At 39.2% G+C, this 72,089-nt stretch overlaps 2 protein-coding genes and 1 non-coding gene across 6 annotated transcripts in view; 2 read left to right on the top strand and 1 right to left on the bottom strand.

Moving 5' to 3' along the window:
* LOC108291182 (microsomal triglyceride transfer protein) overlaps positions 1-2,225 on the top strand; it is a 48,694-nt gene extending 46,469 nt beyond the window's left edge. For both annotated transcript variants that reach the window (XM_017511369.2, XM_037732382.1), the window contains one exon: positions 890-2,225. In XM_017511369.2, the coding sequence (XP_017366858.1) occupies positions 890-1,061 (172 nt within the window). In that variant the 3' untranslated portion in view covers positions 1,062-2,225. The remainder of the gene's footprint in view (positions 1-889) is intronic.
* Positions 2,226-13,562: 11,337 nt separating this feature from the next.
* On the bottom strand, positions 13,563-36,223 carry CUNH4orf54 (chromosome unknown C4orf54 homolog). Of its 3 annotated transcripts, XM_037732388.1 has the most exons (4): positions 35,800-36,223; positions 34,322-34,461; positions 27,535-33,002; positions 13,563-18,465 (listed from the first exon to the last, which is right to left on the bottom strand). In XM_037732388.1, the coding sequence occupies exon 3, from the start codon at positions 32,969-32,971 to the stop codon at positions 27,572-27,574; it is 5,400 nt and encodes a 1,799-aa protein (XP_037588316.1). In that variant the 5' UTR covers positions 32,972-33,002; positions 34,322-34,461; positions 35,800-36,223; the 3' UTR covers positions 13,563-18,465; positions 27,535-27,571. The 3 variants fall into 3 exon arrangements, with proteins under 3 accessions (XP_037588316.1, XP_017366856.1, XP_017366855.1); XM_017511367.2 differs by lacking the exon at positions 34,322-34,461; XM_017511366.2 differs by lacking the exons at positions 34,322-34,461; positions 35,800-36,223 and adding an exon at positions 33,843-34,118.
* Positions 36,224-56,055: 19,832 nt separating this feature from the next.
* Positions 56,056-56,166, top strand: LOC119468554. Its single transcript, XR_005197245.1, has one exon. It is a non-coding gene; the product is annotated as a U6 spliceosomal RNA (small nuclear RNA).
* Positions 56,167-72,089: the final 15,923 nt, after the last annotated feature.

The following is a 72,089-nucleotide window of genomic DNA, read 5'->3' as shown; positions in this document are numbered from 1 at the left end:
CATTGATGCTGTGTTATTTGAATTTTGTAACCATTATTTGTAACAGTACCATCACATAGAGCTAGAATGCTTTGGGTCTAAGTAGCACTGTTTCTTTCATAGTAGTTGACATACACTAACCATAAGGATCATTTCTATACTTAAAGCAGCAAGCCACATCTTACATCATCTCCTTTGATATGTAGGCCAGAATTGAGTACCTTCATTATTTTACTGACATTTCATGATTCATATTAAAAAATACATCTATTACATCAATGATATAAATGAAAATATGAGTAGATTTCATTTTCACAGAATGAAAGATTGTGCATTATATTTAAACTATTAAGCTGTCACTAGCTTACATTAACGCATATCTAGAATAAACCTCCACAAATGCATTTAAAAAAAAAACAACAACGTTCTAATGGTTGAAATGCAGCGACCATCAACCCACCCACATGACTAATTGGTTTGGTTCCACATTTCACTTGGGCCAGAGCTCTTGGAATGTTTCTCTGTCGGCATTCTCTGCTTAAATCCCGTTGGACTTGCTTGTTACTCAAAAGGAGAGTTCTCCCAGGTGGGGCTTCTGGAATGAAGAGTGAGATACAGCATGGCCTGCAAAGCTTAGCATTATTTCCAAAAAGCTGAAAGGAATTTAGTCTTTCATTCTAGAAAAATGTCTGGCAGGGCCCCCATATCCCAGGCATTTGAAGTGTTTCTGTTAATATAAAAAGAAACGAGAAGAAAATCACCCATTCATGGAGTAGCCTCTGACACTTATATCGTTTCTCAAATTGCTTTGAAACAGAAACTTCAAGTATACACTGAGTAACTTGGCTGGAGAGGTGTAGGGTGACTTAACTGTGTGCGTAATTTTGTTATTGTTGCTCTTGTTGTATAGGCAATTTGAGAAAAAGTATGAAAGGCTGTCCACAGGCAGAGGTTATGTCTCTCAGAGAAGAAAGGAAAGCCTGTTATCAGGATGTGAATTCCCACTCCATCAAGAGAACTCAGACATGTGCAAAGTGGTGTTTGCCCCTCAGCCAGATAGTACTTCCAGCGGATGGTTTTGAAACTGGCCTGTAATATTTTACTTGAATTTGTCTCCCCGAAAGGGATACGATGTGACATGACTAAGTACTTGCTCTCTGAGAGCACAGCGTTTACATGTTTACCTGTATTTAAGATTTTTGTAAAAAGCTACAAAAAACTGCAGTTTGATCAAATTGGGGTATATGCAGTATGCTACCCACAGTGTCATTTTGAGTCATCATGTGACACTTTCAACAACGTTCTTAGTTTTCTTATACCTCTCAAATCCCATTTGGTACAGTGAGAATAGTTATTCTATTCTCTAAGAGGAAACTAGTGTTTGTTAAAAACAAAAACAAAACAACACAAGAAGAACCCAATTTTGTTTCAACAGTTGTTGGATCAATATATATGATGCCCTTGGTAGGGCTTCCTTAAGCATGACAGGAAAACCAAACAGGTTGCCTAATCAGAAAATAAAAGAAAAGAAAAGAAACAAACCATTTTTTTTCTTCCTTTTTGGAGTTGGGGGCCCAGGGAGAAGGGATAAGACTTTTGAAACACTTTTGTTAGCCAACTTCAAGAGTTAATATTTATGTTTCTGTTATTGTTAGTTTTATTAAGCCTTAAGATAGAAGGCACATAGAATTAACATCTCATCTTTCTGCTGACCATGTAGTGAGGTTACTCCAAAGACATTCAGATCTCTACCTCCAACCCTACAAAAATATTAGACAGCACAGAGGAATCAGAAAAATTAATTTCAGAAACTCCATTTGATTTTTCTTTTGCTGTGTCTTTCTGAGACTGTAATGTGGTACACTGTCCTGTAAGGGACATCCTCATATATTAATCATTTTATCTCTGCCTCACCTTTTTGGGGGTGAGAGTTCTGGTTCATTTAACTGTAATCTGCACAATAGCCAGGATGACTAAGAGAACATTGCTTCAAGAAACTGTGGATCTGGATTTCCAAAATATGAAATCAAGAAAAGAACATCTTTATTTGTATGAATTAAAAGAGCCATGTTGAACATTCACAAATATTTATTAATAAACAGAAATGGTGATAAACCCAAAACAAATAACAGGTGCTCATTTTCCACTTAACACACACATGTGAAATGAAGAGTTTAGCTAGCCCACTATTGGTTGTAATTTGAAAATGAAATGTGATAAAATAAATATGTAGAAATCATAATGAATTCCTTTTGTCTTTCATTGCTTCCAACGCTGTATTTCTCATTCCTGCCACTTTCTGAGCCTAGACACATACACAGCAGAGCCTCTGCAGCAATGTAGGGCAGGCCAGGTTCTCTAGATGGGAGCCCAGACCCTTTTGGAAAGTGGGCCACTGAGAATATCAGCAGCCAGAACCTCTTAAGGACCTGTGAGCTTGAAAACATGCTATAACCCCAATTTTCATAAAACTCTGGACTGGCCTCTTTACTGTTATGTTACTAAAAAGGAAGAAAGGAATCAAAACTAAAATGGTGGGTGGTACATGGTAGGTGGTAGCATCAGCTTTGGGGAAACCACTCTGTAAAGATGCTGATGCCACAGTAAAGTGAGTTGGTCTAGGGTACTAAGCTGTGCACACAGGCACTTTAGCACTGTGAGGTTTAACAAATCACAGCTGCCTCTGTGAAATGTAATCATTTACTTAACAGTGATGACTGTGGTGCCCTGAATGTTAGTGTTTTGCTATTTCCCAATTGTCTACTGGGCTGCTGAGCCAAGGCTCTGCCCACCCAGTAGAGAACGGACATTCCTGAGCAACTCTAACGTGCTCCAAAGAAACAAGAAAACAACAGCATAGGACAGTAACTCCTTTGTAGATAAACAAGATAGAAAACGAAGAGGGGGAGAGTGATAGTCCCTGTTTGGAAATAAGATATTGGAGCCAGAAAAATAACTTTCAACCTCATTTGCAGTCCTCAAATTCTGACCACTTCTCCCTTACAAATGTTAGCATCCAGATGCACTTTGTCTTCTGAAAAAACGTCTGTTTGGGAATTGTATAGTCCCCTAATGTGAATTTCCAGTCCTCTCTGCAGTCACCTCTTTCCTACAAGCCTTAAGATGATCCTGGCTTCTTTTCTCCTGTGAAGTATTATTGTCATTCCCTGGCTCATGTTGCAGTTCTGCCTGTGACAAGTTGCTCCCTGCTTCTCTGAACTGATCACCTTCAAGTAAGTGTTAAAGCTAACACTTACTGAGTGCTTATTATATGCAAGGTATTTTAAAACATTTTTCATACATTAATCTTCACAACAACTATATTTAATAGGTAGCATTATTTCTGAATTATAGATCAGCAGTAAGAGACGTATATGAGCCACATAAGTAATTTGGAATTTCTAGTAGCCACATTAAATATGTAAACAAAAACAGGTGAAATAAACTGTAGTTATATATTTTATTTAACCCAATATATCCAAAGTATTATAGTATCAACATGTAAGTAACAAAAAAATTATTAATGGAATGTTTTACTTTTGTGGGGAGGATTAGGTCTTCAAAATGTGGTATATGTCTTATATACAAAGCACATCTCAGTTTGGATGAGCCATATTTCAAGTGTTCAACAGATGCATGTGGCTCGCGGCTGCTGTATTGAATAATACAATATTGGACACACAAGACATTAAATTCGCCCCACAGAAGATACTTTCTGACTTAAAAAGTGAAAGAATGAGGACTCAAGTATAATTAGTTTCACCTCAGAACCTGCTCTGTGAACCCACTATAGAATATTTCCTACATACTTTCGGTTTTAAAGATTTGCTGCTAAAAGAATGCAGACAGTAGGTTATGAAAATGACAAAGCCCACCATAATCAACTGTGGAACGCTTTTATCATTCCAGAAAGAAATCTGTACCCATTAGCTATTACCTCTAATGTACCCATCTCCCAGCCCTGGGAAATCACTAGCCTACTTTCTGTCTCTATAGATTCATTCTGGACATTTCATATAAATGCAATCATATATACTATGTGGTCTTTTGTGACTGGCTTCTTTTACTTAGCATTGTGTTTTCAAGTTTCATACGTGCTGTAGCATGTATGGACACGTTATCGTTTTTTATGCTCAAATAATATTGCACTACACTGATATGCCATGTGTTTATCCATTCATTAGTTAATGGACATTTGGTTTATTTCCACCTTCTGAATATTATGAATAATTCTGCTATAAACATTTGTGTACAGATTTTTTAGTTGGCGTATGTTTTCATTTATGTATACCTAGCAGTAGAATTGATGGATCAAATGGTAACTCTATATTTAACTTTTTGAGAACTGCCAGAATTTTCTCCAATGTTACTGAACCATTTTACATTCCCACCAGCAATGTAAGGGTTCTGATATTTCCACATTTTCATCAACACTTATTAATATCCTTCTTTTTGATTACAGTCATCCTAGTGGGTATGAAGTTTTCAATATATTTTGAATAAATAAAAAATGTATCTGGCTGAGTGCGGCAGCCCACACCTGTAATCCCAGCACTTTGGGAGGCCAAAGTGAGATGATTGCTTGAGGCCAGGAGTTTGAGATCAGTCTGAGCAATATAGAGAGACCCTCATCTCTACAAAAAATTTTTAAAAATTAGCTGGGTGTGGTGGCACATGCCTGTAGTTCCAGTTACTCAGGGGCTGAGGTGGGAGAATCGCTTCAGCACAGGATGTTGAGTCTGCAGTGATTCATGATGGTGCCAATGCACTCCAGCCTGGATGATGGAGCAAGACCCTGTCTCAAAAAAAAAAAAAAATTAAAAACTTTATATTTTAGCTCTTAAATTCGTCCATTATGGTTAATTTTTTATACAGTATGAAGTAGGGGGTCAAAATTTATTTATTTATTTGTATATGGATTTCCCATCATTATTTGTTGAAAAAACAATTCTGTCCCTATTGAATTATTTTGGTATCCACAAACATGAAGGCTCATTTCTGGATTGTTAGTTTTATTCTATTAATCTCTATGTTGATCTTTATGCCAGTATCACGCTGCCTTGATTACTGTTGCTTTGTAGTACGTTTTGTACTTGCAAGTGTGAGTCCACATATTTTGTTATTTTTAAAGATTGTTTTGGTTATTCTGAGTCCCTGAAATTTCCATATGAATTTTAGGAACAGCCTGTCAATTTCTACAAAACCTTAGCTTGGATTCAAATAGAAATTGTGTTGAACCTGGGCATCAAAAATTAATTATATTGTCTCCAGGTCCATGAACATAAAACATCTTTTCACTTAAGCACATCCTGAATTTCTTTTAACAGTGTTTTGTAATTTTCAGAGTATAAGCTTTGCACTTCTTTTGTTAAATTTATTTCAATATTTTATTCTTTTTGATGCTATTTTGAATAAATTTTTGATTGCTTGTGGCAAGTATATAAAAATACAGTTTATTTTTGCATAATATATTGCTCATATACAAAATAAATTATGTTGCAACCCTACTGACTTCATTTATTCATTCTAATATCTTTTGGTAGTAGATTCCTTAGAATTTCCTATATAAAGAATAATGTCATTTGTGAATAGATATAGTTTTACTTCTTGCTTTCCCATATGAATGATTTTATTTTTATTTTCTTGACTAATTGTCCTGGCAAGAACCTCCAGCACAATCTTCAATAGAAGTGGTGAAAGTGAACATAGCAAAGATGATAATGCTGGTGAAAAGGGTGGTGGTGGTGACAGCAGTGACAAATACTAATAACCACGGGACATGAAAGGATGGCCCAAATCATTTGGCAGTAGCTCTAGTTCTATTTTCAGTAAGTAATATACAGTTGTTCCTCGGTATCTTTGGGGGATTGGTTTCAGGGCCCCTGTAGTTACTAAACTCTGTGGATGCTCAATTCCTTATAATAAAATGGCATAATGTTTGTATATAACTTACGCATATGCTCTCATATACTTTAAAGCACCGCTAGATTACTTATTAATACCTGATACAATATCTAAACATCACTTCATTCACATAGATTCAACTTAGTAGTCGGGTGTGGGGCAAATTCAAGGTTTCCTTTTTGAAACGTCATAAAACTTTTTTCTGTGTATTTTTGATTCTTGGTTAGTTGAATCTATCCACAGATGCAGAACTCATGAATATGAAGTATTGTGAGTTTTGCTGTGCTTGAAAACTAATAAAAACTTATTTGAACGTTTAAAACACTTCCAGGATTGTCTAGGTGCCCGACTAGACAGAGAAGAGATACACAGGCACCTATCCCAGCATTAAGAATATGTTTGAGATTCAGATTGGTTGAGGTTTCAGTATTCCTTGTCAACTTATTCCTCACCCAGAAGGAAGTAGGGAGAGAAAGGAAATAGGACAGGGAGGCCTGGCTTAGAAATCCAGTTTGACTACCTGCTGGATCTTACACGGGAGTCTCTTCTCTCTAACTCTCCAGAATTGGTGCACAATGGCATGAAAACCTTTTTCATGTGGCATCCAGGAAGGTGGGAGGCAGGGGATTACAGCAGTGAGGAGATTTGGAGTAAGATATTCTTGCATATGTGAAATTTCACCTCTTCTTACTAATGCTAGATAAACCTTCAAACCTCTCAGCTTCCACATTGGGAAAATGAGCAGCATCTCATAGGTCGTTGTGAGGATGAAGTAAGGTAATGTGCAAGTTCCTGGTATATAACAAGCACTTTTCACGTGCAGTCTTATACAATTTCTGAATAAAGCAACATTTTATGTTCTGACTCAACTGAGTGAAACTATTTTCTGGACTTTCATGCATGAACATTATAAGTTTTGGAACAGCTACCAGCTTTGTTTGTTTATTTATCATGAAAACACTACTTGCACATTACAAAAATTATTCTTCCATTTTATAAAAACATGACTTTCAGCCACTTCTCTGCATACCTAAATTGACCTCAGATTTCCTGATCCTTCCTTTACCAAATATTTTTTGCCTTTGTCTTCTGTAAATATGATAATTACCAAGAAGAAAGGATAAGTCTTTTCACTAGGGGTCATGGAATGAATCTAAAATTTATCCACAAAACATGAAAGTTCTAGTCGAAAGTTTTTGGAGAAAATAGAGAACTCTATATCATAAGTGAAATGGATAGGATTTTCAAGAGGAAAGAAAATATCAGAAGACCTCACCCCAGCTCAGTCATTCTCCTTTAGGACTTGAGCAGATTGTCATATGTATGTTTAAACTTCTACCTACGTTCAGTCATCATCTTCCTTAACATCAGTTTCTCCTTCCATGTCAAGGCCCTGGTAAGAAATAGTGCCGTTACATGAAACTGAAACTGGGTAATTTGAGGAGAGCTCAATAAACTCTATAAAGATGTGGGCAGGATATAGAAAAGCCACAAGGAATGATGCAGCTCCCTGAGGCTCCTAACAACAGGGATCCTGAAAGGTTAAGAGAGGGAGTGATTATTGGCACCCAGAAAGCTTTGTGGAGCTGTGACCTTGGGTAGAGGGATACAGCCACTGTCACCATCTCCACTAGGTGGAAACTAGGGAAACTCTGTCTTCACTTTCTTTCATCTCTCTGTCTTTTGTTGATGGTACCTCTTAGCTGAACCAGCCGGAGCCAGAGAGCAAGAGTGCCCTATTAATCCAAACTATACACAAAGGAGGTAGAAATAGTCAAGAGCAGTTTGGAGGGGAAAATGGAAGAAATCTGGCCAAGCTTACATGATGAGTCCTTTTCTACAACTTGTTATTTAATCATTTGTCTTATGCAACATAGATCATTTATTAGAATCAAGAAATGTACTAAATTTTCAGAAAAAAGCAAGATATGCTGCTTTATCCCAAGAAACTTAGTGAAGTGAGGGAAGCAACACACCTAAAAATAATTTAGTACAATGATATAAGCGTTGTAAAAGAAACATATTCAAAACCCTAGTGGAGCATAAAGGGAGAAAAGATAAAGAAAATGTCATCGAGGAGGTGATATTTGATTTAGGCTACATGGTTCCTTTAACTCAATCCCAGCTGCTACTTAACCAGCTGCTACTTTCCTTTAACTGTGTATCAGCTTCCCTTACTGTCCATAACATCTAAGACCCCAGCATAGAGTCAGGTCTGTTGATCTTCTGCTTGAGTGTGTGGAGAAATAATCTGCAGTCTCATAGAGCCTGCCGTAAAAATTGCAATTCTATTTGATGAGAGTAGAAAAGAATATAAATATTTATATTGACAGAAATTTCACTGTTTGAGGTATATTAGCTAACCATTTACCTCCTATCTTGGCCTGTCTTGGGATTCTAGTTAGTCTAGAATGACGTTAGTAATCCTTTGCTACCTTCTTATTCATAAAAGCTTAATTTATTCATAGTTAACTGGAATATGATATAAATGTGTAAACTGTTTTCACCCTTCTATTTTTTATAGAAAAATTCCATAATCTTCTAGGATTACATGTAAAAGTGTGGACATTCTCTTTCCAGAACAGGCTTTAGTTATAAATTACCTAATTTCCTTTGTTAGTAAGAATAAGTCACTGTCATTAGGTTTGGCAGTATCGATCTTTTTAAAATACTTCTTCCATTCAATTTACCTGAAGATTAACCATGTAAACAGTCATAGAGTAAAATTTCAGGATGCAATGAATCTGTCAAATTGCCAAGATATACCCAGAAATGCTTAAACGTAGAGATGCTCTCATAGATTCCTTAAATGGTGAAACTCCATCTCTACTCAAAATAAAAAAATTAGCAGGGTGTGGTGGTGGACACCTGTAATCTCAGCTACTCGGGAGGCTGAGACAGGAGAATCACTTGAGCCCAAGAGGCAGAGGTTGGAGTGAGCCAAGATCATGCCACTGCATTCTAGCCTAGGCAACAGACTAAGAGAAGAAGAAGCAGACATTCGCTCTTTAATGAGATCTGAAGAAGTTATGGTAGATACAAAGCACCTGTTAGATGAGCAGACAATTCCCAAGAATTAACATTACTTAACATGCCTAACTAAAGTTTTCTCTCTCTTTATAATTTAACAAACATTTTGGATTACACTTGTCAAGTGCGGTGTGCTGCTGTAGGCCCTTTATAGGCATTAAATCAATTCCTTCTCATAACAACTCTATCAAGTAGGAACTATTATTATACACTCCTTATTTAGGAAGAATCAAAACACAGAGAGATTCAGTGACTTGTCCAATGTTTCTCAGCTGGTGGAAGGCAGAGTCTGGATTTAACTCTGGAGGATTTAACCCTAGAAGAGTCTCAGTCTAGAGTTCAAGCATGTAACCATTGTGTGATGCTACCTATGGCAAGATCCAGTCTGAACTCCTAAGACTAGAATTCAATTCTCTCCTCACATTCAGGTTCCACACTTCATTCTAGCCTCCTATGCGTGACTCTTCATGAATATCACATTTCCTACCCCTGAAACATGCACTGTCCCAAGCAGATCTTACCCTTAGCTGCTGGTTTCTTTGTTCTTGCCTTCCCTCTTCCCTTCTGCCCAAACAAATCTTAGCAAGCCCAGCTCCTATTACATTTCCTGCACATAGAATCTGCCAGCTATGGAGACACCTGCTTCTCATGTACGCTTATTAAATATACCACCCAACCGGAAATTAACCAAACCAACTTGGGTGACTGCCTTTCTCTGTTGCCTTATGTCATTATTATTTAGAATTTTTATTTTAAAATTACTTATGTAAATATCTTTCTAAATAAAGTGCAATCTTCTCAAACTCAGCATTATGTACATAGCTTCAATATCCTCCATGCACTGTATAGTCTGTGTTCAATGACTACTGAGCTATTCTCTATGAATATTAAGGGCATCCATAACTTAAATTGCTCTTCAGAATGGTCAAGATGCCATTTGAAGTGGGCAGATTTCTGTTAGAGTCTCCATAGCAAAGCAATTTACTCTCCCCTCATGCCCTGGTGCTCTGACACTTTCCTCAAAAGAAGAAAAAGCTAAAGCGTCAAAAAATAAAGGCCAGATTGAATTTATCAAAATGGAAAGAAAAGAATATTTTAAGAATTGTCTTTATAAAATATTTACCAAAACCATGAGAGCAGAGTTTTCTACTCAGGAATATTAGTCTTGCTGCTGTCCAGGAAGATGACCAAACTGTGTTGCCAGGGCACAGTGTTCCAGAGCAGTGGTTTTCAAATTTGCATGAGAACCACCAGGAGAGCTTGTTAAAATACAGATTGTAGCTTCTCACCACTCACTGTCAATTTCTGATTTAACAAATGTAAGGTGGTCTAAGGATTTGCATTGAAAACAGGTGAAGTTTCCCATGTCGTTGATATGGGGACCACACTTTAAGAGCCCTGTGCTAGAGAAACTTGACCCAGGAAAGAAGGAAAACAATTACAATCATAAGACTATGTAAGACCATTAGTCCATTACTCTTTCCTGATGTTTGTAAAGTAGCAAGGGAGGGAAGTGTGAAAGTAAAAGTTTATATAATGATTTTTGCAGTGAAATATGTATTTCTGCAAATCACAAGGAGCTGCTCAATCTTCCACCTTCAAGATAATTTTAAATAAGTGAAGTGCTAAAATATGAGGTTTCTAAATGGAGAGTTTGCATGGCAGCTCTCATTAGAATAGAATATTTGTAAGGAACTGGTGACTTAGATGTGTTTAGGGATGATGGAATTGGGAGATGGCAGGAAGCAGACATCTCAAAATCTCATGGGTTAAAATTTCTAAGAATGCTCATGCCCTTTTGTTCAGTAATTCTACTTAGAGGACTTTACCTTATGAAAATAGTCAGAGATGCTTACAAAGATTTATGTTCAAAAATGTTTACTGCAGCATCGTTTTCATAGCTCCAAACTATAAATACTTTAAATAGGAGATTGATTAAGCATACTATAATATAGCCATATGAGTAAAAATATACAGTAGTTAAAATTATTCCTCTAAAAATATTAGAAGATAAAGAGATAGAATATTGGTATAAGAAAAATGGATGTGCTGTGGTCAAGAATAGGCTAAGGCAGACACCCAGTCCAACATGACTCAGCAAGTTTGGAGCACAGGTTCACAACTCTGCTCATTATGTAACCATGCCACATGAGGGACATTAGGTGATCACCCATGTGAGTTCACACTTGGCTCGGAGCCACTATTATTTGTAGAAGGTAGAAGGTATAATTATCCTGCTAACGCTGTACATATGGCTCCTGCCCAGACTCACTTGTGCCCAGAGAGAGAGTAATACCATGCTGAAACTGTCTACGTTTCCTTGAGTGTTTTTCCAGCTACCTGCCACTCACCCACTGACTCCCCTCAGACCTCAGAACCTGACAATTGGTAAATGAAGAGGCACAATACTATAGAGCAAAATTGTAGACAACAAAATAGCATGAAAAGTATCAAATACACTTTAAAATATTTATTTTCTAGAGGCAGTTTGTGCAGTGGGTCTCTGAGTAAAAATTTTTCCCCTGCTTTTTAACTTTTAAATATTGTAATTTTTAAAACTGTTTTCAATGAATGTATATTATATTTGTAAATATAATGCATACAAGGAATCCCAATAGATGGTTGAGTATTTTTAAGTACCCTGTGTAACAGTGAATTTGAAGTTTTCAGAAGCAGAAGTGCTATAATGGAGAGGTGTATCATAGCAGTTAATGCTTCTTGAATGCTAACTATAGGCTAGCAGTAATACATATTATCTCATAATTCTCTCATTATAGTAATAAATGTCATAAATGTTATGTTATATTGAAATATTATGCTGGTGTATATTATACATATACACACACACTATAGTATTTTATATACTATTAATAATAGTACTATTACTAAACATACTTCACAGAGATGATATTGATCTAAGAATTGACTTTAGAATTCCTTTAAAAAAAGTAACTGTTTAAAAACACCCTTTAATGAGCATGGTGGTTTTAAAACATGTCCCTTAATTCTTTGGCACTCCACCCATTGAGAGGTAGTATTTATGTTCCTGTCCATTGAATCTGGGTTCTGTGATTTCTTGTCAAATAGAGATGATGAAAGTGATGCGGTCAGTTTCTGAAATAGGTCTTAAGAAACCGGCACTGTCTGACTCCTGTCTCTTGAAATAGTTGCTGTTGAAACCCAACCACCATGTTTTGAGGAAGCCCAAGCAACAAGATGCCCAAATGAAGAGGAATCAAGATGCCTTTCTCTTAGACCTAGCTAAGCTTCCAGCTGACAGCTAGCATCAACTTGCCAGTCATGTAAGTGTGCCATCTTGGAAGTGGATTCTCCCATTCCTAGACTGATGCTGTGTGAATCACAGCCAGACCTGCCATGCTGAGTCCTGCCTGAATTGCAGATTCACAAGCTGAACAAATGATTTTTGTTGTTTTAGCCACTAAGTTTTGAGGTAGAATGTTTCTCAGCAAAACGTAACTAGAACAATGGGCATGCCTGTTTATGAAAGTAAGATCTTCTGGACATAGTGTAATGGGTCCGCATTTGTAGGGCTTCATTAGAAAGGTAAATTGCTTTATACAAGAATTGACAGGAACTTGGAGGATTGGGAGAGGACTCTAGCAATTAGGAGTATCTGGAACACAAATGAACTCAACAACCAGTGAAAGTGATCTTGTGCCAGAGGTGGCATGGGGTTACTTAAGAATAGGAATGCCAGGTGTATGCTAATGCAGCTGTCTGCCATATGATGAACCACCTGCTGGTCTCCATCAAGTTACGTAAACCTTCAGCCAAATCCTGTCACACATACCATCCCTGTGTTTGGAATACTCAGGATTGGGTGAGTGTGCTGCAATTAAGGCTGGCAGGGCAATGCGATGCAGAGAAAAATGGTACGTACTTACGCAAAGTGGAGACTGTAGTTTGAGAATTCATTAGAAAAAGGAGCTGGAAGCCAGAGGTGACTCAGGAACATATAAGACCTCAAACTGTCCTTAATTTCCTTTCTTGCTCTATATTCCCCAACCACTAGACAGACGTGAGGAACCCTGGATGTCTTTCTTTGTGGAATATGGGTTCAAGTGCTTTGAAGCCTTAATCTTAAGACTTATAGTGATCTCAGTTGACTAGCAGATTATTTAAGGGCCATGTTAACAGCATTAATCTTCCCTGTGCAGTAGGTTTCCAAAATGTATGTCTATTGATACGTAGTTTTGAGAGGAATGACCACATTACTTTCGGGGGCATCAGTGTGGGCTCTCAGGGACACATATCATCTGTGTTGCTTTTTGGTGTCAATGGAGTGTCAGACACCTTGACAGGTGCTCCTCACAATGCTACTTAATGAGGCAAGCGCAGGTCAGACTCCTTAGGTTGGCCAAAATACTCTGAGTACAGGAAATAAAATACTCTGGGTACAGGCAGAAATCAATACCAGACTTCTGACCTCCAGAGCTATAGGATCATAAATTTATATTGTCTTAAGCCACTAAACTTGTGGTCATTTGTTGCCACAGCACTCAAAAATGAGTAGTATCTGGATGTGAAATACTAATAGAGTATTTTAATTAAATGAAGGATTTAAGCTAGAGAAAATAAAACTATCCATAGCTTGCTGTATGAGTTAAAATAAAGACAAACAAAGCATGTTTTCTTTGAAATTACTTTTACTTGGGAAAAAAAAATAAAACATTTTTTTCGAAAACAGTCAAAATAAGAGACCATTACACGAGACTGCACAATCATTTACAAATGCTGGCAATTAAAGGTAGGTTGACTAGTCTCACAGAATCCTTGTCTAAATAGTTTATTCCATATGCAATCCACTGAAAATGTGATTCTCAGCGCTGTTGAGATTCAAAGTCCTCTTGACTGGATTCAAAGTCTCCTTGGCCAAGCTCATTGCATTCTACAATTGAATCACATCAGACTTCAGGTAGAACCTTTTCCACCAAGATTCCTATATTGAGAGCAGTTTAAAATTTCATATTCTTCCCATTTACCATCAGCTTCTTTCATAGTCAGGGGTACAACATTATCCAATGTCCTTCCCCATTAATTACACAATTTACTCTCCTCTGTTCCAACGTAACTTCTACATCGTTCACATTCTTTTCAACCACTGCTGTCTTTACTATACAAAAGTATGATTTATGTGTAAATACAGAAACACACATCTTCAAAATGGGTAAAAAAAGAAAGGATCACCTGCTATGGATACAGGTACGGTAGGTTATTCAGGGAGCCCTGGGAAGGACTTTTTGCTATTAACAGTAGCTGTAAAAAGCAATTATGAAACTTAAAAAAAGAAAAAGAAATCAAATTAGATGTGTGTGTTTTATTCTGCACCATTATGAATTAAATAGGAATAAATCTAACAACGTGCTCTAGTTGCAACACGAAACACTGAATGTTAACAGCTTACAAACGCTGCTCTGAACATTCCGTTCTCCTCTGAGACACAGGACATACAAAGGAGTTCAATTTTCAGACTCTTCCACCGGGCCTAGTACTCACACGTGCCACAAAAGGACATGTTTCTTTCCCGAGAGGACCAGAGTCCACAGTTCTGATTAGATTCAAGCTTAAGGCACCAATTAGCAATTGCTACATGCTTTATTAATGATTTTATGCACCTGTGAGGTCTACTTAGGACCCAGAAGTTAGTTAAGAATATATAAGCAGTGTATTGATAATATATATCTTATTTCTATATATATCCTTAAAATTATGTGAAAGCCTAACATATTTTGTGAATTTGATTTTTATAAGCAGTTTTCTCAAACAAACTTACACAAAAAATTCCCCCCTCAACAGTACTGGTAAAATACAGGGCACCTTTTTCTTTCAAGTATTTGGGTGAAATAGCATACCCTGAGAATTTGGGGTGCAAACCTACACCTTGTAAACTGTAGAATGAAACTCCTCAAGCACCACATAAGAAAATGCATACCATGATAGTTTTTAAACACAAAGACTATTATTGAAAGTTGTTTTCCCATGCACATATACATACTTATCATGAGATTATAGTCAATCCACTTAGGAATCAAGTGTCCTGTCCTGCAGTCCAAAGTATTATTACAGGTAACATGAGCATTCAATATGTAGCAAACACAGACTTTGATTTCCATGAAGTATGAAAACAATTAAAATGTATCTTTTTAAGAGGCGAGGATGATAATGTCAAATTTGAAAGTAAGAAAAGGGAATTTATATCACCAGATAGTTCCAGTGATATAAGGATGTATTAGAAATGCGTGTCAATAGTTGAGATGTGTTACAAAGGTGTAAAGTGTAACTTGTTTTAGCTTATTTACTCCATGATAAACGGACATGTAGAGAGCCTATCTGCTATGTCATTACCTGCATATCTGGGCCTTCCCTTAATCCTGAGGGCAATTTCAGTGAGTACTTTAAAAAAATATACATTCTGGTGAATTAAATTTTTATATGGTTATAAATGTGTTTAGTTTTCCAGAAACAATTGAAATGGGGCATATTTCAAATATTTTATCAAGAAGTACAACGTGGTTCTTCTGGAAAACTGCGTCACACATATAACCCTAAGAGGATATTATGAAAGCCAGACTCTGCAATTCTGATTAGATTCAAGCTCAAGGCACTATTTAGGAAATGTTTTACTAATGGTTTTATAGCAATAAAACATAAAAGGGAAGTTCAGTAGCTAAAGGGACATTATTAGGGTAACAGTTTTTTGGGTCAGAAGGCTTAATAGACTCTTGTTTGATTCCACTTAGTTGTAAAAGGAAGGGCATATCACTTCATTCAAATATTCATGCAGCCTCAAGAAATGACAAAACAGTGAAAATGAAGATTGAGATTTACCTCATGCCCATGAAAATATTTTTCCCTATCGCTTGAGGTAGTGAATGGCCTAGCAGCTTTGTATGATTTGGTGAAATAGAGAACTATAAAATTATCAATAGATAACATATTAATAGAACATTATTTAAAAGCTGCATTTTTTAACCACTTGGGCATCACTGTGTCCTCGGCAACTTCTTAAAAGGTGGAGTCTCTTGTATAGAACAAACAAATGAAAACCTTTTTCTTTCTTTCCTTAGTTTGCGTCCTAATTTACCTCAATGTGAGAACTTAAAACTCAAATCTGCTGGTGATAGACACTGATACATAGCTTATGCGTCCCAAACCCTCAACTCTGCCACATTTTCTAGGGAAAGAGTTGTCTCTCTTTTTGAAGAGTTGGCGAGCATGGCCACTGGGTTTTCCTGAAAATCACATGTGGCTTTAAACCATTCTTAACAATTTTGGTACGATCCACCCAAATCCTATACAGGTCTCACCAGGTATATTCAAATACTGAAGGTTTCTTGGTGCTGCTTTCAATAAAATAAGTGTAAGATTTCTGAAAGGGATTCTACTTTCTTGGGTCAATATTACATTACCTCATCCTCAGCCAATCTCTCCTGAAAACGAGGAAGCTTTGATGCTGTAAGATTTGTTCCCCAGTGGAGAAAAGTGAGTTCTAGGGGGAACTGATTGATGTCCCTAGGTAAGAAGACCTCTATGATAAAGAAATATCTTTTTCTTGAATTTGGCACAAGGGCATCTTTTTTATACACAGAGGCTATGTTTCATATGTTTCATATTTCATGTCTCATAAAGTCTATAGTTTCATTTCATAGCTCATCAGCACAACAAGCAATTGAATTGTGAGCTATTTCTGCCTCAAATCTTTCCCTATACCCAAGAGCACTTTTTTCAGAGTAAGATCCCTTAAAGGAAGTCCCTGGAAGTGAAATTAAGTTTTTTTCAAGAGTCTAAGAAGGAAAGCATAACTACAAAGTGACAAGATTATATAAATCGTACAAAACTCAGCCTTGTAGTTTTTTACTCACACTTTTCTGATTAGATTCAAGCTCAAGGCACTATTTAGGAAATGTTTTACTAGTGGTTTTATGGTAATAAAACATAAAAGGGAAGTTCAGTAGCTAAAGAGACATTATTAGGATAATAGTTTTATGGGTCAGGTTTCATAGACTCTTGATTGATTCCACTTGAGTTGTAAAAGACAGAGTATATCACTTCATTCAAATATTCGTGCAACCTCCAGAAATGACAAAAGAATAAAAATGAAGAGTGAGATTTACCTCATGCCTGTGAGGTGAATAAGTGCTAATAATTAATGATTTTATGCGACTCATGACAAATGAAGAAATTTTAAGCAGAAACCAAATATTGCCGATGATTAAAATAACAATAGGGCATTTAAGAAATTACCAGAATACTTTATCTTTAAACAAATTGGTAAATAAATGGAGATTCTTAAAAGAAAAAAAAAAAAGCCTGGGAAAAACCTTCAAAGTATTCCTTTAAAAAATAAAACATTAGAAACATAAGAAATGTTTTAATGTAACATTTGCCAAGTATATATCGACACACTTATTATGACAAGCTAAATATCTGTTCAATCAAGTCTTCAAGACTCACTGTGAACACTCACTCAGACAGCCTTCAGAATTGGGTTACAACTGAGACAGTACTAAATGTCGATAAAAGATTCCATGATTTGGATTCTTGACATCTCTTCAAATCTGCGTCATGGGGAACAAGTGCTATAACTCTAGGTTACTGCTATGGGACAGTGAGGCTAGGGTTGGAGTGAATCAGAGCCACTGAATTAGTGCCATATTCTTCTCTAGTATCCCAAACGGATCACTCTTCAGACTCCGAACAATCCATGAGAGACAGGAGTATGCAACTATGGAGGGAATTACTGAAGAAAAGAAAAATGCTATACACCCACAAAAATAATTCGATTCTTAAAGGAAAATAGATATTTTATATCTTTCTGAAACTAGGTACTTAATTTTAAATGCAATCATTGGCTCTCCAGTATTTCAAGCCATTCTATTTTAAGGCAACAAATAGTGTCATGACATTGTACAAATGGGAAAAATAAAGCACAAACATTAAAACCACCATTTTTCACAATCACATTTGAAATCATGCCAAACCCAATAAAAGAACACATAGAGCATAACCAAGAGAATGAATAGGCTTGGCTGGTATATGATTCAAAGAGCAGACCATCATATTGAAAACTTAAATATGTATTACAACTCAGCCAGCTAGTCTTGATATTCCAAGAATCTGTAAAGAGATTCGTAATTCAAATTACTGATTTGCTGGCTTGGTTTACAACAGAGCCAATCCCATTCTGTTGCATGTTTTGACTGATTGATGGGAACAAAGGAATTGTTTGCCTAGTCATAAGTGCAGTGGGGAAGGAGGTGAATAGAAAGCTTATATCCTGTGTTGAAGTATAAAAAGAAATAATCGTAAAGGGAAAAAAATGCAATCATTCAATCAACTTAACAAAATTAAAATAAAAACTGCCTTAAGAGAGTTGTTCAGGAAGACATAGAAACTTACACACTTGGCTTATAAGAAGCAAAAATTAAGAATAACACATGTCGAAGAAGTTTTTCAGATGAATTAACTCTTAGTGCTATCACAACGCAAATTCTGGATTAAAGAAGAATAGTCCATCTTTTTGTCTTGCTCCTATAAAATAAAAAAATAGTCAAGGAAAAGATTGCTAGTTCTAAAAGCAAATTTCACTTTTATGAAGCAAGAAAATTTTTAAATACATTTTATTTAAGTATTTGGCTAATTTCAATGTTAATAATGAAGTTAACATTTTTAAATGTGCTTGGCAAATGTGCTTATGAACTTACTAAACATTATACCAACTTTGACAAATTGCCCCAAATGGAACTTGAATCAAATCTAATCAACTCTTCAAAACTGATTTTAAAGCTAAATGTTCAATTTCATTGAAATCATTCATAGCAAAGATAACATAATATAATAGATATGTTTCTAATATTAGCATGCAGAAATATTTAAGCTAAATGGAAACATCTGAAGTTTAGTTATCAATCTAATTAAATGAGTAAACTCTATACTGAGAATTCTTGTAAAGCAAATGACTAGTACCTAAATTATGTGGAAATTCACATAGTATGCTTTGTTCAAAATGAGGTGTACTGGTTAGAATCTAATTTAGTTAAATCCACTCTAGAACAGTATTGGTATGTTCAAAAGCTTACTGAAAGTTAGCCATTTTGTCTACCTCCATGTAAGTTCTAGTATATCTACTAGAACTTTGCCTGAGTAAAGTTCTTAGGCAAAGTTGGTATTTTTAACATTTGGGAGTTGATATTTGAACACAATATTATGAAGACAGAAATAAAGTGGCCTACAGGTAATATTTGTTAGGGATTAAGAAGACTCATATGAAAAATAACCTCCAAGAGATATCAAATAACAGCTAGCTAGGCAATCGTATGTACTCAGAGTAGCAAGGCAAGGGACATTTTAATTCTATCATCTAGAAACAAACCTGTTTAAATATGTGTTTAAAAAAGAAGTCTATAAGAATAATTATGTTTTTAAGCTCATATGTATATACTTCATGTTTATTTTATTCTCTTGTATTTTATATTGAGGAATAACCTTCAAGATAAAAGTGACTGTTGTACATTTGGAGACCTCTCTTTTGATAAATGTAAGTTTTTCTACCTTAGGACATAAAAAGCAGCAATAGGAAAAGGAAATTTAATTACAAGAGGGAGAAAAGAAAATATGAGACTCAGAAGAATAATTATAACGTGGATTCTGGGATTTGACAACAACTCTGGCTGAGTCCTATCACAAGGCAAGATTTGCAGAGACTTCTTGGACAGTGAGAAGACATTTAAGGGAGACAGAGAGAAAAGAAAAAAAGTCAAGATAGAGTTTGCATTGTAGGATGGTAATGGTCTGAGAAAGGAAGGAGAAATCTGGTTATACAATCTACTAGGATCATATTTAGGGGTTGATAGTACAGATAGTGCCTTTTTGGATAGTCACAGAATATCGCTTCTGCTTACATTAATTTCAGAAGAATTTTGTTTGAAATTGAAAAGTAATAAACTTGCTCCCCATTCCTTTTAAAGAAAAAGTAATAAAAATTGCCAATATAGCTAACCTGTTAGAGGCCTCACAAACATTTACTGCAGCAGAATGGATCATGAAGAAGCCAGTAAAGATGAAGGGATGACTATGCTGTATCACCAGGGAGTTTAGCTGGATGACTTCCCATGGTTTTAGGACCAGAACACATGACAGATTTGAACAGGGATGCTGGGTCAGATTTTCCCTTTCTCCACGCCAGCCTGTGCCCAGACAGAGAGGAAAATCACCACACACAGCTGGCAAGCTATGCCTAGAGTTGTATAATATTCTGGAAGGTCTTGGGGGATACTAGAGTACCCTGACACACAGCCAACTGGCCTGCCCTGACAGATCAGCCAGCTAGCTCAAAGAGGACTGCAGAACTGTGGATGCTGCCTCCAGTTTGGGGAAACACAGAGCAGTCCTGGGCACAGGTCTACGATACTTACCTTGGGAATCTGCACTGATAAGGGCTGATTTTCTGCTCTGGTGAGGGTCCCTGAGAAGATAAGGGAATTCTGAGGCATTTATGAGGATCTAGTCTCAAGGGAGCTTGGACACTTATTACGTTGCCATGTGCTATATGCTATGTCTCCTGTCATGGCTTTATAATTCAGTCTTCACTACTCTCCTGAAATATATCCCCATTTTACAGGTGAGGAAAATGAGATTCAGTGACAGCAAGTCACTTGCCTAGACTACACTGTGACTAGTAAATAAGACTAGTCACTGACACTAGTAAGTAATAGTATTAGAATCTGAGTTGGGGTTGCCTGACTTCAAGGCATACATGCTTCTGCTTTAGGAAAAGCCACACAGCTCCCCTTCAACTAAAATGCTTTAACCCACTAGTAACCAAGAAGATTTCACTCCTACCTTTATAGCCCACATTCTACTGTTTTACATAAACAAAAATTATCCCACCACTGGGAGCTACAGCTTTTAGGAGTCCTTAAACTGGCTCAGGTTTCTTGTTGCATACAGTGTTCTAAGGATAGCTAGTTGTTTAATCAAATGAAAAACACATAGAATTTTGGTATATGCTGAACACTGACAGAGTCAGGGTCAGTTTCTTACCTTATTCCCTTCCCCTGCCTTTTCCCGTAAACCACAAAACACACACACACGCCCCCTCCACAGCAGTAAAATGGCCAGAAGATTCTATTTCCTCTGAATGAAACAGAAGTTTGGAAAATTAGCAGCAAGGCAGCTAGTCAAATTCCAACTGTGTTCTCTTTCCCCATCCACAAGGACTTTAATGTTTCATATAATTAATCCTTTAGCGGACTGATGTGGCCTAGAGGAAAAATGCAATGGCTGAAAAATTTTGGGGAAGTTAGGTAGTAAGAAAGTCATGGCACAAAGAACAAATAAGGGAAGAGGGACAATTTACAACAAAGAACTGGGACCAGAGCACAGAGAATAAGACAAGTAGATAAACATGGGAATGCTCTATAAGAGCAGGGCCATGGAGCTCGAAGTGCCTGGACTTCAATAGCTGTTGATCTGGGACAAGTTAATGTTTCATTTGTCAAACAGAGATTAAAGATAGTACCTACTCATGTTAAGAATTAAACGGCATGATGTTAAGTCTTGGTATATACTAAGTGACTAATACACATTAGTTATTACTTTTCACTTTTTATTAATTTTAGATAAGTTAAAAAAGAAAATATAAAGGCAATAGAATTTAGATAAGTTAAAAAAAGAAAATATAAAGGCAATAGAAGAAAGATAAGTTGAAAAAGAAAATAAAAAGTCAATAGAAGAAAGATACAAAATAGTAAGCTAGAGGAAAGCCATAATGCAATTAGAGGGAAAAGGAGAAAAGAAAAGGCAAAAACAAAAAAAAAGACATTAAGAAGATAAAACAGCAGCTATATATAATAATTGGGATAGGATGTCACTATCAAGTTTGTGGGAAAAATAGAAATGAATTTATCAATTCATGAAGGTAATTATGGAATGAAGTGAAAATAAAATGTCTAGCTTATAGCCTGCAGATTAGCTACCTGGCCTGCGTGCGCTTGGGGCAGCAAAGTTCCTGTCCCTTGGATGATGTGCCTGGGCTGGCTGCAAGTACAGTGCTTTAAGAACATTCAGGGGAGGGAGCCGGAGGACCCACCGAGTCCTACCCTTTAAGCTGTCTAATCTAAGATAAAAACAAACTACAAAAGAAGTTAGGAGAAGGGAAGAAGCAAGATGGTATGGCATTGAACTAAATCAAGTTGAAGTGAAGGGAAAATGAGAAACCCCAATAAGGAATAAGGTGCAAAAAAAAAAAAAAAAAAAAAAAAAAGAAAAAAAAAAAAAAAAAAAAAAAAAAAGCAAAAGATGGAAAATAAATTATCAAGCAAATGGCAAGGGAAAAAAGAGAGACTATTGGGACAGACACGAGGAAGTAAGTTGATCAAAGAAAAGTGGCCTTACGGAGAAAAGGAAAAGTAGAAATGGACAGAAAGAAGAAAACACCTGTGCACCACTGCACTCCAGCCTGGGCAATGTAGCAACCCCACCTCAGAATGGGAAAAAAAATTTTGCAATCTACCCATCAGACAAACGGCTAATATCCAGAATCTATGGAGAACTCACACAAATTTACAAGAAAAAAAAACATCAAAAGTGGGCAAAGGATATGAACAGGCACTTTTCAAAAGAAGACATTTATGCAGCCAACAAACATATGAAAAAAAGCTCATCATCACTGGTCATTAGAGAAATGCAAATCAAAACCACATTGAGATACTACCTCATGCCAGTTAGAATGGCGATCATTAAAAAATCAGGAGACAACAGATGCTGGAGAGGATGTGGAGAAATAAGAATGATTTTACACTGTTGGTGGGAGTGTAAATTAATTCAACCATTGTGGAAGACAGTGTGGTGATTCCTCAAGGATCTAGAAACAGAAATACCATTTGATCCAGCAATCCCATTATTGGATATATACTCAAAAGATTATAAATCTATCATATGACACATGCACATGTCATATTTATTGCAGCACTGTTCACAAGAGCAAAGACTTGGAACCAACCCAAATGCCCATCAATGATAGACTGAATAAAGAGAATATGCCACATATACACCATGGAATACTATGCAGCCATAAAACAGGTAAGTTCATGTCCTTTGCAGGGACATGGATGAAACTGGAAATCCTCATTCTCAGCAAACTGACACAAGAACAGAAAACCAAACACCACATGTTCTCACTCATAAGTGGGTGTTCAACAATGTGAACACATGGGCACAGGGAGGGGAGCAACACACACTGTGGCCTGGGGGGTGGGAGGCTAGGGGAAGAATAGCAGGGGGTGGGGGGATTGGGGGGGACAACATTAGGAGAAATACCTAATGTAGATGACGGAGTGATGTATGCAGCAAACCACCACCATGGCACGTGTATACCTATGTAAAAAACCTGGGCGATCTGCACATGTACACAGAACTTAAAAGTATAATTAAAAAAAAAAAAAAGAAGGAAAGAAAAAGAAAAAGGCTCTGGAATGGAATATTTAGGTTTCAAGTCCCAGTTCTATGACTAAGGAAAAGTCACTTATCCTCTCTGAGTGCTAATTTCCTCTTGCAATTTTAATACAAAGAGACTGGCTTTGATGATCTAAGGACCATTCTAGGGCCCTCTTAAAATACTCTAATAAAACAGCTCTCCCTGAATCTAGCCCTTACTCTTCCTACTTCAGTTGCTGATGCATGGGGCCCTAATCAAGGGGTAGAAGTAACTCTGAGGAAGTAAATAGAAAAGAAAGACCAACAATGCAGGAGCAACATAAAACACAGGGAGAAATAAAGACACAAAGTCATAAAAAAAAGGGACATTCAAATGAAACAAAATAATTGCAATTCTCTTAGGCTGATATCCACTATATTAACAGGCATTGTGCCAATGAAAATTTTCTTTTGATAATATCAGATATTTATTTTATCTTTATGCCCTTGTAAATGATATTTAGTATCATCTCAATTAAAATCTTTAAACAAAAATATAGCATCTAATATATATTTTTATCTAACATCTGGATATGTCAGGAAGGAAAAAATATAGCCATCTGCCTCCAATAACAGAACACTAGAAAAAAAAATCATTCAAAAGTAGTCAAAGATCCTGTGGAGGTGGACCATTAAAAACCAAAATAGACAGACAAAAACATCTAACAACAGAGTAAAAGAAAGTGGTGAAGTTTTGCAACTGGTGTTCCTATCACACTGGTGTGTTGCAGTTGGGTTACTGCTGCAGTCATCTGGGCAGTTGGGTCCCAGGTGGTAAACAGCCCTGTCCAGTAATCACAATGTGAGACGGGAGTACTAAATAATAAGAAAATGAATAATATTATTATCTTTTTAGATTGGCTGTGGCAGTGGCAAAGTCTGAGAAGCACTGGAATACTGACCACAGGATGAAGAGAAGTGAGAAAAACCCACCTCTCTCTCTCTATATATATATTTTTAATAAAGGAACATTTATAGCAGAATAATCAGAAAGAGATAACAGCAGCTGTTTATGTTCAAATATACAAGGGGAGGAAAAAAAGTGAAGTTCCCTGTTGCAATGTGGTGCTAAAAATAGATGATGAAATATTATTTGAACTGGAAGGAATCTTAAAGGTTATGACAGTTCTTGAACACTTGTTTTGCAGTTTTGTGTGTACAAGTCTGTTTCCTGCTGGAGTATAGGCCCCTCACTTGTGTTACTTGTTTATGGACCCACCATGGAGTACACAGTGGCTGACAGAATGTAGGCATGTAATCCATGCTTGTTGAATTAGTGCATTTTGTTGAAACATTCATTTTACAAATGTCCAGAGAGGCAAATGGAAACACAGATGGTTAATGGCCAAATGCCACCAGAGAGCAGATCCCGGGTGTCCTTGCTGCCAGTTCAGAGCTCATTACACCTCCTTTATAGTCCTTTTTTTGCTCCATGCATCACACCAAGAAACACAGAGTGTTCTGCAGGGAGCATGGTGTGGCCCAGGGGTTAAGAGCTGGTTCCACAGGTCCTGGTTCTGTCACATTCTGGGACCTCAGCAAAACCATTTTTTTCTGAGTCCCAGTTTTCTTCTCTTGTGGTCAGATAAAATCGTTTACACAAATTCTCATTTGAAAGGGGAGCATAAGCCTACCCTACCTCAAAACAAATATCTGCAGTAAGTGTGGTTTTTAAAGGAAATTTTGACCTGAAATCACACTTCAAAATTTCTCACACTGACCATCTATATCAGCATGTTGAAGATCTGAACAGTGCTTACATTTTTTTTTCTCAAAGAAAAGAATTACACACTTAAAAATATCCATCTGGCTTTTCTTTGGAGAGTGGTACTGAATGTTCAAAAAGGTGAGTTTTGAAGGATTTTTAATTCATTATTTCAATTTGGCTAAGTCAACTTTTGCCTGCATACAAAAAGCTAATCTTTAGTTTCCAACCAGATTTGACCTTTCCGTCATCTTTAGGGCTTTATTTACTAAAATAAAGGTTGTGCTTTCAAAAAGGGAAAAAATTTTAAATATCATTATTCAACTCCAAAATGCTAAAAACTCGAATACATATCTGTGTTTACTGGAAACAATCCGAAGTCTAATCTCTCTAGACTCAACAGACAGGAGAAAGGCCAAAGGCAGCTGCTTAAGAGGACACTGTGCAAGTGTGTGCCCCATCCTCCCTCCTCTCCTCCCCGTCCTCCCTTCCCCTTGCTTCTGCACCTACACAGCTTGCACAAAGGCCTCATAGCATTAGCTGGTCCAAAATAGCCCTAGGTAAACACAGCACCTGTCTAAGCGATTAAAACACTTTTGCCTATTGGCTACTCTTTTCCTTCTGCGAAACTAATTCTCTAATTCTGAGTCTCCTACCCATGCATACTGATTTTTTTTAAAATTTTTACACTAAACAAAAGGTGGCTTATTTGTCTTTAATTTTCTCCCTCCTCTCTTTGTCTACACAGTGCCTGTTGTAGACTCTCCGAGGAGAAGAATTTAAATAATGTATGTCTAGATTGCAGCTAAAATGAGGCTTGCGCTCTCAACTGAATTCTTAGAGAAAGATTTAAGGGTTTTTTGAACAGTGCCTAATGTTGTCTTACAGGCCAGTAACTGTAATAATATTCAATAACGATCCCTTAATTTGAACAAAATTTATAGCTTGCAATACATTGTTATATCATCTGATACTCAGATGCATGTTTAGGGTTAGATATTATTGTCCCCACTGGAGATGACACATAAATGCTAGAGAGTTTGTCACGCCCAAGATCACACAGCTGGTGAGAAGCTGTGTGACTCCAAAAATCCAATGAACCTAATTCCTGATTGAAGCCTCTTTTACTGCACAAAGCAACAATGTTCCTCTGTTCCTTTTCCATTATAACAGAGAAAAGAGAAATAACTTATTTTTATTATAGAAGCATAAATAGGATTTCTCTTCTTTCTATCTCTTTTTTTGGTTCAAAATATGATCTTACCAAACACTGAAAGTCCTAAGAAGCATTTATAATAGTAACCTTTCCCAATCTGAAGAGAACAGGAGTATAGGGGCAAGTTTGTCCCTACAGTTCTGACACCTTTACGCTCCTATCTGAAGGTGTCTTTGCCCTGTCATGTGTTTGACCTGAAGTGTCCTGGTTTGAACAAGTAAAGCTCACTCTTCCTATCAAGTTCCACGTACTGTATTTCCAGGGATTCCTGTTTGGGCATTTGGATTAACCTAGATGTCAGGAATCTATTTACTCTGATTTCATTTACCTAGGGGTAGGTGTGGAAGTTGATTCTTTTCTGAAGAAAGAATGCAGACATGAAAATAACAGTCCTGTGGATTAGCAGCAAAGTGTAATGTGTTCAGTCTGAACAGGACTGGATTAACACAGCAACTCCATTCAAGCAAGGAGTAACTGCAGCTCCAGAATCTGCCCCATGCTCCATAGAGATCAAAGTGTGTGTCAAAGTGTGTGTCAAAGTGTGTGTGTGTCTGTGTAAGATATATTAAAGACCTTGAAATCATCCTAAGAATGTGTTCTGATCATCTGAAAACTGAAAAATGAGAGCTTAAAAAATATAGCCCCTTTATATAAGCTATTTCAAAAGGAAGATACAAGAGGGGAAAGAAGCTTTTCTGCAGATTTTAGAAAATGGTCCTAACAAGAAAACATCTGTCTTTGCTTCTTCATACTTCTGGGGAGCAAACAGATTGAAGGGGTTTCCAATGATCTCCTAGGATGTTCAGTTCGTCCTGTCCCTGGGGCTGTCATGAACAAAGAGTGAGCCTAACTCCACAAAATCCAAGCTGAGTTTTTGTTTCTTTGCCCTGCCATCATTTACCACAGGCTGAAGAGACAGACTCAAGGTTCACTTCCCTTCTACTGTCAGGTGGGAAAAAACACTCAGGCAATCTGAAAAGGTCAAAGGGCAAAGGTTGACCTTAGGGACTTAAATCTGGGGAGAGGGGGAATCCTGGCAAGAAAATTATCCCCTTCATAAATTGGATGCAGGCTTGTTCTATTCTGCCAAAACATCCATTTCTAGAGACAGCATCCTTTGTTGTAAATCTCTCACTTCAAATACAAAGAAAAAAATATTGTTCTTACTCTCTTAAACCTTATAATGGAAGTGAAATTCACTTACCAGCAGTTGTTTCATTCCGCTTCCTGGTGGCTGCTCATCATCTGTGTTCTACCACAAAGCTCATGGTGGTGCCATCAAAGGAAGGGGGAGCAATGATCCGTGGCCCCAGGGGCTGCGAAGTAATGCTGATGACAGGCTTGCCATGCAGCTGGGCAAAGCCCTTGGCCCCTACAAGCTGGGATGTGGCTGCTGGGGCTGAGGAGGATGAGGAGACTGGAGACTGACCAGAAGCCATGAAATATGGAGCCTCAGTGAACGTTGCAGCTGCCTCTTTGCTGGAAGACTCTGTCGCCATTGGGGAGAGCTCACTGCCTCCTGGAGTGCGAGCAATTGGTGTGGGCTGCAGGGCATTGGGGGGCAGCACGGTGGGCAGAAACCCAGGATAAATCATGTAGGTGGGTCCATAAGCCCCAGGACTCAGGGCCAAGGGAGACACAGGGATGGACATGGGAGCCACAGCCTGCTGCTGGGAGGTCATGGGCACATCCACATACTGCCCTGTCTCAGGGTCAAACAGTCTCCGGGTCATGGGCTGTACTGGTGTATCCACCAGATAATACTGGCCAGTTGTCACATCCAGGAGCATCTTACGCTGGGTCTGCTGAGGCTGTGGCTGCTGGAAGGGGTCTGTGGGGACTGGAGCTGGGCCTGCAGGTGCTGGGGCAGGCATGCTGGGTGGGGAGAAGCAGAGGACCTGGGGCTGGGCCCCCTGTAGGGTGAAGGGCAGCGGCGGTTGGTGGTAGATGGTGGTGGGGGGATGCTCAGGGCTCTGTGGCCCTGGGGGGCCAGCTACTGTCTCCCGGGGGTTGTCAGGTTTAGTACGCCAAGCTGGTCGACTGGTTCCACTAACCTGAGAGCCTTTGGAGCTACTGGGGACCTGACTGCGGGCACTCAGTGGGGGTAAACTGCAGAGAGTGGCAGCTGAGGAGTTGAGAGGTCCCTCCCTGGAAGCCCCAGGCCTGCCAGGAAGTTCCCCTGCAGCAGAGCTTCCTTTAAGAGGGATGGTCAGGTAATTCTCACAGTCACTGTTGCTCTTCTCCAAATTGCTGCCACTTTTCCTGTTGGTCACCTCATCAGGAGGTGCCCGGGTGGCCGGAGAGATCTTGAGGGACCGGAGTCCCTGCGATTTGATGCCCTTAGCTGCTGAAGGACTCTCTGGAGAAGGTCCTTGTGGGAACTTCCCAGCGACACCCCCAGTTTTCTGGATGCTGCTGGCACTCACTGTGAACACGTTCCGGTTGCTGGGGAGTGGTGGGAGGGGTTGCAGGGTTTGGGTTCTCTCCACATCCTTGTGGACTGGGGGAATGTAGAGAGATCGGGGTCTTTCCCTGGCCAGGTTCTCAAAGGCTGCTGCCCTTGCAGACACACTCTCAGCGCTGGGGTTGGAGTTCCTCCGCTGCAGACGTTCTATGGGTGCCCCTCGCAGGACCACAGCAGCTTTGTTTCCTGTGCCCCGCCCTTCTACCTCACCCAGCCGTTTGGACAACCTGTCCTGGTCTCCCTCAGCACCCACTACCCCTTCCCTCTCCTCACTGGCAATGAGTGACAGCACGTGGCTGTCCATCATCATAGGCAAGGGGTCGCTTTTGCGCTTCCACTCGTTTCTGTTGAAGCTGTACAACTCTTCCATGGACCTCACCGCTGCAGTCAGCTTCTCCAGGGCATTCCGGGCTGGCTTTGTGGCTTTCCCTTCCTCCTTGACCTCCTCCTCCTTGAGTTTCTCTGGGGTCTTCTGGGTGGAAGCTTTGGAGACAATCTTGAGCACAGGCAGGTATGAGCCCTGCTCGGGCTTATTGGGGGCAATGGTAGCCACAGGCAGCCTGCCAGATGCCCTGTGAACCAAGACTGTCCCTTCTGGGGAGGAGGAATTCAAGACTCTGCTGCCGCCCCCTTTGCCCATGCTCTCCCTGGGCTCTCGGTCCATGCTGTCTTCCCTCTGGTTCACTACAGCCTGGCATGTAATCACCATGGGGGACAGGGATCCGGATCCGCCGGCTGCTGCAGACAGCTGCCTGGGTTTGGGTCCAGTCAGTCCCTGCTCTGGGGTAACACTGCCCTTGTCACTGCTATCCCCTGATCCTTTGATTAGTTTCCTGACATCTCTCACCTGGTGGAGGGGGCCTTGAGTCTTGGACTTGTCTCTGATGTCTCTCACCTGGAAATGGGGCACTTTTTCTAGGTTGTCCCCGCGGAAGAGTTTCTGCTGTGCCCTGCTGTTGTCCTCGACGGTCTTGAACAGGTTAGAGGCGCTGCCACCGGCCAGCTTGGGCGTGAGCAACTTGGCAATGTTGAAGTCTGAGCTCGGCTGCTGCACACTCCCCAGCCGGATCTTGATTTCAGGAGCCTTGGGTCTGATCACTGCTGTGGAGGTGGCCTGGGCGGCAGGGTACTTGGTGGCCTGCTTCCCCGGCTGCTTGTCCTTGGGTGTCTGCTGGATGTTGGGGACGAAGAGGCGAGACATGATGGTGTTCTTGCTGGCGGAGATCTCCCCGAGATCAGCCCGCCAGTCGCCTCCTTTGGGCAGCTTCAGCTTCCGGATGGGGGCTTGCTCCTCCCGCTTCTCGGCCTCTTTCTCCTTCCATGACCGGAACGCACTGTTCTGACTGCGGAGGAAGATGCCCTTGACGGTCTCTGAGGCACTCTTTTTAATTTCACACACTTCTGTGTGTCCATCGGTGACGTTCTGGCCGGGGCCTGCGCTGCGCTCCCGAGGGGTACTGGCTTTGAAGATGGGGGATTTGGTGCCGGCCACGGATCCCTCTCCGCCTGCATCGGACACGCTGGCCACGGTGTACTCGGAGCCGGCCTCAGAGTGTCGAGAGCTCTGCCTCTGCAGGCCCCTCTCTCGCTGCCTCTCACTCCCGGGGGCGCCCTCCGTCTCCTTGGAGGTGCCTGCGAAGTGGTGGGATGTATCTGTGACTTCTCCCCTCTCCATTTTGAACTCGTGTTCCCGCTGCATCTTCTTGGAAATGACATTTTTGAGCAGACTGGAGGCGAACTTGGACTTCTGGGGGCCGTCGGCGCGGGAGGCGGGCTTGCTGCCCTCGGAGGTCTCGGAGCCGTCGTCCGTGTATGCAGAGCCGGGGCCCTTGCCCGGGCCTTTGGTGGCCCTGCCGGGCCCAGGGGCCGAGCTGGCTTTGCTGTCACTGCGTAAATTCAGGGGTTCCAAAAGGGTGACGACGCGGGAGCCCATCTGGACCTGCTTCTGGAAACACAGGGGCGTCTCCACGTGTTTGATTTCCCCCTCGACTTTGCTGACCACGAACTCCAAGGCCTTGGTCTGAGACTTCTTGGACTGGATGTAGAGCTGGTCGGCAGTGGCCCGGGCCCCACTGCCCTTCCTCAGACCTGCAGCCACAGAGGCCGCGCTGCTCCTGAGGAGGCTCTGCTCCACCCTGGCCCCAACACCCCCACATTTTAAGTCCAGGAAGGTCGACCAGCGCCCAAAGCCCACCTCGGAGAGCGTGGTGGAGGACTCCCGCGAGCTGATGTTCAGAGCCTCAAAGTAGGGGTAAGCCAGGCTCCGGAAGGCCCGGGAGGTCAGGTTACGCACCTCTTTGTCCGCATCGTCCAATTCGCTCACGGCACTGGAGGCTCCGCTGGAGTAGTCCACCAGCTCCTTTGCCCGGATGGCCCCGCACCTGGTTTGCAGGCGAGCAGGGACAGCAATGAATTTCTTTGCATGGTCCTGAGCCACGGCTGCAGCCGGGTTTTGCTTCAGCAAACTTGAATTGTGTTCAGCAGCTGTGGAGACGCGGAGGCTCATGTCGCCTTCATGCTTGGCAGCATAAATAATGTTTTGCTTTGCATGCACGTTGCTAGGCTCATTTATAGCCCGGGAAGCCGGTTTGATTGATAGGAGGATCTGGCTTGCTGCACTCCCACAGCTGCTTGCGGCGGCTGCTGCCCCTGAAGCTACCTCCGGGGTCTCGGGCACGGACTCACTCTGGGTGGCAGTGCCAGGCCCAGTGGGTGGGGGAGTGGGGCCACTGTCAGAGGGGCCGCTGCCCACTTCCGTGCTGCTGGTGTCGCGACCACTGCGGCCTGCATTGGGGCGGGCCAGGTCGCTGCTGGTGGGGCTGGGCGTCCGGGTGGTGTTGGTGCTAGGAGTGGTGCTGAGGTAGCAGCTGTTGTCGTCGTCCTCTTCGGTCGGACTGGTGATGTCCCCCGGGGTCTCGTCGCTGCCACCAAAGGAAGCATAGTCCACAAACGAGTAGATCACGTTGTTGTCCTCGAAATCCCAGCGGGAGGCCAGTCCCACGTCGAAATCCATGTCCTGTTCCACCTCACTCAGCTGGATCTCATGGGTGGTGATGTAGTGAGCGTCTTCGACTTTAGGGGGGTCCCTGCTGCCCTGAGACTTGGCAATAATGTCCCTGCACTCTGTTCCATCTCCTGCCCCTCCTCCCCCTCCTCTTCCTTCTCCTTTTCCTCCTCCTTCCCCTCCTCCTGATTTTTTCCCCCCTTCTCCTCCCAAGAGCTGGCAAACTTCGCTCTCACCACTCTCACTCTCAAAGCCTAAGGATGAAGAGGAGGTGGCCAGAGCCCCCGTGGATGTGGTGGAGTCCTCCATTTTGGAAAGGCCATCCTCTTTTGCTTTGTTCACCGGAGAGGAAGACGAGGAAGATGAGAAGTTGCCACCCTCTTCAGAGGCAGAATGCTGGGATCTGGAGAGTTCAGAGGAGGCAGGATTTTTCTGGGGCCTTGGAGCCTTGCACTTTTGACCGCTGGGTTCATCTTGGGCTTTCTCCTTTGGGCTCCTATAGGCCCTCTGACCCCCAGGGCAGTGCCCCAGGGTAAGTTTCATGGTCCGGGGACTCTCCCTCTGGACTTCAGCTGAAGCGCACATCTCCACATATTTCGCTTCTCGATGGGAGGACGCTGAAGGCTTGGGAAGTGGCCACAGCTGCTGCTTGAGCTCCTGGCTGTCTTGAGCACTGCTCACCCCGACCCCCACCTCTGCCTGTCTTGCTTTGGAATTCGGCTTAGGAGGGGCAGTTTCCATTATGAGCCCTTGCCCACGTTTCAGCCACAGGAAGAGGCAATGGTGAGCGCTGGGGAAGTCTTCGGTCCCTCTCTGGCTCCGGAGGGGCTGCAGAGTTACCCGAAGCAGGGTCCCACGTGTCTGGACTGGCCCCAAGGCTGTAGGCACTGCTGCTACTGCTGCTACCACCTCCCAGTTCTTCAGCCCCTGTGGCGGGGCCGCAGCAAGCCTGAAGGAGGCGGGAATGCTCCTGGATGGGGTGGTGGAGGTGGTCTGTGGCTGGGGGGCTGCTGCTCTGGCCGAGACTGTGGCCAGTGTTCTGTAGCTGAGCTGTCCTGTCCAGTTGTTTGCCTGGCACCGTCGGCCACAGCGAGGAGTCTGAATGCCATCAGCCACGGAAGAAGCAGCATCTGTAGGTTGACCCCGGGACTCCCAGAAATGAAAGGAAAGCATGTGCTGTTTCTTGTGAAGCGTTGTCCCTTTCCTGGATGGGGCGAGAGAGGGTCACGTCATTCCAGAAATATTTTTAGTGTCCATTCCCTAGTCATATCGAAACTACACTTGAGGGCAGAAAGAAGAGGCTCTAACGAGATGAAAAGAGAAGGTTGGGGGTGGAGGTGGCATGTGGGTTCTAATTCAAATCAGCCAAATGTTCTATGTAATCTATTATAGCGATGTCTAGCAAGTATGAAATTATTCTTTCCTCACAGCCATCTTTCACTCTCAAGTTTTTGATTAGCTGGCTCCCCCCACTTGTTCTTAAATAAAATTCAAATTTTTCACGCATTTCAAATGAATTAAGGACACTCTGGAAATATTTCAAAAGTCTCCCTGGTACATATGGTAGCTTTATATTTGCCTCAAAATCTATGCATTTCTTTTTCTTTGGAGAGCCAAATCAGATGAGTTTTGGTAGTAAAACTTTTCGTAGGAATAGAATATTCCATCCCTCTTTCCCCAAAGGTACACACTATGAAACATGACCTGTTTGTTTCAAAATAGAAGAATCTCTCCTAGAATTCTTACTGTGGTGACTCAAAGTATAAAAGGGCAATTTTCAAATACCTAAACTTAACACTTTAAATACATTTTTAATTATAGTCAGTATAAAGGGCATGAGGAGCCCAAATTGACACTACTTCAAATCCCTACAGTACCTTAATCAGTCTCAAAAAAGTTCCCTAAACTTGTAGAACCATGGCAAGACAATAAACCTCCAATTAAATATAGCCCAAGCTGCAGCCTCATGATTCGGTTACACTGGCTGAATTCCAGGCCTGCAGGGCTCCGAGTCAAAAAGCAAAAGAATAACGAATACACTTACCCTTCAAGAGTACAGTGTGGCTTGGAGGGAGGTTCAGAGAGGAAATGTGACCCACTGGCATGCCCCATGGAAACGAAGCCAAAATCCCAGTTCACTGGCTCTGAAGCACATCCATTTCAGACAATTTGGTAGTTGTGCAAGTAAATTTGCCAGTCAACTTGAGATGGGGGTCTGTGCTGGCCATCCTCAAAGCTGACTCCTTGGGTACTATTGGTGGAGAACCATGATGCTTGATTTTGGTGAGATCTGACCCTTGTCACCTGCTAGGCCCAATTTCACCACTATACATAGTCTATGTGTCACTTATGCCGATTGAATAAAGCACTATTTTAAACATCCACATTTGCGGGAACAAAAATAACATCATCTACCATTCCCTTCCAACATGAATGCCACCTCCACACAGAAAAATGTTCTTTCCTCTGAATAGGCATGTGGGTAGGTATGGAGTGGGAGCCCCTAACAACTGAAGCATCTACCTTTTCCGACTTGGGCTGTGGGCAGCACAGGACTGCCACCCTCCCCACAACTCCCTTCTGCCCACACCACTGCCATTAAAAAGATGACTTCAGGCAAGACTCAAAATACCAAGAATCACGAAGTAGCCATAAAGCCAGAGCTGTAGGTGAGGAGAGTAAAAGACGAAAGGAAAAGGAAAGAAAGGAAGAGAATGAAAGAACAAAGAGAGAAAAAACCTGCTGAATGTGCAATCAACGTTTTGATTATAGAGAACCATGTTTAATATCACAAAATCTTAGAATTTTTTAATTTTTTATTTTTTTGAGATGAAGCCTCGCTCTGCCACTCAGGCTGGAGTGCAGTGGCACGATCTCGGCTCACTGTAACTTCCGCCTCCTGGGTTCAAGCGATTCTTGTGCCTCAGCCTCCTGAGTAGCTGGGACTATGCCTGGCTAATGTTTGTATTTTTAGTAAAGATGGGGGTTCACCATTTTGGCCAGACTGGTTTCAAACTCCTGACCTCAGGTGATCCACCCGCCTCAGCTTCCTAAACTGCTGGGATTACAGGCCTGAGCCACAGTGTCCAGCCCTTAGATTCTTAATGACAGTAATTAACAATATTCACAGCTAAGACTTACATAGCATTTACTATGTGCCAAGAACTACTGAAACATTTTTAATGTGTGTGTATTAATTTATTTGATCCTCGTAACAACTTGATGAATTAGGTGTAATCATTGTTCTAATTTTATAGATGGAAAAGCTGAGGCAGAATGATGTTAAGAAATTATGTGGCAGACTTCAAACCCAAGCAGTCCGGCTTCAGAGCTTGGACTTCATGCTACACAGTGTTGCTGACTTCCATGCTCAAACTCTGCAGGGCACCCAGATTCACAGTTAGAAGGAAGCCACGTATCTATCCACTAGGCAATTTCATGTCATCTGCATGACCACAAATATACCACATAACTTGCTTGTTTATTCTGGTTTTTCATATAACAAAACTGTGTACACATTATGTACCCAGGGATTAAGGATCATAAGTCTACAAATAAAATGAAACAAAATATAGTTGGCTACTTTAGGCAAACTGAGTATTTTCAATGTCCCAATTTAATTGTGCTTTGAGGCTGATGGTGCCTTGGACGATAAACCCTGAACACAGCCATGAGCATTGTGGGGCATACATACTCCATAGCGGAATAGAAGGCAGAGTTTCTGCCCATCAAGGCAATTATAGTCTAAGGAGGAATTTTTCCAGCACTTTTCATATGGCCCTGTCTGTCATGACAACAGATTTCAGCAGAGTTTCTCTCTGCAGTTGGCACACTACAAAATTGGAAGGTCATGTGCCCTAAGTGTAGGTTAAAAGATAACTGCTTAATACCCGAAGTTCTGAAAATCCACCTCCAGCATCTTGCTTCCTCCACAGAGCACAGCCCTAGTTAAAACTCCCCAAGAGGCAAAGAGAGAGCATCGTTCTGACAGTAGTACTTACCTCCACAGTATCTGTGTGGCTCCTTTACTGCTTTCTGTCTAAATGAATGCCAGTGTAGGAAAAAATTTGAAGGGAAATCTTTTTCAAATGAAGTCAATATCCAGTCGGGTTTAATTCAAACCACATATTCTCTTTAAAAATCAAACGAGCTGAAAATTTGGAATAGAACAGACTCTATTAAAAGAAAAAACAACTGATAAATAGAAAAACAATGAAGGCTAAAATGAAACAATTAAGAACCCCAAACTGCTTGCCCTCTGGCATTTTCAGAGTTCTGGTGCAGTATATGTTCCCATGAAAATGAATGCTGTCAGTTTTGTTGAAATAACTTGCAGTCATTAAGTAGCCATAGAGCCTTTTATTTCTTAATATGACTACAGTCATTTTTTTTTACAGATGAACTCAGTGATTGCCTGCCTCATCTCAACTCTTGAGCAATTAACAGTGACTAATGTCACCAGCATTACACCATATTAAGCAGGCACACTTGCGAGCCCAGGCTAGGTACACTTAGCTGATAACTTTATATGGGCATTCAAAGAGTAACAAAGGAAATGACTCAGTATCATTATTTTTATCTATGCAGAGAAAGTTTCTTAGCATTCCCTGAAAGTGTTGGAGATGATAGTATGTAAAAGAATGAAGGCCAGACTATCCACCAGTTGGTAAAAGGACATGGCTATATTTAGGGTTTCTTGACAGTAGTATAATATGATAAATAAATATGTCATTCAAAAGGAAGAACGGTTTATCAAAGGTAGACCACTAGGCCAGAAATGAAGAGTCAAACTGAGACTCAAATGTGGAATCAGACAAAGGACTTACCAAGCACAGACATTCTCAGGAGTTTCTGGGGTGTGACAGGTGAAACGTATTCTCTGAATACCTTAAATTTTGTGTAAGGCTTTCAGTAGACACTTGCGCAGCTATTCACACACTGATGTGAAGGAGTCTTTTACGTTGGACACAGCTTAATACTCAGAGGGTGACCAGTTTTTTCTCTTCCTGACCCTGGTAGGCACTCATAAGAATTACATCTAGGGGAAAGGCACCATATTATCTTTTTTCCTGAGGTGACAAAGAGTGTTCGTTATTTGGCTATCAGGGTAAATGCTGTATATATTTTTGCTTATTTGTCCCCTCGATCATACCATAAAAAAAACAACTATCATTCCCATTTTATAGATAAGAATTGGAAGCTGAGTGAAACATGTGCCCTGAATGACTTTTCATAATGGGTAAGTGCTAGAGCCTTGATTAAAACACAGCTGTGAGTGACTGAGTCATGCTAAGTTGATTGAGCATTCACTCTATTTGGTGGAGGTCACAGGGTCATCCCCACTCCTGGCCAGTTAGCTGTTTCACAGCCTCAACCAGCTGCCTGCACACAGCCCAAGGAAACGGAGTGGCAGGATTAGCATAAAACTACCCCAGTGAATAGAAAAACAGCATGTACCATGGGGATGAATAAGTAGCACTATCTTCTTGTGCAAAGAAGAGCACGTTATCATAGAATCATGCCATGCACATTGTAGATGCAACCTGTTAGCTATGCCACTAAAACTTGGAAGGACAGGAAGAAACTATTCACCACCAGAAATAAAATCTCACCAACAGCCTCTCAAGGCCTGCACACAGAGGTCAGAGCTGATGCAAAAATGTTTGCTACTTTCCCCCTTGAGTCAGGTTGTATATCAAGGAGTCACTCCTCTCTGATCTCCCTCCCTTTCCTTCTCTCTAAATGGTCTCTTAGGCATTTGCCCTCCCTTTCCTCACTCCCATTGCCCCTCTTTTTCCTCTTAGCACCTGACTTGTTATCCCAGATAATAGTTTTCATCTGGCTTTCTCTTAAGGGCGTTATGGAGGTTTTGGTGTTTCAGATCTTGCTGGGTAATGGGAAAATTCTTCCTCCTAGACCAGCCTCAGAATGAAACATCCACAGGACAAAAAAATCTTTTCTATATAATACTGGCAACTTCAAATAGCCTAATCCTAAATCTTGGTCCATCTTATCCAAGACCTCTGTCTGTTAGCCCAGAATGCATGATGTAGGGCCCAGAGAAGTGAGTGGCCAAGGATACCCTCCCCAGTGTGGAGGGCAGGACAGAAAAGCTGCCTCATTAGGCTTTCAGAAGTTCCTGTAAGTTTTGTCAGGTTGATGATGAAACAGAGTTTAATTAACCAGCCAACTCACATGCCTGTCTACAGAATCACATGAATGACTTATTTCTGTGATTTTTTTTTTAGAAATAATTATTTCTTGCCTTTTAATTCTTGATATTGTATTTTGAGCACTAAAACCATTGTTTCTGTTTCTGTTTATTTTGGAAAATGTTTCTTCTCCCTACACACCTGGTTTCAGACTTCGGCAATTTCAAACATAAGCCTGTAAAGAAATACTCAATATTTTATTTTTTAGCTTTCGATTTCTATGAATATTGTTGAAAATTATTTAAGCTATCATGTCTTCCCTTTCTTCAAATCTCACATTCAAACCTTCACAAACCTCAAGTACTGAGATGCAAATTAGAGCAACTTTTTAGAAAACAATCTAACCATTTATATTTATCAGACAAAATAGAAAGATTATGAGGGCTTAATATTGTATGCATGAGGATGCTTATTGTAGTGCACTATGATGGCATAAAAACTGGAAACCACCTAAATATCAATCAATAAAGGATTGACTGACTACAGTGAATGCATACCATGAAACATTGTGTAGACATTAATTCAAATGAACAGTTTTAACCTTGAAAGGATTTCCATGAAAAGAAAATTGAGGAACAAAATGTGTTAGTACCATTCCATTTCAAAAATAACAATAACAGTAATATCCATTTAAGTAAGCACATAGTTCTACAGCACAGAAAATATTATGGGAGTCCGGGCATGATGGCTCACTCCTGTAATCCCAGCACTCTGGGAGGCCGAGGTGGGTGGATCACAACGTCCAGAGATCAAGACCATCCTGGCCAACATAGTGAAACCCTGTCTCTACTAAAAAATACAAAAATTAGCTGGGCGTGGTGGTACGTGCCTGTAGTCCCAGCTACTCAGGAGGCTGAGGCAGGAGAATTGCTTGAACCCAGGAGGCAGAGGTTGCAGTGAGCTGAAATCGTGCCACTGCACTCAAGCCTGGCACCTGGCGACAGAACCAGACTCTGTCTCAAAATAATAATAATAATAAAATATTATGGGAGTGTAAATACAAAACTAACATTGCTTTTATACATTAGGGAAGGTAGAATTCAAGAAAGGGATGGGTGCATTGTTACATTTTCTTTTAGGTAGCTCAGTGTTGTTTGAATTGTTACAACAAACATGTTTTTCTTTTATAATAGAATAAGTAATTTTATTTTGGAAAAATGTATTTTCTCTATAACTTTTCCCTAAGTTAAACCCAAACTAATCTGAAGCTAAGAGTTGAAGCAAAAATATTCACAATGGAATAGACTAAAGACAGACCTTCTGGCTTAACTTCCTTATTTTATCAGTACTGGAACAGAAGTTTAGAGAAGTGACTTGCCCAAGGTCACACATCTATGAATAGGTGAGGAAGACTAAAATTCATTTCTCCTGACCTCAAATCAGTGCTTGCTCATGTGTTGTTCAAACTTTGACATCAGAGTGACCAGAAGGAAGAGGAGACTTAAATGCATTCTCAAAAAAATGTGGCATATTCCCTTAAAAGGCAAAAAATTTCATTGTGACATATTTTATCTTAAAAACTATGTGCATGTAATCAACTAACTAGTGTCACATGTAACAACATGAAGGAATCTCACAAACCTAATTTGAAGGAAAAGAAGCCAGTGGCAAATAGAACATACTATATGATTCTATTTATATAGAAATCTAAAACAGGACAAAATAATCAGTGATTAGTTGGCAGTCAGGGTAGTGGTTAATTTTAGTGACACTCGGGCTCTGGAGTGCTGGTAGTGTTCTATTTCTTCATCTGGGTGGCAGTTACGTGGATGCATTCACTTTGTAAAAGTATATTGAGCTGTGTCCTTATGACTTTGCACCTTTCTGAATAAATGTTATACAATATAGTCATTAAGAATTAATGCGATTTTTATAATCATGTCTGTTTTGATATATGTATTTTTCCAAATCTTGAAATAAAGTTTATGGTTTATGAAAATATGCAATATTTATCTTGTCCTTAACATACCACTTGGTACACTGCAGAGTCCCTCCAGAGGTGTCAGTGCCCTGGTGTGAGAAGCGGGGGGTCAGAGCCAACATTCAGGGCATGGGCAGTGCCACACTGCCTGAGTTTGAATAGTGACTCCACTATTCCTAGTCATATAACCAAGGACATGTAATTTAGCTTCCCTGTATCCCAATAGGATACATTTCAATAAGGTTGTGGAGATTAGTTAGAGAATACATTTAATGCACTTAGTATAGAACCTGGCCCATAGTAAGCACTGAATACAAATGCTAATGATTGCTAACCATTGTTGTGCTATGGGGAAATTTTAACCCTTCTTCCACTATACGTGTGTCTCCACCCCCTACCACATACACACCAGGACATTACACATTGCTTTGCATTTATCAGATGCTCAATTTTTTAGCTGAATTGAATGCAAAAATTCTCCATAGTCTGTAGAAAAAAATTCAATCTCCTTAGTTCTCTTTTAAGGTTGTCTCCCATTTCAGTTTCCACCTATTTTTCCAGTTTTAGTTTATTCACTGCTTTATATAAATCCCCTGTCCCAAACACAATGTCTAAAACCATTCCCACAGATGCTTTGAATGTCTTTTTGTCTCAGGAGGTTTCTTTGCACTCTACCCATTTCCTGAAATATCCATCCTCCTTCTCTGTACCTTCTATAATTTAACCAATCCTTTTAAAATTGAGACTAAATTTATCTCCCATGGCAATGCTTCTAATCCCTTTTTTTTTTGATTCACAAAACCCTTTGAGAATTTCACAATTCATCCTTTTTTTAAAAAAATATGCACATGTATACAAACTACCCAGTTTTGGAAGTTTTACAATCCCCCTGAATCCTAGATCAGCCCCCCATCTAGGGGCCCCCAGTCTACCATCACCATCACAAAATGACTCTTTTCTTGATGTGCATAGTAATTACTCTCTGGACTGATACTGATCCTTCTTTTATTGAAATTTGCTTTCATTTGTATGTGTTTTTCCTTTCACCTTGAATGTAAGTCTCTTGAGGATAAAGATATTGTCTTATACATTTTTGCTTGCCAACAATGACTAGGCAATGTGCATCTCACATAAAGAGAACACAATAAAGAATTGCTGACTAATTGACTCCTGATCATCTATATTCTTTTCTCTGTTGATCTCATTCTGGCCCTTTATTTTAAACATTTTCTGTTTACCGATGATTGCTAACTTTTATGCCTTTGCCTAAACAGTGTCTTCAATTCTAACTCACATATCTCATGGGCTACATGACATTTTCATGTGGATGTCTGATGGGCATCACAGAGGTTAGCACATCAAAAAGTGAACTCGTCATTGTTCATGTCAACCTTCCCTCCAGCAAACCTTATTTTTACACTGGTCTTTTCCATTTTAACATGTGATGTCATCAGTTTAGACCTGGTTCTTCCCTTTTACTTTGCTAATCCTCATTCCATTTTTAAATAATGCTCTCACATCAACCTCCAAAGTGCATCCCAAACCTATTCCCTACTCTCCATTTTCACAGTCGCCACTGTGGTCCAAGCCCTCACCATTCTTACCTGGCTCCAAGCTGCCTTCCCTGCTTCCTCCATTCCCCTCTGCAATCCATTCTCCAGCATCCAGAAATATTTTTTTACAAATAGAAGTTGGTTGCTACTCACTGTTTAAACCCCTTTCCATTTCATTTAGGATAAAGCTCAATCCCCTTACTTCAGGCTACAAGAACACAGATGATATGGTTCCCATCTGAACCTCCAGGGCTGCTTACACTAAGTTCCAGTCATAGGCAATTCCTCTAGGTTCCTCACCCAGAAACTCTTCTCTGCCTAGGGCTGTCAACCTACCTGAAAAACTCTTCCCCCTTTCTCTTGGTTCTAAATGTCTGGCTCTTTCTTATCCTTCACGTTTTAGCTTCATCATTTCTTCATGGGATCTTTCCTGATCACTGTATCCAAAGTGGGAGTCAGAATGACCATGTCTTTTCCCATCACCCTGTACATTCCCTTATTATTGAATTCTCTTTACAAAATTATTTACCTGGTCTTTTGCTCATCTTTCCCACCAGAATCAAATCTGTATACAGGCAGGAATCATGTCTAACTTATTTATTGTTTTAATTCTAAAATCTAGGACAATGCAAGCTTGACAAAGGCAAAGATTTTTTTTTTCTTTTTTCTTTTTTTTTCTTTTTTGTTCACTGATAGTGTCTTCAGTGCCCAAAAAAGGGCCTAGCATATAGTGAGCATGTAATACATCTTTGTTAACTCTGTAATGACTGAACAATACAAACTCAGCAAATGCTATTTTATCTACATTATTGAATCAATAATTAAACAGTCTAATTATTACTTTTGGATAACTGGAGAGAAGCTAGCAAGATTATTTAGGAAAAAAACCTCCCTTACCAAATAGGTAAAAAATATACATATAATTAATGCATCAAAGCAGCATAATCTATGGGTATTATTAATATGTTGTTCACAAATAGTTGTATACAAACTCCTTAGAAACAATTTTCAAAAGTTAGCAAAAATTTCCCTTGTTTACATCATAAATTTGGTTAGTAAAACTCTTTTTAAATTAAAGCAAAGATAAAATTTTTAATATGCTGTTATTAAATTTTGCAAATTCAGAATTAATAAATTCTGATGTAATGATTTTAGTTTATAATTAAGCTCAACAGTTGATGAGGCAAATCAAGAGTGGTCCTCTGGGAGTATGCTATAGCAAGCACTTCATTAAATCAGACCAACAGAATTCTTCCATGTCTGTTGATCAGCCCATATATCATGTAAGCGTCTCCGTGGTCAAAATTTCTCACTGAATACATAGTCTTTAAAAGGTCAGGGTTAGGGGGAGGATCCAAGATGATCGAATAGGAAAAGCACCAGAATGCAGTTCATAGACCAGGAGATTCCTGGGCTGAAAAGTGCCACGAGTTTTCAGCATGGCAGTTTCAGGCGGTGCTGGGCAGGTGCACAGAAACTCACACAAGGCTGAGCAGCCGCTTCTACTGGCGCCTGGAACACCTGGGACACAGAGCAGCCCATTCAACTGAAAGGGAGAGGGCTGAGACAGGGAGCCAGGTGATCTGGCTCAGCAGGTACCACCCTCACAAAACAAGCAATCCGAAACACTCTGGATTGAGAGTTTCCAAGCAAGCCCAGCTGGACCCAGGACGTTCCAGCTCAGTGAGGGGAAGGGCATCCCCCACTATGGAGGCAGTCCGCCAGTACTGAGGCAGTTCACACAGCAGCTGGGCAGAGCCTGTGACACCTCAGCAATGCCTCCACTGGCAGACTGTGACTAGACTACTCTGTGCAGGGTATCTATGAAAAAAGGCAGCAGCATGACAGGAACTTATAAATAATCCAGCCTTCCTAGGACAGAGCACCTGGGAAAAGAGGCATTTATGAGTTATGCAGCAGACTTAAAGGTATCTACCCAGCAGCTCTACATGGAACAACGGAGATCCCAGCACAGCACTTGAGATCCTATAAGGGACAGACGGTCTCCTCAAGCAGCTCCCCAACACAAGTATACCCAAAAAGACACCTCATAAAGGAGAGCTCAGACTGACATCTGGCAGGTACCCTTCTGGGACAAAGAAAACAAAAGAAGAAACTGGCAGCAACCCTTACTGTTCTGCAGCCCCCTGGGTGATCACCAAGCAAGCAGGGTCTTGAGTGGACTTCCAGCAGTCCTGCAGCAGAGGGGCCTGACTGTTAGAAGGAAAACTAAGAAACAGAAAGAAATAATTTCATCATTAACAAAAAGGACGTCCACTCACAGACCTCATCTGAAAGTCACCAGCTACAAAGACCACAAGTAGATAAAGCCACTAAGATGGGAAGAAATCAGCACAAAAAGGATGAAAACACCAAAAACCAGCATGCCTCTCCTCCTCCAGAGGATCAAAACTCCTCACCAGCTACACATCAAAGATGGATGGAGAATGAATCTCGTGAATTGACAGAAATAGGCTTAAGGAGGTGGGTAATAACAAACTTCTCAGAGCTAAAAGAACATGTGCTAACCCAATGCAAAGAGAACAAGAACCTAGAAAAAAGGTTAGATGAGATGATAACTAGAATAAACAGCTTAGAGAAGAATATAAACAACTTGATGGAGCTGAAAAACACAGCACAAGAACTTCACAAAGCATAGACGAGTTTCAATAGCTGAATCGACCAAGCAGAAAAAAGGATATCAGAGATTGAAGATCAACTCAATGAAATAAAATGAGAAGTCAAGAATAGAGAAAAAAGAGTAAAAAGAAATAAACATTATTTATGTATTGGTTGAGAAAAATGAATGATTTCTGTAATGGTGGTGCATGAATTACTTTTAACTCAGGGATAAAAGCTACAAGACGAAAGTATTAAAAATACATATAGCTTAAATAATTTGTTGTTAGATACACAATATAAAAAATGTAAAGTGTGATATAAATCATATATTAAAGAGAATAAAACTGTTGAGTGTTTCTATACATAGCAGTTGAATTGTTTTTATCTTAAGCTAGGCTGTTATAACTATGAGATGTTTTATGTAAGTCTCTTGGTAATTAACAGAAAATTTGTAGTATATACACAAAACAAAAAAGGAATCAAACGGCAGGGCACAGTGGCTCATGCTTTTAATCCCAGCACTTTGGAAGTCCAAGGCAGGGGGTCACTTTATGTCGGGAGTTTGAGACCAGCCTGACCAACATGGTGAAACCCCATCTCTACTAAAAATACAAAAATTAACTAGGTGTGGTGGTGGATTCCTGTAATCACAGCTAGTCAGGGGGCTTGGGCAGGAGAATTTCTTGAATATCAGAGGCGGAGGTTGCTGTGAGCCAAGACTTCACTATTGCACTCCAGCCTGGGCAATAAGAGTGAAACTTGATCTCAAAAAAAGAAAGAAAAGAAAAGAAAAGAAAGAAAGAAAGAAAGAAAGAGAGAGGAAAGAAAAGAAAGAATAAGAAAGAAAGAAAGAGGAAAGAAAGAAAGAAAGAAAGAAAAAGAGAGAAAGAAAGAAAGAAAAAGAAAGAAAGAGAGAGAGAGAGAGAAAGAAAGAAAGAAAGAAAGAAAGAAAGAAAGGAAGGAAGGAAGGAAGAAAGGAAGGAAGGGAGAGAAAGAAAGCAGTGGAGAGGAAAGGCGGCTTATATTCATTCATTCGTTCATTCATTGATTCATTCATTNAACTCAATGAAATAAAATGAGAAGTCAAGAATAGAGAAAAAAGAGTAAAAAGAAATAAACAAAGCCTCCAAGAAACATGGGATTATGTGAAAAGACCTAATCTACATTTAATAGGTATACCTGAATGTGACGGAGAGAATGAATCCAAGCTGGAAAACACTCTTCAGGATATTATCCAGGAGAACTCCAACCTAGCAAGGCAGGTCACCATTCAAATCCAGGAAATGCAGAGAATACCACAAAGATATTCCTCAAGAAAAGCAATCCCAAGGCATGTAATCATCAGATTCATCAGGGTTGAAATGAAGGAAAAAATGCTAAGGGCAGCAAGAGAGAAAGGTCAGGTTACCCACAAAGGGAAGCCCATCAGACTCACAGTGGATCTCTCCACAGAAACCCTACAAGCCAGGAGAGAGTGAGGGCCAAAATTCAACATCCTTAGAAAAAAGAACTTTCAACTGGAATTTCATATCCAGCCAAACTAAGCTTCATAAACGAAGGAGAAAGGAAATCCTTGATGGACAAGCAACTGCTGAGAGATTTCGTCACCACCAGGCCTGCCTTAGAAGAGCTCCTAAAAGAAGCACTAAACATAGAAAGGAACAACCAGTACCAGCCACTCCAAACATGTACCAAATGGTGAAGATCATCGACACAACGAAGAAAATGTGTCAACTAACATGGAAAACATCCAGCTAGCATCAAAATGGCAGGATCAAATTCACACATAACAATATTAACCTTAAATGTAAATGGACTAAATGCCCTAATCAAAAGAAACAGACTGGCAAATTGGATAAAATGTCAAAACCCATTGGTGTGCTGTATTCAGGAAACCCATCTCATGAGCAAGGACACACATAGGCTAAAAATGAAGATATGGAGGAAGATTTATCAATCAAATGGAGAGAGAGAGAAAAAAAAAAAAGCAGGAGTTGCCATCCTAGTTTCTGATAAAATGGACTCTAAACCAACAAAGATCAAAAGAGACAAAGAAGGGCATTACATAATGGTGAAAGGATCAATGCAACAAGAAGAACTAATGATCCAAAATATATATGCATCCAATACAGTAGCACCCAGGTACATAAAGCAAGTTCTTAAAGACCTACAAAGTGACTTAGACTCCCACACAATAATAGTGGGAGACTTTAACACTCCAATGGCAATATTAGACAGATCAACAAGACAGGAAATTAACAAGGATATCCAGGACTTGAACTCAGATCTGGACCAAGTGGATCTGACAGACATCTACAGAAATCCCCACCCCAAATCCACAGAATATATATTCTTCTCAGCACCACATGGCACCTACTCTAAAATTGACCACATAATTGGGAGTAAATCACTCCTCAGCAAATTCAAAAGAAGAGAAATCATAACAAATAGTCTCTCAGACCACAGTGCAATCAAATTAGAACTCAGGATTAAGAAACAAACTCAGAACTGCACAACTTCATGGAAACTGAGCAACAGACTCCTGAATGCCTACTGGATAAACAATGAAATGAAGTCAGAAATAAAGATGTTATTTGAAACCAACGAGAACAAAGACACAATGTACCAGAATCTCTGGGACACATTTAAAGCAGGGTCTAGAGGGAAATTGATAGCAATAAATGCCCACATGAGAAGTGTGGAAAGATCTAAAATCAACACCCTATCATCAAAATTGAAAGAGCTAGAGGAGCAAGATCAAAAAAACTCAAAAGCTAGCAAAAGACAAGAAATAACTAAGATCAGAGCAGAACTGAAGGAGATAGAGACACAAAAAAACCTTCAAAAAATGAATAAATCCAGGAGCTGATTTTTTGAAAAGATCAACAATATAGATTGCTAGCCAGATTAATAAAAACCAAAAGGTAGAAGAATCAAATAGATGCAATAAAAAATGATAAAGGTGATATCACAGATTCCACAGAAATGCAAACTACCATCAGAGATTACTACAAACAACTCTATGCACATAAATCAGTAAACCTGGAAGAAATGGATAAATTCCTGGACACTTGCCTCCTGCCAAGCCTAAACCAGGAAGAAGTTGAAGCCTCGAACAGACCAATAACAAGGGCTGAAGTTGAGGCAGCAATTAATAGCCTACCAACCAAAAAAAGCCCAGGTCCAGATGGGTTCACAGCTGAATTCTACCAGACATACAAAGAGGAGCTGGTACCACTCCTTCTGAAACTATTCCAAACAATACAAAAAGAGGGAATCCTTCTCAAATCATTTTATGAGACCAACATCATCCTGATACCAAAACTTGGCAGAGACTCAACGAAAAAAGAAAACTTCAGGCCAATAACCGTGATGAACATAGATGCAAAAATCTTCCATAAAATACTGGCAAACCAATTGCAACAGCACATCAAAAAGCTTATCCATCATGATTAAATAGGCTTCATTCCAGGGACGCAAGGCTGGTTCAACATACACAAGTCTATAAACATAATCCACCACATAAACAGAACTAAAGACAAAAACCACATGATTATCTCAATAGATGCAGAGAAGGCCTTCAACAAAATTCAACAGCTCTTTATGCTAAAAACTCTCAATAAACTGGGTATTGATGGAACATATCTCAAAATAATAAAAGATATTTATGACAAACCTATAGCCAATATCATAATGAATGTGCAAAAAACTGGAAGCATTCCCTTTGAAATCCAGCACTAGACAAGGATGCCCTCTGTCACCACTCCTATTCAATATACTATTGGAAGTTCTAGCCAGAGTAATTAGGCAAGAAAAAAAAAAAATAAAGGGTATTCAATTAGGAAAAGGGAAAGTCAAATTGTCTCTATTTGCAGATAACATGATTGTATATTTAGAAGACCCTATCATCTCAGCCCAAAGCCTCCTTAAACTGATAAGCAACTTCAGTAAAGTCTTAGGATACAAAATCGATGTGCAGAAATCACAAGCATTTCTAGACACCAATAAGAGACTAACAGAGAGCCAAATCATGAGAGAGCTCACATTCACAATTGCTACAAAAAGAATAAAATACCTAGGAACACAGCTAACAAAGGATGTAAAGGACCTCTTCAAGGAAAACTACAAACCACTGCTCAAGGAAATAAGAGCAGACACAGATGAAGAAACATTCCATGCTCATGGTTAGGAGGAATCAATATCATGAAAATGGCCATACTGCCCAAAGTTATTTATAGATTCAACGCTCCCCATCAAGCTGCCAATGACCTTCTTCACAGAACTGGAAAAAACCACCTTAAACTTCTTATGGAACCAAAAGAGAGACCGCATAGCCAAGACAATCCTAAACAAAAAGACATCACACTACCTGATTTCAAACTATACTACAAAGCTACAGTAATCAAAACAGCATGGTACTGGTAACAAAACAGAGATATAGAACAGTGTAACAGAATAGAGGCCTTGGAGGCAATGCCACACATCTACAACCATCTGATCTTTGACAAACCTGACAAAAACAAGCAATGGGGAAAGGATTCCCGGTTTAATAAATGGTGTTGGGGAAACAGGCTAGCCACATGCAGAAAGCAGAAACTGGACCCCTTCCTCACACTGTACACTAAAATTAACTCCAGTTGGATTAAAAACTTAAACATAAGACCTAATACCATAAAAACCCCAGAAGAAAACCTAGGCAAAATCATTCAGGGCATAGGAAAGGACTTCATAGCTAAAACACCAAAAGCATTGGCAACAAAAGCCAAAATAGACAAATGGGACCTAATTAAACTCCAGAGCTTCTGTACAGCAAAAGAAACAATCATTAGAGTGAACCAGCAACCAACAGAATGGTAATAAATTTTTGCAATCTACCCATCTGACATTGGGCTACTATCCAGAACCTACAAAGAACTAAAACAGATTTACAAGAAAAAAAAAAAAAAAAAACAAATAAACCCATCCAAAAGTGGGAGAAGGATATGAACAGACACTTTTCAAATGAAGACATATGAGGCCAACAAACATATGAAAAAATGCTCATCATCACTGATTATTAGAGAAACGCAAATCAAAAAATTAATAGAGAACTCAGAAATAAGACCTTACATCTACAATCATCTGATATTCAATAAACTTGATGAAAAGAAGCAATGTGGAAATAATTCCCTACTTAATAAATGTTGCTGGGATAACTGACTAGCCATATGCAGAAAATTGAAACTATACCCTTTCCTTATACCAAATACAAAAATAAACTCAAGATGGATTAAAGACTTAAATATAAAACCCAAAACTCTGGAAACTCTAGAAGAAAATCTAGGCATTCAGTACCTAGGAACAGGAAAAGATTATGACAAAAACTCCAAAGCAATTGCAACAAAAGTAAAAATTGACAAATGGGATCTAATGCTTCTGTACAGCAAAAGAAACTATCATCAGAATAAACAGACAACCTACAGAATGGGAGAAAATTTTTGCAATCTATCCATCTTACAAAGGTCTAATATCCAGAGACTACAAGGAACTTAAGCAAATTTACAAGAAAAGAAAACAACACCCTTAAAAAATGGGCAAAGAACATGAACAGACACTTCTCAAAAGAAGACATACATCCGACCAAAAAACATATGAAAAAAGCTCAACGTCACTGCTCACTAGAAAAATGCAAATCAAAACCACGGTGAGATACCTTTTCACTGCAGTCAGAATGGCTATTATTTAAAAAGTCAAAAACAACAGATGCTGGTGAGGTTGTGGAGAAAAAGAAATGCTTATACACTATTGGGTGAGAGTGTAAATTAGTTCAACTATTGTAGAAAACAGTGTGGTAATTTCTCAAAGATCTACAGGCAGAAATGCCATTTGACCTGGCAATCCCATTACCAGGTATATACCAAAGGAATATAATTTATTTAATTATAAAGTAATATGCACTTGTTATGTTCACTGTCGCACTATTCACAGTCACAAAGACATGGAATCAACTTAAATGCTAATCACTGATAGACTGGATAAAGAAAATGTGGTACATAAACACTGAAATACTATGCAGACATAAAAAGGAATAAGATTGTGCCCTTTTCAGGGACATGGATGGAGCTGGAAGCCATTACCCTCAGTAAACTAACACAGGAACAGAAAATCAAAACTGCACATGATCTTCTTTTCTTCTCTCTGTATACATACTCACTTTATGATTTCACTCAGGCTCATGACTCTCAGTACAATTTATACAGCAGTGATTTTTCAAATGAATATACCCATTCTCACCTCTCCCATAAAGCCAGATTTCTGTTTCTGCTGGGGTGTCTAAACTTAATATGCCCCATATTAATCTCCTTGTCTTATCCCCAAGCCTGTTTTACCTGCAGCCTTTTCCATTTCAGTGGATGGCAACTCCATTCCTCCAGACGCTTAGACCAAAATCCTTGGTAATATCACTGACTCCTTCCATTCTCACCTCACAGCCAATTCATCAGCAAATCCTACTGGCTCTGCCTTCACAATATATCCAGACTGTCATTGCTTCACCCCATTTCCTCTGCTTATTCCCATGTTCTCAGCCTCTTCCTTCTCTCTCCTGGTTACTGATGCAGTCTCTCAAGCATGCTCCATTTCAACATTCTCTCCAAAAGCCTACTCTCAAGTCAGCCAGGTTGTTTCCTTTTAACGTATAAATCAGAGCATGTCATTTCTCTGCTCAAAAACCATTTCCCACCAAGTCAAGCCAGATATTTTATAATACCCTGATCCTTCATGAGCCAATTATTTCTTTCTCCCTTGCTCCCTGTTTCAGTCACAATGACCTCTTGCTGTTTTTGAAAACACTTTTGTCATCTGTATTGGCTGTTCTCTTCCCCAATTACTCACATGGCTAACACCTTCAAGTCTATGCTTAAAGGCCGACGCCTCAGTGCAGTCTACCTTGACCACTCTATCTAAAATTTTAGCCTTCTCCCAACTCCACTCTTTCTGATCCAGTTTCACATTTTAAAAAAATACTACTTTTTAATATACTATAAATTTTAGTTTCTACTCATCTATTGTGTTTTTGCATGGTGTGACTCTCTCTCACTGCTACGGAATTAGTTCAACAAGGGCAGTTTTCTGTTTTGTTTATTGGTGTCTTCCAAGTATCTAGTAGAGTGCCTGACATATAGTAGGTGCTCTACAAATATGATTTATATATTAAAGGATTGAGTCTTAACACTCTGGGGGGAAAAATCTTCAATGGAAGGGTGACAGGTGAAGCAAGAAGCCCTGTCAGAAGCCCAGTGCTCCAGTTCTGGTGAAGCCTGGTGGAGCTCTGACCAGGAGGTAGAAGCTGTGCAATCTTATGTCGGGCCCAGCCCCCTTGTCAGAACAGAGCTGGCCTTACCATTAGCAAGTGCTTTACATGTCCTCACTTAGTCCTGGTCTCACTTCTAACACTTGTTAGATAATATTTCCTTAAAGCCCAGCTCAAACATTAATATCCATGTGAAGCCTTACTCAACTTCTGTCTATCTAGGCTGAATTTGTTGCTACATTATCTTATCTTCACATCTTGCCCGTATTTTTCATATAATGGTCTTCACGCTGCGTGAGAATTATAAGACATATCCTTATATATTCATGAATTTGTGTTTCCCCTGTTAGATTGCGGGGTCCCTGAGTATAGGGAATATGTTTTATTGATCTTTCATCTTTGTAACTAAACTGAAATTAATGCCTGCCCATGATAAATGGTCTGCAAAGAAGTAACAATTATTTTAGATTAAATTCAACAAACTTTATTTCAAAGAGAGACATTTTCTCATCTTAAATAGTTTAACACAATCATATAATAACAACACATGCAAGAGGATTCTCTCTTATAGATGCTGTGCATTTTTACAATTTTAAAAAATGTTTTCAAAGTAAAGAAGAATGACCACCATTCCTGCAATTTAAAAAAATTTAAATGCAGAAGTCTAAGAATAATAGCTTGTTTTTTCCTTTTCTGTTTTTGTTTCTTACCAGAAAAAGATTCAGAATTTTAGATTATCACTCATTAAGTCTTGAGTTTCTGGCCTTGAAAAGTTAAGCATGTCTTCGGCTCTAAAGAAGCAGATTAAGCCAGTTGTGCTGGCAGCCTGAAGCATTTGGAAGCTGGCCAGAACTGCCAAAGAATTTTTTTCCCCTTTTTATTCTCTTCCTTTCCACCAGGTTAACTCAGGCAGTCCATTTGCAGAATCAAATGAAAATCAATCCCTTTTTATGCAAACCTTCCTGAAGCAGCAAGGCTATGTTTGGTCACAAGAGCGGAGGTTCATGCAGTAGAAGCCCTGGTGGTGATTTCTCCCCGCTCAGGGCTTGCCAAACTCCTCTCCAACTCATAGCGATGAAAGGCTGGATCACACAGCTCTCAAAGCCAAGCTCTATTAGACATGCCTTTTCTAAAAATAGTGCACTTCAGTAAACACCATTGTGAATTTGCAGTTTACTTGCTGGGGAGTATATTGCCACCTCCACCAAAATTTCATGCATGCATGTATTTATTTATATTTTATTAGACCTTCTTTTATCAACTAAAACCCCAGCAAATTTATTTTTTATTTTAAAATCTGATATTTAATTCCTACTCAATGATTTAGAAAAAGTATGAAGAAAAAGATCTCTGAATTAGAGCAGGTTGAATGAAAAAAGTTTAACCAAAGACAAGATTGAGGTTTCTGCAGTTTTTGGAAATTGCTGAGACCAGGTTGCAGAGATCCACTGCCCTGTGTCCATGAGGTGACGCTTTCCCAGTCAAGTAAGGATTGAGGGAATCAAATTAAGATAGTGCATTGCTTGCTACAAATTTTCCTGAGTGGTGTTTGCTGATTATAAAAATGTATCTTGTTTTATTGTCTGCAAGGACCCTGACAGTGAAGGTGCTGTCCTTATTTTTGGTTTATGTTCACCTTTGATTCTGATGGAAACCCTCTCTGTCAGATCTCTCTGTTCTGTAGCCAGCACCTGATCCTTGGACTTCTGTTCACCCTCGCCTAAAAAAAGATAGGAGAGAAAAGGACATCAAGTGTGCAAAGCTCAGCGCTGGTTTAGGACAGGAACCAAGGAACATGATCTCCAGTGGAAGCCGTGGGGATCACCAAGGGAGGATGTGATGGTTTGAGCTGACTTTAGCCCAAGAGGTCCCCATGCAGGTGGGAGAGATGTGGGAATCTGAATAGCCACAAATGGGCAGAGTGTACTCTTTGTGGTATATTGGAGAGGTGACACTATGAAACCAGCTTCCCCCAACATTAGGGTCAACTGCATTAGATTGTGTGTCGAGGAAACCTCAGAGTCCCAGTGAATCATGACCCCTTCCATCCATCATTTTCAACACCTGTTATTTTTATTTTATTTTTTGAATCCTGTTTGTTCTTCTCTGGCCAATTTCTATTGTAGCAGTTTATCAAGTCAACCCAACAAATTAGGATAACAATTTTGGAAAACAAATCTTTCAATCTGAAAGCAGATAGGAAAAAAAGGAATAAGTGTTATGTAACACTAGCTAAAAATGAAAGAAGTGATAACAATAGGCAGGACAATATAGGGAAGTTAAGAAGCCAAAATTTTGCGGATTTTTTTGTATTTTGCCCTTTTCCCTTTTCTCTTTCTGTGTCTATCAACTATTTGTATATGCTTCATGTACTCAATTATTCCATCTTCAAAATGAATGGATACTAGGGTTTTATGCATTTATAAGATGGGAATCCCACTATAGAAAAATTCCCCCTGCCATTTTTTAATTTATTTACAAAACATAAATGAGGGCACGGTTTTCTTTTTTATAAGAAGATTCTCCAGTAGCTTTCGCAAAATCAGAATTATTCAGAACAAAACTTTTACAAATAGCTGCCAAAGAGTGGAAAGAGTCGAAAGATCTCAATTAATGTTCCAGCCACATTATTTATTAGTTCTGCCTTGAGGACTTGTCAGTTAACATTTTTGAGCTTCTATTTTCTTTCATGTAAAACAGAGATAGCAACACCTACTTCACAGACTCATTAGTGATGACAACTTGTATAGAAGCTCTTGGTTGAACAGACTCATGTATTTGTGAAGTCAGTGAACATTCATCAAGTGTCTACTATGTGTCAGGCACATACATGTGTCAAGCACTGACATTATAAACAACACAGTGTGTGTACTTTCATCTGCAATTTTCCTCTCTTACAGACTTCCACCTTGGGTTAAAATGCTAAATAAATATTTAAATGAACTACAATTGCTATGCAGTTTTAGAATGTCACCACAATAAAAACTATCTAAATATAAAATTTGGTTTGTATGTAGTATATCTACAAGTTATCAGAAATATATCTACTGTGTATGGTAATGGGCAAGTACACATATTTATTTACTTCACATATTTCAGAAACAGCCTACTTCTAGAAGACTTACTAACTGTATGGGCTACAGTAAAGCAAAGGAAGGTGAATGCATCTCAGCCTTTCCCAAACAGAGAATGGAAAGAAAAGGACTCTTGGTTTTGGGAGCCGATGCTGTGGAGGAGCTTAGCAATCTAGAGACTTTTCCACATTACTCTGCAGTCCATATCCTGAGCCCCTGAATTTGGCACCATGGTGGGGTGTCCCTACTGGGACTGGTTTCCAAGCTGTGCCATATCGATGAAAGTTCTGCCTCAGTCTGTTTTGATACAAAGGGCTTAATGTGACCTTCTTGTGGGGTCCTTCCCTAGCTGCCTGAGAGCCTGTTGCCATCTGAATTCCTCTCTTACCTCTCTCAGCACCTGTGTAGAGCAATAACTGTTTCAGTCTTACATTAGATCCTAGGACTTACATACCTCACATGACATTTCTCAAGAAGCTAGACTATCTTTGGAAATTTACGTTTGCACAACCATAGGCAGAAGAGTTGAAGCACTGCACAACTCAAAGAGGCTTCAAACACATTCTGTCCATAATCATGGCATATTTTAAAGTTGTGTTAGTGCACAGCTCCTCCAGCCATTCATGGCAACCCCAAGAGGAAAACCAGAAGCTCTACAATATTCCCTAAAACTGAATCTGAAGCTAGATTACATGTGAAATCTACACTCTCATTCATGCCCTCAAAAATTGTTTTGGCCACTTTAATCTAGCTTTCTAGTCAGTTCACATTGGAAAGTGTCCTACGTACAGGCATGCTTAATGCCTAGGAATCTATCTCCTCCTCTTTATTTGAATTATCACTGCCTTAGTTCAGGTCTCTATCATCTTTCCCCTGAGTTACTATAACAGTCTCCTATCTGGTGTCCCTGCCTCAATCTCTCCTTGTCCCCATTCATTTTCTACTGTTGACAGCATGACCCATCTAAATCACAATCTGTTGATACCATTCCCCTGCTTGCTTTTATCTTTGATAACTTTCCACTGCCTTCAGAATAAAATCTGAACTCCTTAGCACAGTTATAAAACCCTTCGTGATTCAGCTTCTGCTTCTGTAATACCATGCTTGCTCAAGTCGTTAAGGCCTCTGTATTTGATGCTCCCTCTGCCTAGAATTTCCTTTTACCCTTCTATCCCTTTTACTGACCAAGCCAAGCTTGGATATAACCTCCCCTGGGAGCAATTTGAAGGCAATAAAAATATTTCTTAGGTCCTAAGAATAAAAAAATATTCTTAGACTACTGAAAAGTAACAGTCTTGAAGAAAAGTTCAGAAAGAAAGAAATTCATGGCTGGTCCACCACATACCTGATTCACAGGGGTCAGTCGCTAGCGGCAGGTTCAGTAAACCATACAGAGTAACGCCATGCTGAGCCGAGTTACTGTTTTCCTTCCTAACCTCTAGGCCAAATGTCAGGGCTGACACCAAGGAGGTGAGTACTTGAAGTACCTTTGGGCTGCCACTCAGAGATAATAAGATGTCCAAAAGACCCCATGAGAGGCAGCTGCAAGTCACATGGGAAATGAAAGATAAAAAATGTAGCAGAGTGCTCATTTTGGCAGCACATATACCAAAATTGGAACGATATAGAGAAGATTAGCATGGCCCCTGTGCTAATCAATGCTTCACTCAAATTCGTGAAGCATTCCATATTAAAAAAAAAAAAATAGCAGAAAAAGTGTAAGCCCAGGAAGCAGAAAAACTGAGTTCTGGTCACAAGATCTTTAGATTCCAGTTTATCATTTTACTGCAAAAGGACTGGACTCTGTCACAGGTTGTCATATTGAGCATCACATAGCTGGTACAGTTCTAGATGTTTCTCTAGGACCACCGGGGGGATTAGAGATGATGAATATAACCCCCCCAGAACAGCTTCTCTCTTGACGAATATTCTGTTTTTCTGTGTAAGATTTCATCTGAAGAAAAGATCATGCTGTTTAAAATGCATTGAAACTCTCTAAAAGAAATTAATAAATAGAAGATATTCCTTGAACCAACACATACATCACCTTCTCCCAGAGTTAAGTATGATGTGCTGATAGATGCACTCGGTGGCTGATGGGGCACTGCTCTGGGCTGTTTCCACAGACAACTGCCCCCTCTGCTCCTGCCAGGAAAGCCACTTACTGTCCAAGGATCAGCTGGACTTTGTCTTCAAGCCAGTAAATGTCAGTTGTACTCATTACTTTGATTATATTAATTTAATTACATATTATATAAGCCAGTGAAATAGAGTGAAAATAGGCTACTTTTTTTTTAATATGGTTTGGCTGTGTCCCCACCCAAATCTCAACTTGAATTGTATCTCCCAAATTCCCATGTGTTGTGGGAGGGACCCAGGAGGTGGTAATTGAATCGCTGGGGCTGGTCCTTTCCATGTTATTCTCATGATAGTGAATAAGTCTCACAATTTGATGGGTTTTTCAGGGGTTTCTGCTTTTGCTTCTTCTCCATTTTGTCTTGCTGCTGCCATGTAAGAAGTGCCTTTCACTTCCTGCCATGATTCTAAGGCCTCCCCAGCCATGTGGAACTACAAGTCCAATTAAAGTTCTTTTTCTTCCCAGTCTTAGGTATGTCTTTATCAGCAGCATGAAAATGGACTAATACAGCACACTGGTACCGGTAGAGTGGGGCATTGCTGAGAAGGTACCCAAAAATGTGGAAGCAACTTTGGAACTGGGTAAGAGGCAGAGGTTAGAACAGTTTGGAGGGCTCCGAAGAAGGCAGGAAAATGTGGGAAAGTTTGGACCTCCTAGAGATTTGTTAATTGGCTTTGAGAAAAATGCTAATAGTGATATGAACAATAAGGTCCAGGCTGAAGTGGTCTCGGATCGAGATGGGGAACTTGTTGGGAACTGGAGCAAAGGTGACTCTGGTTATGTTTTAGCAAAGAGACTGGTGTCATTTTGTGCCTGCCCTAGAGATTTGTGGAACTTTGAACCTGAGACATGATTTATGGTATCTGGTGGAAGACATTTCTAAGCAGAAAAGCATTCAAGATGTGACTTGAGTACTGTTGAAAGCATTCAGTTTTAAAAGGGAAACAGAACATAAAGTTCAGAAAATTTGCACCGGATGATGCAGTAGAAAAGAAAAACCCATGTTTTTGAGGAGAAATTCAAGCTGACTGCAGCAATTTGAATAAGTAGCAAGGATCCTAATATTAATACCCAAGGTGGGTGGTGGGCAGAATGTCTCTAGGCCATGTCACAGACCTTCACAGCAGCTCTTCTGATCACAGGTCTGGAGGCCTAGGAGAAAAAAGTTGTTTCATGGGTCAGGCCCAGGGTCCTCATACTGTGTACAGCCTAGGGACTTGGTGCCCTGTGTCCCAGCCACTCCAGTTGTGACTGAAAAGGAACAAAGTGCAGCTTTGGCTGTGGCTTCAGATGGTGGAAGCCCCAACTCTTGGCAGCTTCTACTTGGTGTTGAGCCTGCAGTACACAGAAGTCAGGAAATGAGGTTTGGGAACTTCCTGCCTAAATTTCAGAGGATGTATGGAAACGCCTGAATGGACAGGCAAAAGTTTGCTGCAGAGGCAGGGCCCTCATGGAGAACCTCTGCTAGGACAATGTGAAGGGAAATGTGGGGTCAGAGACCCCACACAGAGTCCCTGCAGGGGCACTGCCTAGTGGAGCTGTGAGAAGAGGGCCACAATCTTCCAGAACCCAGAATGGCAGATCCACCAACAGCTTGCACCGTGCACCTGGAGAAGCCGCAGACCCTCAATGCCAGCCCGTGAAAGCATCCAGGAGGGAGACTGTACTCTGCAAAGCCACAGGACAGAGCTGCCCAAGACCATGGGAATCCACCTCTTGCATCAGAGTGACCTGGATGTGGGACCTGGGGTCAAAGATCATTTTGGAGCTTTAAATTTTGACTGCCCTGCTGGATTTCAGACTTGTATGGGCCCTGTAACCCCTTTGTTTTGACCAATTTCTCCTATTTGCAATGACTGTATTTACCCAATACCTGTACTCCCATTGTATCTAGGACGTAACTAGCTTGCTTTTGATTTCACAGGCTCATAGACTTACCTCGTCTCAGATGAAACCTTGCACTGTGGACTTTTGGATTAAAAGTTAAGACTTTGGGGGACTGTTGGGAAGGCATGATTGGTTCTGAAATGTGAGGACATGAGATTTTGAGGGGCCGGGGTGGAATGATATGGTTTGGCTGTGTCCCCACACAAATCTCAACTTGAATTGTATTTCCCAAAATTTCCACGTGTTGTGGGATGGACCTATGGGAGCTAATTGAATCATGGGGTCAGTCTTTTCCATGCTATTCTCATGATAGTGAGTAAGTCTCACGAGATCTTATGGGTTTATGTAAAAAAACAAAAAGAACAACAAAAAAAACCCACTTTTGCTTCTTCCTCATTTTCTCTTGCTGCCACCCTATAAGAACTGCCTTTTGCCTCCCACCATGATTCTGAGGCCTACCCAGCCATGTGGAACTGTAAATCCAATTAAACCTCTTCTTCTTCTCAGCCTCAGGTATGTCTTTATCAGCAGCATGAAAATGGACGAATACATTTTTTCCGTGAATACTAAGAAGTATTGGTAACAGAAAACTAATCACTAAAAGTGTTGCTGAGGAATTACATATGAATGAGTTAATTCTTTGGGGAAAGATTGTAAAAATGTAGATGAAAGCTACTCTCAGATTGTTTTATAACTATCTCAGAGTATTAATTCCACTTTAAAGAAATCTATAATGCATAATACATTAAGAAGTTGCACAAAATACAAAAGTGACATTCACATAAAACAGGCAACAACAGAATTCCCAACACCGTGTTCACACCAAAATCATCATTGGCTCCACATTAGACATTAGAAAATAAATAAACTTCTATAATTTAAAATAAAATATTTAAATATATATACATATATTTGTATGATTCCCCACTTTGACTTTCAATTAACTAAAAGTGCTATCGTCTAAGTTTATATGTGTGGGTCTATATATATATTTGTTTCAAATGAAAAAATATTCCTTCTGCAAAAATGAACCAGCTCACAGTATCAGCTTATACTCTAAGATTCTGACTGCATTTTTTTCTTCCAAACAGAGAAGACATTTCTATTGAAGTGAACCTTGACTAGCCTTGCATATGTGCAGCTGTCAGGCTCAATGGCCACTACAACACAGAGAACATGGTTGTTTCCAACTACAACAGCTGTCCTGATTTTTAGTCTTTCTTAAGTTTCAGCAGAGACTGCAGTATGGTCATGGAAAAAAAAAAAAAAAGTTGGACGAGAAGAAGAAAGATGTCAGGGGTGTGGAGTGAGTGATGTGACCTGGAGGCTGTCTCTAACTAGTCAGTATATTTGTAGTGCAACAGGGCTCTGCTTGGCAAGCACAATGGTATAAAGATTTATTGATTCTGCTTTCAACTGTGGTCAGCCACTGAATAACTTGTCTCATTTTGGGTGGTAGCATATGCCTACCATACAAAGCATTCCTTGCCTAGGAACTATTGTAACTGTTTACCACAAAATCAGTATTGCCAGGGGCCAATAAAAAAGTGCCAACTAGGTGGGCATTGATCAAACAAAGGAAATATATTACTTACTTAAAAGATTCACTGTATTCTTGGGTGGAAGGTGTAGTCATTCTGAAAAATGAATAGCATATAAAACAATTTTGTGAAAGCCCAATTAATTTTGTTAGGAGTCTTTGTGACCTATAATTAAAATACAAATAAAGAGCTTAAAGTTTTAAATTACATACAAGGCATGAGCCTCCTAAATGGCATCTTGTCACCTGGAGAATTCCATATGGAAAAGCAAACAGAGTATTCAAAACTTCCGAAAAGCAAACATCTCCTGTATCTTATCACTCTGCTGGTCTCCTCACACCTCTTCCCTATGGCAGCCGTTCTCTCAGTCCAGATATATTCCATAAATATTAAAATATCTTTTCTTTTTGATAACACAGTTGAAATTACATTTTATGTACTGTTCTTCAACTTAATTTATGTGTCTCATTTTGGGGGATCTGCTTCCCTCCATTCCCAGCCTTACTAAGGTACAATTGCCAGACAGAAATCACATATATTAAAGTGCACAATGTGATATATATATATATATATATATATATATATATACTGTTAAATTATTACCACAATCAAGCTACTTAACATATCCATGACCTCACATAATACATAATTGGCTTTTTTTTTTCTGGTACTGAGGATATTTAAGATCTACTGTCTTAGCAAATTTAAAGTATGCAGTACGGTATTACTATTACCACCATGTTATACATTGGATCTCCAGAGCTTATTCATCCTATATAACTAAAGCTTTGTACCCTTTGAGCAACATCTCCCCATTTCTCCTACTTCTTCCTACCCCTGACAACCACCATTGTACTTTCTACTTCTATGAATTTGACGTTTTTAGATTCTATACATGAGATCATGCAATATTTGTCTTGATGTGTCTAGCCTGTTTCATTTATCATAATGTTCTTTAAGTTCTTCCATATTATTGCAGTTGACAGAATTTCTTCCTTTTAATTCTCAATAATATTTCATGATGTATACATGCCATATTTTCTTTATTCATTCATCTTTGATGGACACAAGTTTATTTCATACCTTGGATATTGTAAATAATACTACAATGAACATGAGAGTGTAGATATCACTTCAAGATACTGATTTTAGGGCCAGGAACTGTGGCTCATGCTCTTGTGAAGATGTTTTCCTGCACATTTATTTTCTTTTGGATCTATACCCAGTAATGGGATTGCTGGGTTGAATGGTAGTTCTGTTTTAACTTCTTGGAGAAATATCTAAACTGCTTTCCACAGTGGCCAAACTAATTTACATTCCCCAAAACAGTGAATAGGCATTCCTTTTCTCCACAGCCTCACCAGAATCTGTTATTTTTTAAATTTTTTAATAATAGCTATTCTGATTTATGTGAGATGGTATCTCAATGTGATTTCGCTATGCATTTCTTTAGTGATGTTGAGCATTTTTTAAATATGTTTGTTGGCTGCTTGTATGTCTTCTAAGAAGTGCCTCATTCATGTTCTTTGCTCACTTTTTAATGTTTTCTGTTTGTTTGTTTTTTACTTGTTGAATTCTTTGAATCCTTATAGATTCTTTATTTATTAGACTTTTGTCACATGCATAGATTGTGAATGTTTTCTCCTATTCTGTAGGTTGCCTGTTTGCTCTGTTAATAGCTTCTTTTGCTGTACAGAAGCCCTTGAGTTTAGTTAGGTTCCACTTGTCAATTTTTGCTTTTACTGCAATTGGAAGACTTAGTCATAAATTCTTTTCCAAGGCCAATGTCCAGAATGCTATTGCCTAGGTTTTCTTCTAGGCCTTCAATAGTTTGAGACCTTACATTTACATTTTTATTCTATCTTGCATTAGTTTTTGTACATGGTGAAAAGTAGAGGTCCAGTTTTCTTCTGCCAGTAACTAGCCGACTATCCCAGTAACACTTACTGAGTAGAGAGTCCTTTCTCCATTGCTTATATTTATAGACTTTGTTGAAGATTAGATGGCTGTAGGTGTGCAACTTTATTTTTGGTTCCATTGGTCTATGTGTCTGTTTTTACACCTGTACCATGCTGTTCTGATTGCTATGGGCTTGTAGTTCCAAGTCAGGTAATGTGATTCTTCCAGCTTGATTCCTTTTGCTTAGGGATGCCCATTCAGGATTTTTTTAGTTCCATATGAATTTTGGAATAGTCTTTTCTAATCTGTGAAAAATAATGTTGGTAGTTTGGTAGGAATAGCATTGACTCTGTAAATTGCTTTAAGCAGTATGACCATTTTAACAATAAAATAATTGTTAACATTAATATTTTAATAAAATATTATGCAATGTCAAAACATAGTAGACTAAATGTTATATTCAGATAATTTCAATTATATTATTTTTAAATGAAGAGAGAATAGGAAATGGATGCCAATATTATAAATGAGTCTGTTATCTCTTTAGGCATTTTACATATTTGAAATTTCTTACAATAACTTTGTAATATTTGCTGTCATTACTAAGCAATTTGCTGAAAGTTGCCTACTGTAGAGCAGCTGGCATTGGGATACTCTCATTTCAGGCCAAATCCCTATAAAGTATCTGAGGCAACTACAGCTCTCATCTTATAATATCAAGTCTTTAAGAAAGAGATTTTTAAGGTTTTTTCCTATAGCAGCATTAATTTTTATTTCAAGTCATTATTTTGCAAGAGTAGAAAATATTGACCTCAAATTTCATTCTCCTTCCTTTCCCAGATGACCTCCACCTTCACCCCTCGCTGCACCCACTTTCTAGGGATTAGCCACCACATTTTACTGTGTCTCAAAATGTCAGGGAAAAAATAACATGTGCTAGTACTTCAGAAATATTATTCTTCCTCACATCAGTCGTATGGAAACATTGATAACAATCAAATCCCAAGCAAAACTTACCTAGATTCACTCTTCTGAGTGATCAACACACTGACCTTTGGTTGGTAGTACTAAGTCATAAAATTCCCACTACCCTGTGTCTTAAAGTCAGCCAGGTTTACATGATCTCTCTTTGATTGGGTTGAGGATTTATTGTCAAATGGAGATAGAATCCTCTTTACCTAGAAAGGGTGGTCACACCAGGTCATCCTGGAGGGAACTAAAAGAGTACATTGAGCCTAAGCTGGCAGCTGCTTTTGCCTATTAAGTAGTCTTTCTGCTCTAGAGCAGATGGTGTTGGCAATGCCACATAAGTCAGCCTGGAAAGACACAAACACATTTAGAAGTTGACTTTGACTTTCCATATTAAATGTTTTTCGAGTGTGTGCACGTCTATCTGTCTATCTACACACACACACAAACACACACACACACAAATAGAAACACATCACTAGCATTTTTGTGATGTTTAGTTTGCAGGCTGGTCTGTCAGTGTATTTTTAGTGTCTACTCAAGCCAGTGCTTGGTTCACACTTACCACTAAATACTTGTTTGCTGCATCAATGAATAAATAAACTAAATGAATTCACCTTTCCAGAGAAGATGACTATTCACACAAAGTATATCATAGTTATGACATGAGTCACATGTATTTTATTTTTAAAATGATGCATGAGGGGTCTAAAGAGAAAAGAATGTAACCAGCTACTTTACTGAGAGAGCAGCGATTTCTCTGGAGTAAGAAATACTTAGGGTTTATGCCATGCTGGGTGTGGAGAGGACAGAGTTCTTTGTTTTATCTTTGGTGAACCAGATTCATACCAGAGCAGCATTTCTGAGTGGAGGCATGCCAGGGCAAACAGTGCCACCTCAGAGGATCAGTCAAACTCAGTTCTTGTTTAGACTCAGAAAAACCTCAGAGATTCATTTTCTAAATATCCGGGAATTGCCAGAGGTACACAGGTAGGTCGTAACTCTTCATGAGGGCTATTGAGTTTCTGGGTTCTTCTGACCCTGGTGTTGGAATCAGCCAGTAATTCAATCCCAATGGAGATCTGGTAATAAGATGGGGAATTTGAAACTTGTAATCTGACAGTGCCTTCTGTTTCCATTATCATAGTCATAATCATTAACTTTGCAATTACATTTATTTGAACACTTATAGACCAGGCACTATGCCAAGTACTTTGTTTCTCACTGTTAGAAGGTCTCTGGAAAATATTATTACCTCCACGTTACAAGGGAGAAAACAAGTCCAAGAGGAGCAAAATAATGTTCTCAAGACTTACTGGGAAAAAGTTCTCCTTCTCAGCTGAAAAATTGACTCCTGATTACTTAGAGCTGTAGTGTTAATCTAGATTTTAAAAAGCCCTAGGAGGCCCCCTCAGGAGCCATCTCAAGGAGATGATCATTTGGCAATTTCCATGTTTCCTCCCTGCAGCACACATTTTGATGAAGCATCTTTGATTTCACCTATTTTCAATACTAGTCAGCCATGTAATATTTAATCTGAAGAAAGGGCTCTGCTTTGATATTTGAAAAAAATTCTGAAAAAGACGGAATGAAGAGGAAAAAAGGGAGAGAAGAATATTAAAAACTATAAGCTTAAAGAAAAAAATCTAAACTTGGAATGTTGACATTCCTGGACCTTCAGAAACTTTCCCCAAGACACTAATCCTTATGTAACCACAATCCCTGTTCCTGAGCAGGCTTGATTTCATCAAACTGGCCACACTGCTGTTTCTTAACTATTGCTCATGTCTATGTGCCTCCATGTCTCTTCATTGCTTCCCCAAATTGATGCTGTTTTGTTTCCTGCCATCCATTTCTGGCTGCCTCACAGCCTCCACCTCCTGAAGACTTCACTAGCTTCCTCTGTCTGGAAGCTATTTAGTGTACTCTGAATGCATGTAACACTTTGTCTTAATAATTTATATGAGACACTCAATAGGATAGATATAACAGGCTTGGGCAGGATGGCTGAATAGGAGCAGTTCTGGTCTGCAGCTTTCAGCGAGACTGACGCAGAAGGTGGATCATTTCTGCATTTACAACTGAGGTACCCGGTTTAACTCACTGGGACTGGTTAGACAGTGGGTGCAGCAGAAGCAGGGTGGGGCGCTGTCACCCAGGAAGCACAAAGGGTTGGGGAACTCCCTCCCCTAGCCAAAGGAAGTCATAAGGGACTGTGCTGTGAGGCAAGGAGCTGCCAGCCCAGATACTATGCTTTTCCCATGGTCTTTGCAACCCACTGACCCAGAGATTCCCTCAGGTGCCTACACCACAAGGGTCATGAGTTTCAAAAGTTTTTTTTTCATACCCCAATGGCACCTGCAACACCAGCGAGACAGAAATGTTCATGCCCCTGAACTTAAACAAATTTACAAGGAAAATAACCAAACAACCCCATCAAAAAGTGGTTGAAGGAAGTGAACAGACACTTTTCAAAAGAAGACATTTATGTGGTCAACAAACATATGAAAAAAACCTCATTATCACTGGTCATTAGAGAAATGCAAATCAAAACCACATTGAGATATCATCTCATGCCAGTCAGAATGGCGATCATTAAAAATTCAGGAAAGAGGCCGGGCGCGGTGGCTCACGCCTGTAATCCCAGCACTTTGGGAGGCCGAGGCGGGTGGATCACAAGGTCAAGAGATCAAGACCATCCTGGTCAACATGGTGAAACCCCGTCTCTACTAAAACTACAAAAAATTAGCTGGGCATGGTGGCTCGTGCCTGTAATCCCAGCTACTCAGGAGGCTGAGGCAGGAGAATTGCCTGAACCCAGGAGGCGGAGGTTGCGGTGAGCCGAGATCGCGCCATTGCACTCCAGCCTGGGTAACAAGAGCGAAACTCCGTCCCAAAAAAAAAAAAAAAAAAAAAAAAAAAAAAAAACACAACCAAAAAAAAAAAAAAAAAAAAAAAAAATTCAGGAAAGAAATGTTGGAGAGGATGTGTAGAAATAGGAATGTTTTTACACTGTTGGTGGGAGTGTAAATTAATTCAACCATTGTGGAAGACAGTGTGGTGATTCTTCAAGAATCTAGAACTAGAAATATCATTTGACCCAGCAATCCCATTACTGAGTATATAGCTAAAAGACTGTAAATCATTCTACTGTAAAGACACATGCACATGTATGTTTATTGCAGCACTATTTACAATAGCAAAGACTTGGAACCAACCCAAATGCCCATCAATGTTAGACTGAATAAAGAAAATGTGGCACATATACAGCATGGAATATTATGCAGTCATAGAAAAGGATGGGTTCATGTCCTTTGCAGGAACATGGATAAAGATGAAAACAATCATTCTCAGCAAACTAACACAGTAACAGAAAACCAAACACCACATGTTCTCACTCATAAGTGGGAGTTGAACAATGAGAACACATGGGGACAAGGAGGAGAACATCATACACCAGGGCCTGTTGGTGAGTACGGGGCAAGGGGAGGGATAGCATTAGGAGAAATACCTAATGCAGATGACAAGCTGATGGATGCAGCAAACCACCGTGGCACATATATACCTATGTAACTAACCTGTACATTCTGCCCACGTATCCCAGAACTTAAAATATATTTTTAAAATAGCTATAATAAAAAACAAATGAGAAACAAAAGAAAACAAATAATTACTCATATGAAACTGATATTATACTCCCTTCAATCAATCACACTTTGGAGTTTGTATAAAATATATCTTATTTCCACAGACAAAAATATTAGCCGGACTAATCAATAGTTATTTTGTTTGCTTGTTCAGATTATTTACTAACCATCTTTACAAAGGCTCAGAAGCCAGAATTATTTCCTAGTTTGGTTTAATTAATTTTAATTGTGTGTATAAATATAAATACATGTTCATATAATAAATATTACATACCAAACTTAGTATGAGACAGATCCAATCAAGAACTAGTTTAATAATTAGACAAATTAGATGAAAAAGACAAATTCCTCCCAAAAACCAACTACTGCCAAAATCAACTCAAGTAGAAGTTGATAATCTTAATAACTCTTCATTTAGTAAAGGAATTGAATTGCTAATAAGAAATCCTCCCCCACACAAAAAAATTATGACTTAAATGGGCTCACTGATGAGTTCTCTTAAAACTTTAAGCTAACAACAATACCAATATCACACAAGTTTTTTCAGAAAGCAGAAAATTATATTACAAATTTGACAGCTTTTTTTTTGAGAATACTCACTTTTTGAGAATACCATACCCCAGTTCCAAAACTTGACAAAAATACTGCAAACAGAGAAAATTACAGACCAATACTTCTCAAGAATATTGGTGTGAAAATCCTAAATGTATTTTCAACTGAAATTCAGCAACATGTAAAAAGTATAATACACTCTGGCCAAGTAAAATATGTTTAGTTTAACATTTAAAAATCAATGAATGCAATTCACAATAGTAACAAAATACAGGAGAAAAATCATACGTTCATCTCCACACACAGTAAAAACATTGCAAAATATCCAATATCCGTTTATGACCAAAAAACAAACAAACAAACAAAACTCAGTAAACCAGAAATATAATTAATCTTTCTCAATTTGACAAAGGCATATATAACAACAACACTCACAGCCAACATTTTACTTTACGGCAAAAGTATGAATATTTTCCTTCTAAGATTAAAAACAACACAAGAATGTCCATTCTCTTGAATATGTCATTGGAGGTCCCAGCCTATGCAAAAAGGCAGTGGTACTTAGAAGGCTGATTTTGCCCTGCAAGAGATATTTCACAATGGCAGGAGACATTTTTGGTTTTCACAACGCTGGGGAAAAGGAGATGTTACTGTTAACTAACAGGTAGAGCCCAGGGATGCTGTTAAACATTCTATGATGCACAGAACAGGCTCAAAATGTCAATAGTGGTGAGGTTGAGAAACCCTCCAATAAGGCAAGGAAAGGAAATAAAATAATAGATAAATTGGAAAGAAAAAAATGAAAACCATATTTATCTTCAGATGACATGATTGTTAATCTAGAAATCACAACAAAATCTATTTTTATTTTTACTTTTTGAGATGGAGTCTTGCTCTGTCACCCAGGCTGGAGTTCAGTGGTGGGATCTCGGCTCACTGCAATCTCTACCTCTTAGGTTCAAGTGATTCTCCTGCCTCAGCCTCCCAAGTAGCTGGGATTACAGGCACATGCCACCACACCTGGCTAATTTTTGTATTTTTATTAGAGACGGGGTTCACCATGTTGGCCAGGCTGGTCTCAAACTCCTGACCTCAAGTGATCTGCCTGCCTTGGCCTCCCAAGGTGCTGGGATTACAGATGTGAGCCACTGCACCTGGCCCGAAATCTATTTTTAAAAACTACAGTACTAGAACTGGTGAGTGAATTTGTAAAGGTCATAGGAAATAAGATCAACACATTAAAAATTTTATTTTTATGTACTGGCAGAAAACAATTGGAAAATATTTTTAAATCATAGCAATAAATATATAAAATATTTCAGAATAAATTTAATGAAAGATATGTAAAATCTATATACTTAAAACCATAAACATTCCTGAAATAAATTTTTAAAATCTAAATGAATGGAGATATACAGAATGTTCATGGATCAACAGATACAATAATGTTAATGTCTATTATTGCCAAATTGATCTATAGGTTAAACCCAGTCCCAATCAAAACACTGAAGCATTTTTGTAGAAATCGAAAATATGATTCTACAAAAGCTTGGAGGACTGACATTCTATTTCAAGACTTATGATAAAGCTACAGTAATTAAAATAATTTAGAATTATCATTAGCATAGCCAAAAATGGATGGGAAAGATTTGAGAGTTGGGAAATAAACCATTATGTACAGAGTCAGTTGATTTTCTGCAAAGGTTTCAAGACAATAAATAGGTGAAGAAAAATTGTTTGAACAAATGGAGCTGGAAAATCTGGAATAAATATGCAGAAAAAATAAACCTCAACTTCAACCTCACATTGTACATAAAAATCAATTCAAGATGCATCACATACCTAAATATAAAAGCAAAAATTGTAAAACTTCTAGGAAAAACATAAGAGAACATCTTTGGAACCTTGGGAGACAAAGATTTCTTAGAGGTGAGACAAAAAGCACTAATTATATAAGAAAAATAAATAAATTTGATTTCATTAAATTTTAAAACTTCTATTCATCAGGACCCTCTTAACAAAATGAAAAGGCAAACCATATAAGGGAAAAATATTAATATACACATAGCTAACAAAGAACTTGTACCCAGAATAGAAATACTAAAAAAGAAAAGGCAATCCAATTTAAAAGTGGGCAAAAGATTTGAACAAACAATTTACACCCAGAAAAGAGTTTTAATCCACAGGGAAAATTAGCACACACAAAAATGACTGTTAGCATTCCTCATCTCTATTGTCTTCTACAGGTTCAGTATCTCTTACCCAAAATGCTTAGAATCAGAAATGTTTCAGATTTTGATTTTTTTTCAGACTGCAATATTTGTACACCCAAAATCAGAAAATCTAAAACTCAGAATGCTCCAATGAGCATTTCCTTGGAGCATCATGTTAGCACTCAAAAAGTTTCAGATTTTGGATATGTGATGTGCAACCAGTACCACTAAGAAGTCTCACAATTTCACTATCGAAGAAAGATGCATGACATTCTTTACATTGTGAAAGCAATCTAAGACATGAATCCTCTAAGCTTGAATGGTGTTGTTTGAAGAGGTGAGAAAGACAAATCTAAAATTACATTATTAATACAGGAGTCTTGAAAGTGCCAGATTAAGCACAAATATTTATTTCCTCCCCCAAGCCCTATTAAAACAACAATAAAATAATTAAAATATTCTAAAACCACAATTTAATAAGAGAATAGATTACAGGAAATGAGGTATGTCAATAAACTTTTGGAAGATGAGATGTTGGCTAGACAGAGAAAACAAAGCTGAAATGTAAGCATCTAAGACGCAAAGGAAGATGCTCAAAAATAGCAAGCCATTTCATCCATCAGTGCCAAGGAGAGTCCCAAGCATTGGATGCCCCAGTTACTATGGAAGTTGAGGGTGAGAAATATGGTGAGAAATGATAAAAAGTATGTATAAAGAGCATGGAGATTCCCAGGTAGCCTCTGCACACCGCCTCATAGCTAAGTGACTACCTCTGCTCCAATCTAGCAAGGGCTGGGAGGTGTACTCTCTAGAGAATTTGAGTCAGAGAATTTATGGGCTCAAGTACATCAGGCATTGCTAAGGATAGAAGATGGCCTACAGGACACCTGCATTAAAATCAATTGACAAATAAATTTGAGATGTGTTTAGAGTGTAAGAGTACAATGTTTTTAAAAGCTTAATGCCTTTTTTTCTTTCTCTTTACTGAATATAATAACATTTGTTTTATTGTATACCAGGCAGTCTTTATGGCAAATAACAAAATTCCATTTTAAGCTTTTAAGCCAATTTAGAATTCAGAAATCTTGTATCTGCACAGTGAAGAAACAGTTTCCCAATAGGTAAAGACTTTTCTAATTAGATTAGTGGCTTTATTAAGAATGTGTTTATTTGATATTATACAATAGTAAGTGTCAACTTCGGAAGATCTGCATATCTAAGTGCAGCAATATTTTCTTAATAAGCAATACACCATGCAAGCAGAGAGCAACACACACGTGCACACTTACATATGTACGAATATATATATATATTTTATGGCATCTGTATATTGAAAACTTTGGGGTTTATATTAGCTTTCCCTGTATTCTATAATTGTAACATTTTTCTCCAATTTTGTGAACTCTAGCTCCCATTATTCTCAATCTGCTTACGTATTTGGTCAGTCTCATGTGAAAGCAATCTACTGACCTTGCCAGGCTGCTACCGAACTGGGTGCTCCTTTCTCATCAAAGCACCCAACATCCCTGTGAGATGCTGCTGCCTCTGCAAGATGTGCCTTCCTTGCTCAGTCCCCCGGTCCCTATAGTTTTTGGGCAGCATTATTATGGAAGGACAGAAAGGAGGGAGGGAAAAAAGGGACACTTTCTTTTTTCTTTAATTCAACATTTAATGTAGTTGAATTAATCTTTTCCTTCATAGCTGGGATTACCTTTGTCTAAAAAATTCTTCCCTATTCCAATTTTTAAAGATATTCTAATATATTTTCTTGTAAACATGTATATTTTTGTCTTCCTTATGTAAATCTTTAGTCTACTTAGAACTGCTTTTCGTTTGTGGTAGGTTGTAGGGATCCAATAATAATAATTTGTAAGGTGGAAAACATTTGTCCCATTACCATTTATGGAGGCATATTTCTTTATTATAAAATATACTTTTTAAAATTGTAAAGTGAGGTAGTCTAGTTTGAAGAAGAACAGAGAAGAGAGAACTTAAACTCTATTACATCGTGTCTCAGCTTCAGTAGATCCTGTTGACTACTGTTCTGCTGAAGCTCAGACGTAATGTAGAGTTGCATCTTCAGATATAGTTTGCTTCACATCATAACATTTCCTGAGAAGAAAATTCAAGTGTTAAACCAAGATAGGCAATTATATTTCTGATAGAACTAAAATATTATCCTGCTTGTATTACCAAGAAGCTATAAAATACTGAAGCAGAAATCAGAGAACTACTCATGTGGTTTTTCAATAGAAGGCTTACACTCATCATTCACTTGTGATACCTTCTCTCTGATTAATATTTCTCCTGATGAATATTATGCCTGCTCAAATGCTCGTGGCTGCCCTTTGACATGAAGACTTGTCACAGATGACACTGATGAACACAGATTCATTTCTGACACTCCAACTGGCTATGTTGACTCATCAGAATAGAGATTCTCAAATCTTTTCTCAATAAAATAATGTAGTAAATACAGAATGTACTTCAAGTAAAATAATTGCAAAAGCATAAGAGCCTATAGAAATAAATGTTTCCCTAAAAAATACATAAATCTTAGAAGTTTACAGAATGCTTGTGAGTGAATTAAATTCCTATACACTTAGTGAAGTTTAATGCTTGAATGATACCAACGTCGTGTGCCAAAAATCTAATGTAAAGATCTAGGTCCAGGTCTAGGCTGGGCACGGTGGCTCATGCCTGTAATCCAGCACTTTAGGAGGCTGAGGCGGACAGATCACTTGGGATCAGGAGTTCGTAACCAGCCTGGCCA

Source organism: Cebus imitator, unplaced genomic scaffold (genome assembly GCF_001604975.1).
Source record: "Cebus imitator isolate Cc_AM_T3 unplaced genomic scaffold, Cebus_imitator-1.0 Scaffold447, whole genome shotgun sequence".
Classification (NCBI taxonomy): domain Eukaryota; kingdom Metazoa; phylum Chordata; class Mammalia; order Primates; family Cebidae; genus Cebus; species Cebus imitator.
This window is presented reverse-complemented; position numbering and strand designations above follow the sequence as displayed.

What these genes read in the sequence shown, in the direction of transcription:
- CUNH4orf54 (XM_017511366.2), bottom strand. Translation starts at nt 33,910, where the DNA reads ATGGGGCATGCCAGTGGGTCACATTTCCTCTCTGAACCTCCCTCCAAG. An exon ending in CCACACTGTACTCTTGAAGG is followed by an intron (nt 33,003 to 33,842) that starts GTAAGTGTATTC and finishes CGCCCCATCCAG; the next exon opens with GAAAGGGACAACGCTTCACA.